Source organism: Vigna umbellata, chromosome 10 (genome assembly GCF_029865625.1).
Source record: "Vigna umbellata cultivar VRB3 chromosome 10, Vumbellata_1.0, whole genome shotgun sequence".
Classification (NCBI taxonomy): Eukaryota; Viridiplantae; Streptophyta; class Magnoliopsida; order Fabales; family Fabaceae; genus Vigna; species Vigna umbellata.
In genome coordinates this window covers 21160041-21232129 of record NC_142174.1, presented here as the reverse complement: position 1 = coordinate 21232129, position 72089 = coordinate 21160041, and the positions used below count along the sequence as shown (strand labels likewise).

Below are 72089 nucleotides of genomic sequence, written 5' to 3'. Positions count from 1 at the left end.
ATAAAAATAAAATCTAACCTAAAAGATAAAAATCAAATCTAAAAAGATAAAAAAAATAAAAACAGAAAAAATAAAAACAGAAATTCAAAATTAAAGTCAAAGATAATCAATAATCACACAAATTAACCAGTTAAACCACGAATCCCCGGCAACGGCGCCAAAAACTTGATGGACAAATTTGTAAGCACCAAAATATGATGTCACAAACTTGTTTCACAATCGGCAAGTATGACCGAATCGTTCAAGTAATAAAACTTGGTAAGACCAGGTATCGTTCTTCCCAAAGGACTCACGGCCTAGTTTAGTTATGTGGTTTCTTGATTAACTAAGACTTACAAACGAAATATTTGAGTTTAAAATGCAAGACAGAAAATAAACATGTATGCATGAATTTTGATCAATGGCAAAGACAAAAGATAAACACTTTCAATGGAATATATGAATGAATATGTTGTTGGGGGTCAATTTCATCTCATCCACTCTCATATATTTTAAGAATTCAACATTCAAATCATCATTGTTAATGCCACTCTCTAATGTACCATTCTAGATGGCTTCTCCCTAATCAAATAGTTCATACAATTCCTAGCATTCCTAATGATTAGTTCATGAGTGCAGGAGCTTAAAGGCAACCAATAGAATATTGTCAGTATAATATTGGGAGAAATTCCCCGGATCTAGACTTCCCCGTACGTGTCCGTATCGACAAAACCAATAATCATGCATTAGAATGAGTTAAACAATGCAAGCATTGAGCAAAGAGGAAAAACCCTAACTAATGATGAAAGAAAGCATATGTCTTAATTCAAAGATGTACTCAACAGATTCCATATATGAGAGCTTCAAGAGATTACATTGATTCCCCAACAAACATACAAGGTTTAGTTCACCATATTCATGGTGAACCTAGATGAATAACAATGAAAGTATGAAAGAATAAACCCAATAAAGTGGAAGAGGTAGCCTGAGCATCCAAGATCCTCCTTCAAAGGGGTGAAAGAGAGAGTGTTTGCCTCGTTTCTGCCAAAGATCTCTAACTAAAGGACGTGCAAGCCCTTATATACTAATCTAGAGTTACAAAAGATTACAAAAGCCCAAGCCCAAAAAGTGCCGCTCAGCGCCATTTACCGCTCAGCGGTGGTTACGCGTCTTCTTTCTTCCCCTCAGCGGCCATTTGCCCCTCAGCGGTTCCAACGCCACCTCTTGAGTGCCGCTCAGCGGTAGTTTGCCGCTGAGCGGTGCCTTCGACTTCTCTTTTTGCACTCTTTCTTGTCTTTTCTAATGTCCTCTCTCTCATTCTTCACTTCTTTCACCAAATTCACCTCAAAACCTGCACAAAAACACTCAAATCAAGCATAAACCTGTCCAGCTCTCTTATTTCTGAAAATATAAACAAAATGCATGATTTCAAGCTAGTTTCTAAGTCTAAAGGTTGCTTTTAGTATCACTTTTAAGCATGAAAATAACAGTTTTTCAACTGTTATCACCTATCTCGTGGTGCTCTAAAAAGCAATAAGGTATTGCCTTATCTAGTTGTGAAGCGAAATACATAGCTGGTTGCTATGTTGTATGCCAAGGAATTTGACTAAATGAAGTGCTGAAAGAATTGAGAATACATGAAGAGAGTTTTGTGGTGTTGAAGATGGATAACACATCTGCCATAAACTTGGCAAACAATCCGATGAGCCATGGAAGAAGCAAACACATAGAGATAAAATACTATTTTTTGAGAGACATGGTGAACAAGGGAAGAGTTGAAGTAGCTTACTGCAAAACTGACTTTCAATTGGTTGATATGTTCACTAAATCACACAAGTTTGACATATTTGAGTTTCTTAGAAAGGAGATTGGAGTAATACTTCTTGACAACTTGAATTAAGAAGGTGTATTAGATATATAATACAAAGCTGTCAAGTACTATTATTTCTGGTTAATTCTGTTGTAACACTTTTGTCTTTCCTTTTACTCTGTATATAAGCATTGCTTCTGATGCAAATAATAATACACAGTTTTTACTTTCTAAACTCTCTTAAATTTTCTGCACTCTTTTCTCTCAGTTTTCTTCTACTCCATATCATCTCTTACCTTTAATATAGGAAATAAGGATTAAAAACATAGATGAGTTTTAATACGATGACGCTATTTTTAGTATAGGAAATAAGGAAATAAGTATAAATAATATAACTTTAAATAAAATGATTTAAATTGTTACACTGTTATAAAACTTATTAAACCTAAATATTGAATGTTTATTTAGAATTTGATATATATATATATATATATATATATATATATATATATATATATATATATTATTATGCAATTGTTATACCCATAATATATTTAAAACAAGGAGACACTAGTAAAAAAAGGCGTTTTTAACTCGTAGATTATGTCTCGGTTTTTATTGAACCGAAGCATATCAAAACATGGTGGCAATCTCGTAATTTTAAAAATACTATATGCCTCGGTTGTTAAGCAACTAGTGTCTAAAGAAAATATTGACTCGGTTTCCAAGGTGAACCGAGGCATAAACCTCATGCAGCAAAGATATTGCCTCGGTTGGCAGAAGGACCCGAGGCATATTGGGCTTGGGCTGTGGGAACTTAAATCCAGATAAACCTAGCCTCTGGGTAGCGCCTCTCCTCTTCCAAAGCTTTTCCCCAAAAACCTAACACCTTTCCTCTTCTCCTGTGCGGCCTCTGGGTAGCGCCTCTCCTCTTCCAAAGCTTTTCCCCAAAAACCTAACACCTTTCCTCTTCTCCTGTGCGGCGAGAGAGAAATGATGGTGGACGCGGCGATGGCGAGGACGTGGTGGCAGCGAGAATTCCTAGATCTCCCTCACCATCTCCGTTTTCTCTCTTACCGTCCTCTCGAGTTGTGTCTCCAGCCCGCATCTAGCGTCCATATTAGGGTTCTTCAGAGGGGGGAAAGGGGAAAACCAGCCCGGGTCTTGCCAGGAAGGAAAGAACTCGTCCGCGTCAATGGAGGTAAGCACCATTAAAAGGATTTTTGAGTTTGGTTTCTGTGATTTGAGTTTGGTTTTTGCGATTTTTGAGTTTTTGGATTTTGTGTGCAGGTCGGGGTGGAGAAGATTGAATCATGGAGGCACGATTTGCTTTCTGGTTGCGTCAATTGAGGAGGACGAACTCGCGTAGAAATCAAATTGGGTTCTGGGTTGTTGTTTTGGGTTGCTGTTATGGTGGTTCTGGGTTTGTTCTGGGTTCTGGGTTGTTGTTCTGGGTTGCTGTTCTTGGTTCTGGGTTGTTGTTCTTGGTTCTGGGTTGCTGTTAAGGAGACTCTCATGCCAGAAATATTTGGTGAAGCAAAAGAAATGCCAAAACCACGTTTCTGTTGCTCTGATTTTGCTTCTTGCAGTTGCATTTTTGTCAATCTCGGTCATAGATCTTCCTCTCAGGTCCTCCTCTAATTGCTTGAACTTGAACTGTGTTACCTAAAATTAAAGAAAAAATAAAAAAAGAGTGTTACGGCCTCGGTTACCTAGCAACCTGTGTCATAATCTTACCACTTTTATCTCAGTTCATAACCGAGGCATAAAACCTACCTTTTTTACTTCGTCTGATTATGCCTCGGTTGCAAAACCGGTGCCTATAACCAATAATAACCGGTGCTATTTCCTCTTACTGTACTAGTTAGATAATATAAAAATGCGTTTGATCTAATATAATAGATTCATTTAATAAATTATTATAGAATATTTTAGTTTACTTATTTTTTTTATTTTTGTTATTGCATTATAACTACTATTGCAGTCAAGGAAAACGATGAACAATTATTTTCAGTTATAGACAACGGTTCCGCAACCAAGGTATATAAAGGTAAGGCAAAAAGGTGTAGGCTTTTTTCCTCAGTTGTGAATCGAGGCAAAAAGCGGTAGGCTTTTGCCTCGGTTCATAGGCAACAGAACCAGTAGATTTTTTCCTTTTTTTATTTTTTTCGAAAGACATTTTGCCTTGGTTCCTACTGAACCAAGGCTGTAAGTCGGACTCTACTGCCTCAGTCGGGACCCGAACCGAGGCAGTAAACTGTTTTTTTTTATTTTGGTTTAATACATCATTTGGTCCCTACTTTTAGGGGTTTGGTTCAAAGTGATCCTACGTTTTAAAAAAGTTCAATAAGACCCCATATTTCGTTAAAAAATGTTCAATCCAGTCCTTTTCGCTCATGTCGTTAAAAACATAATGGTGCAAATGACACCGTGGTCAAACCTGAGTGAGTTGTGGAGTTTAATGAATACGTGACTAAAATAATTAAATGAAGAGAGATAAACGTAAATGGCTGTTTGAAGAATTAAATGCCGAGAGAAAATACACCACTTTCACTCAATAACATTATACAACATCCATTCACACACAACCCAACCTATCCATATATATCAACATCAAACGAATATAATCCATAATAACCATCAACCATAAATATTAATACATTCATGACCTCTTGCAGATTATCCTACTAACCATACACCAAGCACATAACCCAATTTCCAAAACAACTATGTTTCCCTCCATGATCAAGTATTAAAGTCTCTCGGCTTCTCTAGACACTACCCAACAATGCACCAGTTTTATACACCCACCTCTAGATTCCACCCTATATCACCCTATATACTATTCCACTCAATAATAACTCAAAAATGATATAATTTTCGAAACCCATAAAGCTATATATTTTACTGTTAGGACGACATCAATATAACTAAAACAAAGAATCATTGCTTATTAACAACAAAAGTGTGACCATTAGGTAACCTCTGCACCTCTTTCATCAATCTTTATATCTTCAAAGAAAACTCCTTTAGCTTCCCTAGACCTATTTTATAGACCCAAAATTTAAAATCTGCACAACGAAAACCTTATCATGTAACCCTTCACCATTCTTATAATCCACCCATGCAACCCCAGAATATCATTTGCGTACTTTACCTATCAACAAGGGACGTAGCAGCACATGCACAAAAACAATTTCATGCACTTGGTATTAACCATATTATGATTTCCCTCCCAAGGTAGTAAAAATTGAAAGGATTAAAAAAAATATGTTGATTTCCAAAATCCTATTGGGAAGGTAGTCTTAGCAGATAATTAATTTACATTTTTTCCCTTCAATTTTTGTTTCTGTGTGCTTTCCCTTTGTTTGTTCCTTTTAGTAGAGAACAGATTTCTGATGTTAACATATTACAGGCTACAACCAATGTTGTTCCACAGCATTGACAACCCAATAATGGTCTTGTTATTGTTAGAATGTAAACAAAACAGAAAACAGATTATTGTTCAGGTTTATAAATACTGTAAACCATTTCAGTAGTGGTTAATGTGAAAAGTTTTGAAATTTAGTACCTTGTGACTATTTCTGTTTTTCTCTCTGTGTTGTGCTCCATTGCTCTGATATGTTGTGTGCTTCTCCGGCCAGTGTGGTGGTGTGAAACTCTAGCGTGAGGGTAGTTCTCCGAGGGTGACTCTCTTTGCCTTCTCTCTAACTCTCAGAAGGTTAAAGTGTGTTTCTCTCTCTTATCAAAGCGTAATATAACGTTTAAAACGTTATGTGGTTTACCATTTATGCCCCTCACTTAATATGGTATCAAGAGCATAGGTTCGTGTTGTTTTGTTCTTGGTGAGTGATATGGAATTGTGTGTATCCAGAGGAGAAGAAAGAAGGTTTCTTTGGGTGGTTGAAAATCAAAGAAACTACAAGAACTTAGCAAGAAAGGATGGCAGGATTTGGAGGAATACAGGGACCACTACCAGTGTTTGATGGGAAGCAGTTTGATGACTGGCGCATCAAAATGCAAGCCATTTTTGGTTTCCAAGATGTTTCAGAGGTTATAGAAGACGGTTTTCCTGAGTTGAGTGACAGGGCTACTGAAGAAGAGAAAAAGAATTACAAGTGGCAAGTGAAACTGGACAGCAAGGCAAGATTTTTGCTATACTAGTGTGTCAGCCCAAAGATCTTTAACAAGATCTCCAAGGCTGCTACTGCTAAGGAGGTATGGGACATCCTAGTGAAGACCTATGGTGATGAAGATAGAAACACAGGTGAAATTGCAGGCGCTGAGAAGACAATTTGAAATTTTAGTCATGGATGAGAGTGAAACCGTGGCTGAGTACTTTGATAAGGTACAAGAATTGGTGAATAAAATGAGGGTTTGTAAAGATGGGATATCTGACGAGTACATTGGTGACAAGATCCTGAGAACTTTATCATCCAGATTTGATAATGTTGTGGTTGCAATTGAGGAGACTCGAAGGAAGGAAACCATGGAGATTGAGGAACTGTTGAACTCATTAGAGGCTCATGAATTTCGCATCAATGAACGCAGACAGTGCCAAGAGCAGGCCCTGCAGGCCAGATCTTAGTGGAAAGGCAAGAAGGGGTTCAAGAAAGGAGGAAAAGGTGGCAAGAAGGGAAAAGATTCACAGGACCAGCAAGGAGAAGAGTCTAGTGAATCAGGCAAGGTGAAAAATCCGAAGAATGGTGAATGGAAGTTCGACAAAAAGAAGGTTAAGTGTTATAACTGTCAGAAACTTGGCCATTATGCCAAGGATTGCTGGAGTGGTGAAGGTGCTAAGAACAAACCAAAGAAGAGGGCTACTTTGGCCCAAGAGGAGCAATCTGATTCAGAACCAGTGATGTTGATGGCTAAAACTGAAGAAGATTCATCAGAAAATGATGTGTGGTACCTAGATTCTAGGTGCTCTACCCACATGACAGGGAGAAAAGACTGGTTTATGGGAATTCAAGGTGTTGCACAGGAAAAGATTCGGTTTGCTGATAATAGGAGTTTGGTTGCAGAAGGTACAGGCAGAGTTGTTCTAAGAGATGCAGGAGGAAAAGAATTAACAATTGAAGAGGTATTGTATGTACCAGGTTTGAAATCAAATCTGCTAAGCTTGGGGCAGCTATTGTAGAAGGGATATGTGATGAAAATGGAGAATAACAGCCTCAGTATTTTCGATCAACAGAAAAGAATGGTTGTGCAGGCTCACCTGTCACATAATCGAACTTTCAGAGTAGTGATGAGTGTAGTAAAACACCAGTGTTTCACTACATCAGAGATCAAGGAGGAATGGTTGTGGCACTTACGGTTTGGGCACTTAAACTTCAAAGATTTGTCTTTGTTAGGACAGGGAAAGATGGTGAATGGGTTGTCTAATGTTGAAATTCCAGACACAATTTGCAGGAAGTGTGTGCAATGCAAGCAAACAAGGGGCAGTTTTCAGAAAAACCTACCCCAAAGATCTGTAGAAAAACTAGGAGTTGTCTATTATGATGTTTGTGGGCCTATGTAGGTTGAGACACCGGGGGTAGCAGATATTTTCTGTTGTTTATTGATGATTACACCAGGAAATGTTGGGTGTACTTAATCAAAAGGAAATGAGAAGCTTTGCAGGTATTTCAGAAATTTAAAAGGCTGGTTGAGAAACAGTGTGGATAGAAAGTCAAGGTTTTGAGGACAAATGGAGGAGGAGAGTATACCTCCACTGAATTCAAAATCTTTTGTGAAAATGAGGGGATTGTGCATAAGGTTACCCCTCCATATACACCACAACATAATGGTGCAGCAGAGAGGAAGAATAGGACTCTACTGAAAATGGTGAGGTGTATGCTAAAGAGCAAGGAGTTGCCTAATTTTCTATGGGGAGAGGCTGTGGTGACAGCCACTTACATTCTGAATTTGTCTCCAACAAAGAGACTTGTTGCTTGACACCTAAAGAGGCATGGACGGGGGTGAAACCAGATGTCAAACATCTGAAGATTTTTGGATCCATATGCTACAAGCATATACCAGATCAACCGAGGAGGAAGTTGGATGACAAGGGTGTACCACTGATTCTTGTAGGCTATAATCCTACTGGAGGATACAAGCTGTATGACCCTGCATCAGGGACAACATGTATCAGCAAGGATGTAGTTGATGATGAGAGTGAGATTTGGCAGTGGAAAACAATTGAGCAGGAAACATCAACCATGTCTCTGGAGGATGCAACTACTGTAGTTGAAACAGAACAGAATAGGGTGAATGATAGAAAGAGGAGATCATCCAGAACCTCACAACTGCCAGCACATTTGAGGGACTATGAGTTGTCCTATGAAGCTACTCTAACAGCAGATGGTCAGTGTGTTCATTATGCTCTAATTGCAGAGGCTGAACCAGTTGAATTTGAAGAAGTTGTTAAAGATGAGAGATGGTATAAAGCCATGCAAGAGGAGATTGATTCCATAGAGAAGAATCAGACCTAGAGTGGTTGAATTACCTTCTGGAAAGAAACCCATAACATTAAAGTGGGTCTACAAGTCAAAAACAAACCCACAAGGTGTTGTTGTGAGGTACAAGGCACGACTGGTTGCTAAGGGATTCCTACAGAAGGCTGGAGTTTATTATGGAGAGGTATTTGCTCCTGTGGCAAGGGTTGAAACTATCAGATTAGTGGTGTCTCTGGCCACTAAATTTTGCTGGTCTTTATACCAGCTTGATGTGAAGTCAGCCTTCCTAAATGGAAGACTGGAGGAGGAGGTATATGTTGTGCAACCACAGGGTTTTGAAGTTAAAAGGCAGCTGGACAGGGTGTATACGCTGAGGAAAGCTCTTTATGGGCTTAAACAAGCTCCAAGGGTCTGGAACCAGAGGATTGATGGGTTCATGGGCAGTATTGGCTTGGAAAAATGTGTTTCAGAACACGGGGTATATGTACAGTGCTGCCAGCACAAAGGCAAAACAGAGAAGTTGATTGTGTATCTATATGTGGATGACTTGTTAGTCACTGGAAGTTGTGAAGAATTGATTTAAGTCTTCAAAGATGAAATGCAAAGGGAGTTTGAAATGAGTGACCTTGGAAGACTCAGTTATTTTCTTGGAATTGAGTTTACCAAGATTGAGAGTGGAATAGTAATGCATCAGTCCAGGTATGTCTTAAACCTACTAAAGAAGTATGAGATGGTTGATTGTAATGCAGCAAACACCCCCACAGAAGTAGGATTAAGGCTAGAGAAAGAGCCAAAAAAGGAAGTTGTTGATCCAACAGCTTATAGGAAAATGGTTGGAAGTCTTAGATATCTCTGTAACATCAGGCCTGATTTGAGCTATAGTGTTGGAATGATAAGTAGGTACATGGAGTGTCCTAGAGTATTACATTTGAATGCTGTCAAACGGATACTGAGGTACTTAAAGGGTACACACTCATATGGAATTCTACTAAGAAGAGGAGAGGCTAGAGAAGAAGTACAAATTACTTCTTACTCAGATGCAAATTGGTGTGGAGATAAGACAGACAGAAGGAGCATTGCAGGGTATATTTTCTTCATGGAAGGATCTCCTATTTCCTGGAGTTCTAGAAAGGAACAGTGGTTGCCTTGTCATCATGTGAGGCATAATACATAGCTGCCTTTGAAGCTACTTGTCAAGCAACTTGGCCGGGATTCTTGTTAGAAGGGTTGAAGGTTGAACTATCTAGGAGGGTGAGACTATTGGTTGACAACAAGTCAGCCATAGACCTTGCTAAGCATCCTACATTTCACGGTAGGAGCAAACATATCGAGACCAGATTTCACTATATCAGGGAACAGGTCAGCAGCGGGAGACTGGAGGTTGTACACTGCAGATCTGAAGATTAACTAGCAGATATACTCACCAAAGCCCTTAAAGGTGAACGCTTTCTGAAACTCAGAAAGCAGATTGGGATGGTGCGAGCTGAGATCGTCGAAGATCACAACAGGAAGGAGTTGAAAACTTAGGGTTTTCATCGGAGAGAGAAAGATCGATCTAGAAGGAGTTTTCTCCGATTTTAATCGGTGAAAAGTGTGTGTGTGCTCGAAAGGAGGTGTTTTTACCGATTTTAATCGGTGGAAATAGCTAAAAATCAAAAGAGATGGAGTTTTCGCCGATTCAATCGGTGGAAAAGAGGGTTTTTTCGTATATTCGAAGTTTCTTTCAGTGTTTTCTTTAGGAGGAGTGTTAGAATGTAAACAAAACAGAAAACAGATTATTCTTCAGGTTTATAAATACTGTAAAACATTTCAGTAGTGGCTAATGTGAAAAGTTTTGAAATTCAGTACCTTGTGAGTGTTTCTGTTTTTCTCTCTACACTGTGCTCCATTGCTTCGATCTGTTGTGTGCTTCTCCGGCCAGTGTGGTGGTGCGAAACCCTAGCGTGAGGGTGGTTCTCTGAGAGTGACTCTCTCTGCCTTCTCTCTATCTCTCAGAAGGTTAAAGTGTGTTTCTCTCTCTTATCAAAGCGTAATATAACATTTAAAACTTTACGTGGTTTACCTTTTATGCCTCTCACTTAATAGTTATGACCAATGATATATCGGGTGTGAACCTTGAAGAAGTAGTCCCTTGCATTGCACTCTCAAAAAATGACTCGTACGTTTTGTCTGCCTGTGGTGGGAAGGTTTCCCAATTTAACATGATGACATTCAAGGTGTGTGTACTCCGGATGTTCAACTGTGATATTCCATTAATTTGGTAAGTTTACTGATTACCTCACTTTTTTATAGGTAAGGACAACATTCATGCCACCACCTCCTGCTTCTACCTTCCTAGCTTTCCATCCCCAGGATAACAACATTATTGCGATTGGGATGGAGGATTTTGCTGGCTTGCTACACTTAATAACTTTCAATTTTTTTTTCTTTTGAGACCTATAGTTTAATTACCTGTGTTTTTGTTGTATTTTGGCACTTTTATATGATCACATCTTTTAGCTTTTGGGTTTTAAGAAGTTCAATTATTTTGTACAACTTTGTGTATGGAGCATTGATACATGGGAGAAAAGAAAATCAATTCCAATACAACTACCTGCAGGAAAGTCACCTGTTGGTGACACGCGTATAGTTTCATTCTGATCAACTTCGTTTGTTGGTAATTCATGAGACTCGGTTGGCAATATATGATACCTCTAAGATGGAACGCATTCGGCAGGTATGAAATTCCCTCCTATATCGGTCAAGCTGCCAGTTTCTAACAATTAAAAATTAGATGCTCATAAATTTCTTTGCTGCAGTGGGTTCCCCAAGATGTTCTGCAAATATTCAGTATGTAAGAGGATTTGAAGTTGTGGCTAATCATGTGGAAAACCAGTCGTTTCATGTGCAGACATATTGGCTATTGTCGCTCGTGATTCTGTTTTTGCGATGAGTAATTAATGGATTCATTATTACTAATTTTCACGCAAAATGCTGAATTACACTACAAAAAAGAAGGGCATTACCGAAGGCCAGAAGCCCTCGGAAACAGCCCAAAACCGTCGGTAAAAGGTGATTACCAAAGGCTTATCGACGGCCAAAGAGCCCTCGGTAAATCCCTTGTCGCTAACATTTACCGAGGGCTTTTGCCCTTCGGTAATTACCGAGGGCCAAAAGCCTTCAGTAATTACCGAAGGGCTAAAGCCTTCGGTAATTACCGAAGGGCAAAAGCCTTCGGTAATTTCCGAAGGGCTAAAGCATGCAAATTAACACAGGAGATAAGGTAGCTGCATTTGGTTTTGGATATCTCACTCATATCATTTCTCATCATTACGGCAAGAACAATGATTACTGCCAACACCTCCCAACACATTAAAATTACACAAACAAAACTATAAATTATGGAGACCATATGAAATAGAACAACCAAAGCATAAATAATCACCCTTTTCACACTGCTACTCCTTCCACAATCCAGACTCTGCTTCCTCCACCACCCAAACCACCCTCCTTCAACAACACTTTTAAACCATTCAATCAATATCAAACTTCATTTGTAATAAACACTTTTAAATGATTAAAAATAACATCAGCTTTGCAGCCATACAATTCAAATAATTAATAAGCATAGCAACAGTTTAAGCATTAACTAATACTATCCAAAAAGGAATAACAATAACCAACTAAAACATCACCAAACAAATTTATCATACTGCACCAGAATTCAACAAACCAATTTATTTGAATTTTGACAACTTTTGGCTAAAGAAAATAATCAAAAAGTAGCTTGAAAAAAAAATCTGCACTAGACAAAGTCCCTAGTTGTGTGGTTTGATACTAAAACACGTATGGAAGAGATTTAAACACACAACTGAATGTTCAAGCAACTTTGTTTGATGATTTTAATTGTGTTTAAACTCTAAAATGAGTTATAAACAGCCTTCAACTCAAAATCACTACTCCACTTCCATTTTAACTCAAAAACTGATGGTTTAGAAACAAAATCTTCATATAAATCAAAGTATGACCAAATGAACAGTAATATCAACTTTCTTACACCAATTTAAACTTGTTCAAGCTTTCCAATAGCACAGAAAAAGCATAAACCGAAAACCAACCCTTACTATTGCCAATTATGCAGTACAATTAACCATGTGTGTGTTTATGTATATAATTCAAAATTATTGTGTAGAGGTATTGGGTAGCAGTCAAAGAGTAGTAGTACCATTGAGTTAGAGAGAGACAAGAGTGAGGTTACAAGATGCAGAATTCAAATTACAAATTACATAGCAAGTTTGATATATGATTAAGAACTGATTTGATAAGATAACTCATGCAGATTTCAAATTACTCACAAAGGCAATGTTCCAAACCTAATTTTACTTCATATATTCAAATCAACCATCCAAATTTTGATTCAGAAATTGAAACAGGTTGCAAACCAGGTATTTGACTCAAACATACTACTCAAAAATTGCTCAAATAAGCAGAATGACAGTATAGATGGCTACCAATGGTCTAAATGCTACAGCCAGAATTTTAACACTTTAAAGATTGAGCAAATATAAAGCAGATCGCCCAACTGCTATACCAGCAATTTTGAGCTATTTCTCAAGGTGCAACCAAGCTCTTGCTTTAGGAAATCATAGCTTAAATGGTGTGCACTTAGTAATGGCTCAAATTAGAGTGAAGAAATCAGTTGTAATGTCACTAACTGGTTGAAATTATAACAGCTTATGGGATGAACCAGGAAGGTGATTTTGATGATGTGAATTAGGCACCCGAGCTCTGTATAAACATATCATTGCTCATTTTTGTGTGCTTACTATTGATCAATCAGTTAGATGAACCAAAACAAAATTTCACTCAGCAGAATACTTGGAATGAGAACAAAACAAGTAATATAACATGACTTTGGACAAAACTGGACAAATTTCAAAATAAAATGACTCAAATCAGAATGAACTGACTAAAAATAGGAAACCAAAGCAAATCAAGGTTGGCACACAAGAATAAACATAATCAAAACCTAAGAAATCAAAATTCCATGTTGTAATGATGAACAGAAGCAATGAAACATTGAACAAAAACAATGAAATCAAAACCTAAGAACTCAACTTTGGTGTTGTGGCATGTGTGGAGGGGATTTGTATAAGCTCTAGTTGAAAACACTGCAGATGGTCAGATTTTGTTTGAGGAAATTGACTGATTTTGAAGTGCTTTTTCAATATATGTTTAGTGCAATATTTAGTGCTTTTTCAATATATGTTTCCCTTTTATTGTTTTTCTTTCTAAAATTACCGACAGTGATCTACTTCCAAGCATTGTTAGTTGAACAATTTGATTGCTAAATCATTTATACTATTTCGTGATAGATGCAGTTCAGTGTTTAGAGAAACATGTTTATCGAACATTGTGTAAAGATGGTTGCCATTATGGTAGAATTTTGTCATGCATGTCTGATTATAGAATAAAAAAGAAAATTTAAGTAATCCATGGCTTGTATTTGTTAGCCAAAATCATTTTTATGCATGCTATATACTCATTGACTTGGTTCAAACTGAAAGTATGAATGTAATTGTGGCCTTTTACTGAAGCATTAAAGAGTGATTATTATAAGACTTGTATGTACTTTTATTATTATTATTATTATTACAAATTTGACAAGTCATCATAAGGTATATTTCTCTTGTTTTGAATATTTTACTCTAAAATGAAGACTTAAGGCCTTGTTTTATTTTTGGTAAGTAGTCACTTTGGTCTTTGAAAGTGGAATTCACTGTCACTTCAGTTTTGTCATTTTGGTATTTGAATTTATTCACTTACTAACTTAATGTCATCTTAGTTCATGAACATAATCATTTATTATCATTTTAGTATCTACTAAATCAGTTATTGTAATTTTAGCATGTCAATGTACCTTCAAGATATCAAACATGTTCTACCAAAATAGTAAAATGTGGTTACATTCACTAAGTATGGATTTACACAACACTGAACTCACATAATTAGATGGAAGTAAAAAAGAGAAGGATATAATTTTCAAACACCAGTAATCTCATAAACCAATAAAATTTTACTTCTAGATATCAATAAAACAAGATGCTATATCAACTACTTCCCTATGAGGACCAACCCACCAACCACAAGATTGATTTTTCTAATGCACTTGATCCAAAGAAGTGATGATAATAACATAGGAAGACTTGGAAAAGAACAGGAAATGTCTTCTGACCTCGAAATTTCTTGTACTACAACACCTAAGAAGCCTCAGTCTCTGGCCAAATACACATATATATACATGAAAAACAGATTGAAAGGAATAAAAAGCTAGTCGACGAAAATAGATGAGACCAGGATTTGTCATAGGTTTGGAGATCACAGAAAAAGCTTTTCTAATTACTTTCTTTTATTATTTCCATGATTATGAGAATACTAGCCATTTATGTTAATTTACAACACGATAAGTTGTTTTTCATTTGGTTATCCTATAACATCAGTGTAGACACACATAGTTTCTTATCAAACTACTATTATGTTGCAGTAGGTGAAGTCACCAACAATACCACAAATGCCAAGACAGAAAGAGCTAGTTTCTTCTTTACCTCTGATTTAACTCTTTCAAAAGGGTGATCGAGTTGTACACTCCACACACCACACACCACACAAACAAAGATAAATTTCATTACATCAACAGTTGTAACCACTATAACATAATGAGGCAAAAAACCACAACAATTTTTCCCACAAACCGACTACCTCAGAAACTCTAAGGTCATACATAAACAACACAATTTCTGCCACACATACAATGATAGAGACAAAACAAAATTAAAACGAAAAAAAAGAAAGGAAGAAGGCATCATTGAAGTACAACTTCTTCTCGAGAACCATTCAATTTTGAAAACAAAACTTACCTCGAAAGCAAAATGGTCGACGATGCCAGCCTTTACATACCACGACCCCTACGAACTTAACAAGTCCACTTCACCCTAACGTCGTCGTCAAGCCAACCCGATGACTCCCCACCACTACCGCAAACACCAACTACCACGACCCACCACCTTGCCGGAAACACCACGAACCCACCCACACAAACCCCAAAACACCAGCCACCAACGACCACAGCTCTGCGGGAGAACGCCTTAGGAGAACGCCTTAGGTTGACCAGAAATGGACCTCCACCTTCTTATGCTTGGCTCAGGGCAACCGCGAGACAAAATTTTGGTAATTTGGGGAGAGAGGGATTCCAAATTTGGGCAGAGGAGAGGAAGATTAGGTCTTGGGGTTTGGTGTTCTCGTTGGAGAGGAGAAGAAGATGACGTTTTGGAGGAGCAAAGAGGAAGGGTTTCTGAGGAAGGGTTTTGGACGACGAAACTTGGGCTATTGGAAAATGAATTGCACAGAGAGAATAGCTTGATTTTGACCAAAATACTTCGAAGACATTACCGAGGGCTCATAAGCCTTCGATATTTTATTTCACCACTGCATTACCGAGGGGTCATAGGGCCTCGGTAAAATGCCGGAAAAACCCACATTTCTTGTAGTGTTAAACATTAATTACTATATAATTATATAAAAATTAATAGATTTATAATAGATTATAGTTTATTATTGAATAACAGTATACAGAACTGGTGGATGCACTAATTCATGTTTACGTTGTTTGAAATATATATAAACTTTAGTTTTATATTTTTGAAAATATAGCAGTTTTTTTTTTCTTACTAATTTTTTTAAATTGATAAAATATTAAAAAAATGTTCTTAATTCTTACTATTACAATGAAATATTGAAATCTGGACATAAAACCGACTGCAATCTATTTTTTATTGTGCTTAAACCATTTTGAATTGAATTAGTCGACATAGAAATATTATATTTATATGATGAAATGTATTTCTTTTTCCTCTTGGGATAACTTACCAAAGTCAAAAGCCTAATATATGTACTACAGAAACGTCATAGAATAATTTTATCATTTTCTAGGGATATATACCAAGTCCAAATAAGCCATTGGGTGAATCTCAACCCACCTATAAAAATATTTTGAACAGGTATAAAAATAATAGGTTTGTTCTTTTTATGATTAACTTCTTATATATCATTTTCCTTACATTTTAAATAATTTTATATGTTAATGGTATTTTCATTTGACAACACATGAAGGTAGTAAAATTATTATTGGCGGATCAATTGCCTTCACAACTTATTACATTTCAACCATCATCGTAATAATTATTAAGTTTATCTATATACTTTTTTAAATGCTAAATTTATCTATATGATATATTTTTAAATGCTAAATTTATCTATATGATATTTTTTTAAATATATAACTGATTAATTACTATGTTATATTGTAGGTATCATATAAGAAAGTTTGTCAAACACGTATTAACTTTTAAAATGATGGTTCTACTTTTAGTATAGAAAATATAGGAAATAAGGATTAAAAATATTTTTTACTTTTAATATGATGATGCTGTTTTTAGTATAGGAAAGAACATGTTATTTCTTACCTTTTGGACATCTTAGTTTTAATACGACACGATAATGCTTTTCATATCTGAATTTCCTCATTTTCTTTCCGCATACATTATTTCACTATCTAATCTTTAATTTTTTTATTAAACATAAATAAAAGATTATTTCCGCATATATTATTTCACTATTTAATCTTTAATTTTTTTATAAATATAATAAAAGATTATTTCTTATGAATATGATATATGTATAGAATATGATACTTAATATCGATAAATAAGTTGTTATTATTATTATTATATGAATCCAAATTAAAATACTATATATATCAAAGTTATTAATATAAAAATTTATAAATTATTATTATTGTTAAAATAATATTATTTTATAAATTAGATATTTTATTAATAAATAATCAATAAAATATTTTAAAGGATTGGATCTAAGTGATGTATTCATATTATTCTTAAAGTTGAGTCTTGAAGTAATTGATAGGTTATAAAAATATTATTTTCAAAAACATAATAGATTACTTGGACGTAATATTTCTTAACGAATACACCCCTACCACAATAATAAGATGTATTTTTATAAAAGAAATTTGTCTCGTGGCACCGTTATAGCTTCACATCGTACGCTTACCATAACAGTTGAAATAGGCTTATAACTTAGAAAGCAATTTTTAACTTCCTAGTAGTTTGGTATAAATTTAATGATTATTATTTAACTTTAATTTTATATATATATATATATATATATATATATATATATATATATATATATATATATATATAAATTAATAATATATATAATTAATAATATAGAAAATATTTTTGTAACACCTTCATCATTCTTTCAACATTTGTTTTACCATTTATCTCCATTATTCGTTCAGCTTTGGTTTTATGCCCATCTTCATATATTTCCTTTCATTATTCATTAAAGATTTTACATGCATTTTGTATTTTCTACCGTATCTTTTCTATCTGGTAAAAATAATATAATATCGTCAAATTTCATCCCTATAATAAATATGTTTTTTTTTTTTATAATCGGATTACGTATTGAATGAGTCAAAATATTAATTTAATTAAAGACTTTTTATAGTTTAGCTATAATTAAATCGGATCAAAACGATATTAATAAAACAATTTAATAATCGAATAGTATTATAATACAGCTGTTTAAAAGTAATAAAATAAAGCATACCTTTATAAATTTTTAAAATTTAAAATTCTTATAAAATTTTGAATGAAGTATGTTTAAATTGAAATTTTAATAATATATCAATATTTCAGTAACTATAAATTTATATACAGAATAATAATAATAATAATATTTTTTATTGATTAAGAAAAAAAATAACGAATTACTAATATTTTTAATAACTCGGTTTCAATCGATTTTCCGAAATTCTTTCCCCCTGTAAGTTTTATAATTCTTTTTGAACCAGTTATGTAATTGGTTTTCAGTTCGATTTAATTTTTAAGATAGAGGTTTGTTAATAAATTGTTGTGGGAATTTCTTGTGTTTAATCATTCATATTGTGTTTGACTAATTCTAAACCTAACTTTTTGTTTTTTTTATTATAACTTTATTTTGTTTTTTCTTACAACTAGTGTCTAATTTAGTATGCATGAATGATTTAAATTTAAAAAGGTTGTCGAAAAAACCATATAAAGAGTTATATGAAGGAATGAGTTAAAACAAAAAGAACCACTCTTCTATTGTGAGAGGGTAAAGTATATCGATAAAGTATGTGTATGAGAGGGTAAAGTATCTATTCTACCTAAAAGAATAGATATAACTAGTAAAAAAATAGATAGGACTAGTATCTATTAGCTAGAAAGTACTATACCTTGTGATAGTAAATAATATAATAAGTTAAAAAAAATACATTACGATAAAATAGATTTTTGTTTAGAATTCTAATATCATGTTAATAATTGAATTTTAAATGTATTTCAACCTACAAAACCCACATATAAAAACTTATAAGGCAAGGTTTATATTCTTTAACTGGAACTTCCCAACATTATATATATATATATATATATATATATATATATATATATATATATATATATATATATATATATATATATATAAAAACTTATAAAGTGCCTAACACCACAACAACATACAATGTTTTCATAAGAATAAAGAAGTTCTAACTATAAAAGGAATTGAACCCAAAACAAACTAGGACTTTACAAGAAAAAGTAAGAATTAATAATGTTTATAAACCAACAAAAGAAGTTCTGGAGAAAGGGGGTAGTGAAATAGAAGGGCATAAAAACTTATACAGAAGAATGAAAACAAAAATGGTTTCAAAAAACAACCTAACAAATGATAATTGCATATGTATCAAGAGTTGTTAAGGTACGGTTTTGATAAGAAGGAGAGAAAAACATAAAGAGGTAAATTAAGTGAAGTTGAATGATGATAAGCATAAAAAGAAAGACAATAGAGGCTGACATAGAAACAAGAGTCAATTCCCGAACCACAGCACCCTTGGCCTCACTACAAAGCCTAAGGTACTATCTGGTGCGCTCTTGACTCCCTCAGTCCCTCTACCCTCACACACATTAATTCATGCCATTCCACATTGTTTCTCAATTCTTACACACATCCATTAATCACACACTTCCCTACCTAATAATCCCCACTCACATCCATTTTTATTTTATACCACTCTTACCCTCGTCTCTGCTTCCCCCGTAACCTCATTCTTCTTCTCTTAGTTGTTACTACAACCTCATAAATCCAAAAGGGTAAACAAAACTCGGGTAAAGGAACCATTTTTGTCACTTGTCATTTCACTGCTTTGGAGGTGCACTCACTGTGGCTTCAGTGCAAAGGAAATTGGTGCCATTCTCACTGCTACTAGAAAGAGCACCTTCGATTTGGTGCAAGGTGTTGCAGAGGTGGTTGTTGATGGCCGTTACACTTGAAAGGTTGAGCTTTGCAGAAGGGATTGTGCTGGCGAGAACTTGCAGCCCCATGGTTAGGAGGCAACCCGAGTTGAGAGATGGAGACTCTGAGGAGTTAGCATTGATGGGTGTGTCAACGTTGGGTGATGATAGCCTTGGCACTATCATGAAGCCTTGGGGGAGAAGGGCAATGCAAGAAGGGTCCTCGCCACTCATGGCTAGCTGGATGGAATCCACATCAATGGTGGTGTACACTACCAAGCTTCCAGACTGGTCGGTGCAACTCTCTTGCAGCATTAGCTCTACGTTCTGGGATGAGTTGCTCGCTACCTGCATGTGTGTAACAATAACCTAAGGTTTAGAATACAAAACCTTTAACTAGTATAATTATATAACTAGTTAAGTAATCACTTCTTAAAAGTGAAGTTTCATTTCAAGGGGATTCATACTATGGAAGTATAGTACAGGTTTTGAAAACAATATCTAAGGTTGTGGAACGGTGCATTTTAACTCTTTCCTTAGAGTGGCAACTTACAGAGACATATGATTTGATGCTTCACGTGTCTCCCTTTTTTCTCCTTGTATCTCTAAATAAAAGGTGACATGTGAAGTGAACAAAAAACTGTGCTTCCATGTATCTCTAAATAAAAGGTGACACGTGAAGGGAACAAAAAAACTGGAAAGAGAGTATTGCATTTTAAGTAAGGGTCAAAACCTAGTGATGGATCTAAATTACCACTTGTTTTTTCTAACGGGGAAGGACTAATAAGGGACAGTGAAAAGGTGATATGTATCCTTGAGCAATATTTTATTTGGTAAATTATCTTACATTTATGCGAAGAAGTGAAATGCAGTTTCCTGGATGTGAGCCATTTGCAATATGAGCCACCTCATTCAATGAATTCCCGTTAGAAAGAGCATCCATCTGCCAAGAAAAAAAGACTCGGGTGTTCATTACTTAACCGTTAAGAGTTGAAGTTGAATTGCAAGTGAGATAAGTAGAATATTGGGGGGTTTGCACTACCTGAGATCTGTGACGTTCGTCCCTGAGGAGATCAAAGACCTTGGTATGAGAATAGGGCAACCAAGTGGTTGAAACAGCACTTAGAATCACACCATTAGGTTGGCCAGGCTCCGTGACTTTCCTAGTTGTGATTCTAACCGTGTCTTCAGGGGAATCTGATATAGCTGTCCACGATTGACCACCGGAGGTACTCATGTTAAGGCCAAACGTTTTTATCATTCTTTGGGCTAGTTTCATCAAGTTCTTTCGCGCTTCTGGCGAAGGTATCACTGCAATTGTAGTACAACATATTGTTGATACCTTATTAATGGATACATATTGTAGTAATCTATACCAATAGATAGAAGAGACAAATATAGAAACTATAGGTGATAAGTTATAAAAAGAGAGAAGATATAAGATAAAGAGGATCAATTAGGTTATAAACTCAAGGAATGTTCATGAATCACTACTTATATTCGTTATGTGCTTTCCCTAGCCTAGTTTTTGGTGTTTCAAATCCAATAGATAGTTGAGTTAAAATAACATGTTGAAGTTAATGCAATTAAGATTAGAGAGATAAGATTTTGAGAACCTCCTAGATCTGATATGTTTCTGGCCATGAGGCTCGCCACCCTCTCGCATTGTCTCTGCAAAACTCCTAACCAACGCTGTGCTCCGAATGCCATTCCACTGTACACATAGTTGCTGAATATCTGATGGACAGGTTTCTCTTCTACTTTTGCATGCTCAACCCATGTTACCTACATAGATAAATACACACAATCGAAGCAGAATGATGAAATTAGACATGCATATACACCAGAAAATGCTGGGAATGAAATAATCAGAATGCACCAATGGGGATAGCACTTACCCTCGAATACCCATTTGGCATATCTTGAATCACGCAACCGGAGGATCTCCTGCAGTATTTTGGATAAGAAGGGTGAAAATTTTGGTGAAAGTTGTCAACAGGAAAATCAACAATGGCCCAGGTTCCCTCCTCAGCATTTTGTTGACAATAGCGAAGAAAATGAGTCTCGCGAGTGGACACCAAAGGAGAAAGAACTTGAAATTCTGCGTACATCTACAAAATACAACCAATATATCAGTAACCTAGCTAAATTATATACGACGCTACCAGTTCAATACTTACAAGAAACACACTTACCAGCTGAAGAGTCCCGCTTGCATGACCAGAAGCACCAGAAGATATGATTTGGACAGTTTTTGCTCGAGACACGATTGAAGGAAACAATTCCATCCATTTTTGCTAAAATGCCAAAGAACAGAAGCCATCAGAAAACAAATGCAAATAGAAGGGGGAAAGAAAAAGAAAGAACTTTCATTATAGTTCACAAAACTTAAATTTTAAACTTTGCAAAATGTTAGAGAAGTTACTTTGACTTTTGTTGTCACTAAAATTGTACAGTTGAAAGACATTAAGGTAAATGGTTTTTTCAAATGAAAAATTGTATTTGTATAAATATTCGTACAAGAAAGAAACAGGAACGGGAGCGATGGAGTGAAAACAATAAATGGAGCAAAAAGTTGTACAAATAAGTTCGTGAAATAAGATTCAAGTGAATGAAACTTCCAATTTTCAGAAGAAAGAAAAGGGTTTTCTCAGAATGAAAAAGGTGTTAACAATTCAGCAACCACTTACACCATCAAGGAATGCATCAACAAGAGTGACACTGTTCATTATAACCACAGAAGTGTCACGGCTAGCTTCAGTTCTCAGTTCACTTCGGTGCTTGAGATTCTGAGGGCAAGGAAATATCCTTGCGTGCTCTTCAAAATTCAACACTTCCCTTTCGCCATCACTGCTTCGGATCCAAAGTGGCTCGTTTGTCTGACACATCTTCACAAGTTCTGCCATGGAAGAAGCCGCGAGCTCTAAGGCCAGAGACTTTTCTTCTTCCATCAAGATTCCTCCACCCTCAGCAAATGGTGAAGCTTCGGGAGGCAACATCGGCACAGGAATCATTTCTGTGCAAGGAGCAACAGGATCCGAATAGTGCCTTGGATATATGTTCATATCCAAATCCAATGAAGGGGCCATGAGAGTTGGACCTGCTGCCATTGTTTGTAATGAACGCCCAGTGTACCTTGAAGTGAGGCAACACACGCGTTCTAACTGCAAAATCAACATTCACGTTAATTGTAAATTAAAGTTTAAGTTTGCATAACTTAATTTAAGAGTAACGTAAAACCTCTTTTAGAGTTTAATTTCTGTATGCATTACCAATTAATCAGAAGAGTGTAACTTATAACGTATATATTATAAAAGTTAAACGTTATTAGTTTGTTGTTTTGTTGACTATTTTTTCAACCTTTGTGTAACCATCCTTGCCAAAGTGAACTCAATCTCCAAAATTTTAAGACGGTTCATACATCAAAATGTAAATCTGAACAAATATTTGTTCAGTGTGATTATCAGAAATAATGGTAAATATACCTCTTCTCTCAACCGGGCATTTTCCATGCGAAGTTGGTGTTCATCCAAACCCAGATCAGCACCCATTATGCATTGGCCACCACAATTGGGACACATAACGTTACGCAATGCAGCTTGTAACCGATAGTTCTCACTCTTTAGAGTCTCATTCTCGGCTCTAAGTATGATATTATCTGCCCGATCTTGTTGTGCCTATTTCCCAGAATTTATAAAATCAAACATGAATTAATGGTTAATAAAGCAAAAACAACCAAAGACTCTTCCGTATGTTTCGTAGTCTTACAACACGTATAGTAATGAGGGTATAATCTTGATGTATATAATTCGCGAAATCCTTCAACATAAATGCTCTTAAAATTTATGAGGAGAAAGAGAAGAGCGAAGACCCTTCATCATCCATTCAAACCCTAAAACCGTAATGATAATAGCAATAAATATGAGTACCGTTTGAGACCACTTGGGACAGGTAGGGTTTAATGCGTACATTAATGGAATACAGACTGTATGATGGACTTACCAAGAACCACAAGTAAATGAGAGTCTCCCCTCTTCCTTTTTTTTTTCTTTCTTTTTTTTATTCGAATATATAAATTATATATATATACACATGATGGTTTTTTTAATCTATTTACCTGCAATGTATTTATCTCTCACTGTCTATGTAGCTGTTTATTAGGGCATAGGAAAGTTTTAATGCAAGGGAAGGAAACGCGGTTTCATTGGGAAACGTGCTAGCAGTATACGTTAGATTTAATGGATGGAATTAAGAGCAAGAATACAGTTTAGGGTTTGGTTTTATTATTATAAGGTAGTAAAAGTGGACGTTTTAATGGAGGCTGAGAAGAAGCATGGTAATTAAGTTTCAGCGTACCTTCATCTGGGTTCGACGGTTCTGGAACCAGAACTTGACCTGGCGCGGTTTCAGGCCCAATTCATGGCTCAGTTTCAGCCTCTGCTTATCATCTGGGTGAGGACATTCCTTGAACAAACTGCCAAAGTTACATTACACATGCAACAAGCAATGAACAACAAGTTAAAGCCTTCAATTTCCGTTTCATAGCAAGAAAACAAAAGAGAGAGAAGAATAAGGGAAAGAGAAAGAGAGATCTAGAATCATAGAACATATTCTTACGCTTCCATTTCTTGGATCTGGCGAGCAGTGTGCCTGTGATATCGTTTCTTCTTGGTGGGTTGTTCACTCTCTTGTTCATTCCCTGACTTATCTTCAACCTGTTCACTTCCCGAGCCACTCTCCATCTCTTCCTTCCCTCGCAGCAGCATATCTTCTTCCTTCTGCTTGAGAAACAAAAGTGGAAATCAAAGGCAAGGAAAGTGGAAAGAAGAAAAAGATTTAACAAAAGCATGCAAAAAGAAAAAAGGAAAAACGGTTGAATAGTTAATTACCATGGAAGGAAAAGGTTGAAAAGGCATGGTGGGGATGAAGTTGAAGTTAGAGTTCTGGATCGAGGAGGAGAAGAGAGTATCGGAGTTCACTACTACGTTCCCTCCCATACTTGACATAACTTGGCAATCCCCATACATTCTTCTTGCTTTCCAAAACCAACTTCACCTGTGTTCGTACTACTTGTAACGTGCTAAGAGAGAGATAAGCTAACCAAACCAAACCAAACTTTACTTCAGTTGAGCCAAACCTGTCCCTAACACCCCACAGCAAAACTTTCCCATATCAGAATCCAAACAATAAAAACCTTTAAACCATCAAAACATTCTCATTCAACCCCAAAACCACAACAGTGTAAAATATTCTCATACTACACAACCCACCAACCAAACCACCAGAATCTTAAAAAGATTTTTTAGCATGTCACACGATATATATAAAAAAAAAAAAGTAGAGACGTTTTTCTACAACATACCAGAAGGAGGAGTTTCGAGTGATCTTAGTTGAGTTGAGAGACGAGTTGTGTAACACACGCACACGAAGCACAGAAAACACAGAAAAGGGGACCCTCTCTTCTCTCTCGATCCCTCCTTATCCTAGTTTGTTTGTGTTGCTCTATCACATAATATAATGGTCACATTGATAGTACTGTGTTGTAATAAATCGGTTAATTGAATAATTTACTGTGAATGGTAAGTGCAGGTCCACAGAAACCGATCACTGCCACTTACTCCGTCGCCTGTTACATGCCACGTGCTGCTCTCTTAATGGCCATTCCAAACGTTTCCCACACCCTTCGCCAAAGTCAAACCTTTTTTCCTTTCAACTTCTCCCCACGCGCTTTTTCCTCCTCCAGGAGACTGCATCACACGCGCCCTGTTGTCTCCAAATAGGATATGCGAAGAAAAGAGTTGGGATTGGGAGAGATCTTCCTTGGATGGGATAAGAACAAAAGTTGAACCCGTCAGCGCATTTTCACACCCGTTTTTTATTTACAATAATTAATAATGATTATTCTTAAAAAAATGGTTATTATTAATTAGCAAAGCATCATTCTAAAAAATTGTTTTTTTTTTCCTTTGGTAAGAAAAATTTTAAAAAAATTGGTTGTTGAAAGAGAAAGATTGACGTTGGAGATTTGCATGGTGGAAAGGGTGAGTTATTTATTGAGGTTTGACACTGAAAGCAGTGAGATGGAAGGGTGTCCCTTTCAGGTGGGGACCAGAGCATGGATGGAAAGCCCCTATGGAATTAAATATCGGTGGAAGAACTAGACAGGGTTTTTAATTGCCTTGGAAATTTAATTATGATCATTCTGCAAGAGATTTAAATTTTGCATGATGAGGGGAGCCCAAGTTCTTGGGTTATGGTTGGGTCAAATATGTCAACTTATGTTGCTATCAAACCATTTCTTATTTTATCTTATGCGATTACTACTTCGTTAAGGTTTCATTTCTGCTCATCTTTCTTCATCTGGAATCATTCTCCCAACACCTTCCTCACCCTATGTGCATTACATTTTCCCAATTTCATTTCATTAAGGACAACACCACGCATTCCGTTGGTAGGTAAAAACATGCGACAAAAACTCTAACTTCTTTCTAAGTCAATCCGTAACTTCCACACTCTTAATTCAACCACAGTTACTAAATGGAGTAAACTTATTCTTAATTATCACATTAAAACATGCTATTCATCTCTAATATCTATCATGTTTTATGTTAATAGTATTCCTAGTCGACTACTACTTCTTTTTTCCATACTCAACTTTTATGTTTTATTTTGAAACCCTTCTCCATGCCAAAACTTATTTAAAATGTGATACGACAAATTCTCATCAAGGATAAGTTGTTTTTTCTTTAAAAAATAGTTAAAAAACAATTAAGTATTCAATACTAGTTTTTTAATCTAATAAATGTTTTTTTTTTAAAATGAAAGTTTCGTATCTTTTCATTCTTTATCGTGTACCTGAAAACACGTTATGAAAATTTCCGTGCTGGTTTTGAATAAAAAATCAATTCTTTCATTTAATCGTTAAAGTGTAATAGATGATTTCATTATTTATTTATTTGTAATGGTTCTAAACAGAAATTTGACTTAATATTATAAGAAAATAAACGTTGAAGATGAAAAATAACTCTTTTAAAGCTATTTGTAAAGTAATCTGTTCCCTCTTTCTCATTATATATAATGTCGATAAATTAATAAGCCAATAAATATTTAAACTATTAATTAAGAAATTAATAAATAAAAATATATTTTTTATTTGAAAACATATAGTGAAACTACATTGAAACAATACTTAAGTAGCACAATTTCTCATACTTTTTCTCTTATCTTTTGAGGGAAATTAACAACAGAAAATGGCCGTACGTTCATATTCATTTCCTTGTATGCCAAAAAGTTAAGGTTAAAATAACTTATGCACACTCAATTGTACGTGTTTTTAAAACAAAATCTCTAAAGAATTATTTTTTGGAATTTTTTTAGAAAAAGTAATAATCCGAGAAGTGAAATATATTGAAATTTAACTTCTAATTTCTAAAATTGAAAGTTACAAATATGTTTTTTAAAAAGGAAAAACGAAAGGCTCGAGAATAATGAGTTGGCACCAGAAATTAAGCTATAAGGCGCATTTTATTAAAGTCCTTTGGACTGAGAAAGAGGAATATTCACTAAGCCTCTCATTATCTTCATTCTAATTTGCTTTCTTATGGTTAATTTCTCTCTGGTTGTAATTAAATGTAACCATCAAACTTTTATGTATTAACTTTGATTATCGAAATTTATTTTATTATTTCATATCTTTGGTAGTTTGTATTCAATTCTATGGGTAACTTCTACTTTAAACCTTGAATGCGAGATTCACTCCTAAGTATTTTTATTTTTATTTTATTATAGATTAGAAGATGAATATTTACTGACAGAGTAACTCTTTATAGTTTATTGATATAGTTAATATCAATTCAATTCGTTAAATACTTCAGAAGTTAATATTTAAGTATACAATATTTTAAAAGTTAATTATGAAAACTAATAATTAATTAATTTATAACATAGACAAATAAAAATTAGCATACAAAGGTGATTAATTATAAAAAATATTGGATTTGCGATATTTAATTCAAACGCACTGATATTTAAGTTTTTTTTTTTTACTTGTTTTATAACGGACACCTCATGCTTTAATTCAAGTTGAAATTCAGTATATATATCATTGAATATTATTGAATTGTAACCATATAGCAAATAATAAAAAAAAATTCACCCGAAATAATATAAAATAATCAAATATTATAAAAAAATAAAATGTAATTATACAATAAAATACTTTTTAGTTTCAAAATATAAATTTCACTCAAAAATTCAAATTTTAGATATTAATTTTAAAAAATAACAATCATAATAATAACAAAATAAAGCTGATTTACTTAAATAGTGATACTTAATATACAAAATTTATACATTGGTAATTTATTACTGAATTATAGAAATTAATAATTACTTAAATATATTTAATAATTATTTCGATAGATTAAGAGTGTAATTTTAATTGTTAAAAATCCATACAATAATAATTATGATCAATAACCTTAGTATTAAAAAGCATCATAGTACGATCCTAAATTTGAAAGTAAAAATTTCAATCCCTACAAAAAATAAATAATATAATTTTCCAAAAAATATACTTTGAAAATAAAATTGAAATAGTAAAAACTTTAAGAATTGTTTTGCTTGTATCATTGAACTCAAAATTTTCAATGTGAACTCAAAATTTTAGTATTAAATTCCAAAATTTGAATTAATTTTTCATATTAGATAGCATATTGTAAACTATTTTAAAATCGCAGTATTAATTTTATTATTCGATTTATATCTAATGCATATTGAACGTCAAATTTTAAATCAAAATATTAAATTTAAAAATTCAATATTTATGGTGATTTTTTTCTATTCATGACAAACCGCTGTAATAAGCACACCTTACACAGATAGATCAAAATAATTATTTCGAATTCAAAATTATAAAAAATATCATTTTTTTTTTCAAATTGTAGCATCCTTATTTAATCAATTTTCACACAAAAAAATATTTATATTAAAAGAATAAGAAAAATGTAGAGTCTCATTATTTTTTAACAACCACATTATTACATGTTATTTAATAAATTTCAAATATTACTTGGCAATTTATTTCAAAAGGATGCTAAGTCAAAATATTTTATTTTATTTTATTTTATTTAAAAATATCAACTTCATAATTGTAAATATAAAAAAATATGCTTGAAGATATATATTATAAAAATTAATTTAAAAATTACGTACAATCGTGGTTTTAAAGTTTATTTTATAATGTAAAAGGCACGAAACAAAAAGAGAGTTAAATATCTTAAAGTGTCGTTAAATTATAGTATAGTAATTATTATATCTGGTTGGAGCGTTATCCTTTGAACGTGAGAATATATATCAAAGAAAGATAGAGCTCTAGAATTAAATAGTATCCTATGACTCCTCCGAGGAATGCCAAATTTAAATGAAGAATTTGGTCCCCCTATAATAATAAGTTGAATTGTGTCTTTATTTCTTTAAATTTCACCTTTATTATTTTTAATGGAGATAAGCTAGTGTTCAGAAAATTCTTCCAATAATGCATTCTTATACACCAACTTTATTGTTTGCATTCTATTCAGCAGAATTCTAATGTGCACTTTTTTTATGGTGTTATTTTAATAAACACTCTAGTACTTCTTTTTTAGTTATCTAAGTTATATATTAATGTTATATACAATTTAAATTTAAATAAATGAGGACATAACATGAAATAAGAATATTAGTAGTATTTAGCAGAAAAATATAGAGACACACCTTACGCCTAAATATTAGGGTTTCTGGAACATAGTAATATTTGTAATTTGATCTTTCAAAAAAAGGACTTATTTTCGTATTTAACTAGTTTAAATATATACTTACTTATGGATTGATGTCACTTTTAATGTTTATTACAAGAGAATTATAGATTTTAGGAAAAAATAATTATTATATTTAAGTTTACAATTAAATTTTGATTATAAGCAACTTTAAAAATAATTTATAGATTTAAAAATATATGTCTATAAAAATATAAATAGTAGATTTTGTAAAAATATAAATAATAAAAACATGTTCAAATATAGAGTAAATCTTCTAAAAGTATAAAAAATATCATAAATATGTAGAGTTGACTCGTTAAAAATATAAATTAATGTATGAATAGACTGATATGTAATGTGAATTGCTAGACTCGTACAATTAATTCATTGACAAACTCATTCAATATCTGTTGTTAGACTCGTCTAATCAATATATGCATACATTTATCAAATGTGTATTCTTAGATTCGTCTAATTAGTTTATGGTATATTTCAAAACTTGCCTAATCATAACATAGATAAAGTCGTCTAATGTGTATTAATAAATTAATCTAATATGTGTATAATTAGACTCTTCTAATGTATATTGTTAGACTGGTGTAATCAATCTATGGACAAACTCGTCTAATGTATGTTACATGACTCATATGATCAATGTATGAACATACTTGTCTAATGTGTATTCTTAGACCCATCTAATTTATAAACAAATTTTTAATCCCCAAAAACGGAGTCAAAAACTTGTTAAGACCTCAGCAAGTGTACCGAATCGTATCAAGTAATAATAAATGGTAAGACCAAGTATCGTTTCCCAAGAGACTCACGACACTAAACAATTATGTGATTACTCAACTAATTAAGACTCTAAAGAACAAATTTTGGGGTTTTTGGATGAAAATGCAATAAAATAAACATGAATGCAATTTGATCAATTGAGGCTAAACACAAGAATGAATGGATGAAGTTAATGATATTGTTGTTGGGTTTAGATTTCACCTAATTTACTCTCATGCATATATGAATTCATCTTCTTCATTAATGTTAATGTCACTTTCTAATTTACCTTAAACCTGATGTCTCGGTGAAGAAAGCCTACTCCTAATTACTAGTTCACAATGTCTTGTCTTCCTAACAATTAATCATGCATTACATTCGCATAGAAGCTTAAAGGCAACCGATCCTCCTATTCCTATGTATACTTCCGGGAGAATTTCTCCAGTTCTAGATTTCCCCGTATGTGTCCATATCGACAAAATCAATGATCATGCAATTGAATGAGTTAAACAAAGCATGCATAGAGTGTAGAGGAAAAACCCTAACAATTAATGAAGTAAAGCATATATAATCAAGAATCAATTCAATATATGAGAGTTTAAGACGTTACATCTTTCCCAACAACAAATAAGGTTTAGTTCTCTATCATCATGGAAGAACTAGATGAACAATGGAATGAAAGAATGGAAGAGATAGAAAAACCCTAGAAAGAGAAGAGGAGAGCCATCACCATCTCCAAATCTACCCCCAAAGGGTGAAAAGTATGTTTCTGTGCTCAAGCCATCAAAAGATCCAATCCCTAAGACGTGCAAGTCCTTAAATAGAACATAAAAATAATAGAAAAACAGGTCCAAGCCCATAAAAATAACATAAAACAGGTCCAAGCCCACTTAAATGGCGCTCAGCGGCAATTTTGGTGCTCAGCGGCAATTTTGGCAAGCGTGAGACAGCAAAAATGGGCGCCATCGCTGAGCTTCATTCTGAGTGTCGCACCTACCACTGAGCGCAATTGCCAGCGCTGAGCGTTGCCAACTTGGGCCTCGGCCAGTTTTTTGTTATTTTTATAAACTATATAAGGGTTTAGTCGACCTAGAGGGTCTATCTATAAAGAGAAAGAGGCGAAAATACACTCCTTTCACCCCTCGAAGGCGGATTTTGGATGCGGAAGCCCCGATCTTCAACTTTTAGAGTTCTATCTTTCATTTTTTTCATTATTTTCATCTAATTTCACCATGTCTATGATGAACTAAACCTCCATTGTTGTTGGGGAAACAATGTAATCCTTTGAAACTCTCATGTATTGAATTGGTTCTTAATTATATATGCTTTACTTCATTAATTGTTAGGGTTTTTCCTCTATACTCTATGCTTGCTTTGTTTAACTCATTCATAGCATGATAATTGATTTTATCGATATGGACACATACGAGGAAATCTAGAACTGGAGAAATTCTCCCCAAAGCAATATTACCTAGACATAGGGATATAAGGGTTGGTTGCCTTTAAGCTTATGTGCGAATGTAATGCATGATTAATTGTTAGGGAGACAAGACATTGTGAACTAGTAATTAGGATTAGACTTTCTTCACCGAGACATCGGGTTTAAGGTAAATTAGAAAGTGACATTAACATTAATGAAGAAGATGAATTCATAAATACATGAGAGTGGATAGGTTAAGTCGGAAACCCCAACAACATAATCATTCCATATTTTATATCAATCACATTTGCATCTTTCAATCCAATTGACCAACACTTGCATTCATGTTTATTTTCCGCAATATAAACACAATGATTTCGTTTTACAAGTCTTATTTAATCAAGAAATCACATAACTGTTTAGGTCGTTAGTCTCTTGGGAAACAATATTTGGTCTTATCATTTATTATTATTTGATACGATTCGATATACTTGCCGAAGTGTTAACAATATACAATTCCAACATCAAAGTTAACTAACATACATTCAATCTTTCATACTATTAACTACCAAAACATACTTTGCAACTGAAATTAATAGAAAACACTAGCTTATCTTACCTTACACCAAAGTTATTGAGCTCTAAAGACACCGACACCCTTGCTTCAGACTCAAGGAATCTGAGATATGCCTACAAACAGCAAAATTGAAAACAACGTGAGTTTTTAGGACCACTAAGCAACAAAGAATAAGAAAAGAGAGATGAACGACATATGCGTCACTCCTAAGCCAAAGATTTTAGAAACAAATAGCGAAAGAAAAAAGTAGTAGAAACATACTTGCTCTAAAGAAGAAATGGATCGGATAGAAATATAAACCTCGTGAATGTGGTCGTTTAAGCACCTCCTAATCGTCAAACATATAATAGAGGAGTTAGAAAAGGTAGAGAGAAGTGAGAGAGAACTAAGAGGAAAAGTTTTTAGAGAGATGATTTGTGTTTTAAGTAATGAGACGGGTTTAAAAAATTCTATTTATATTATCGATTTATTTTAAAATAAAATACCCAATCTCATTATTTGAAAAGATCTATATACCCTAATACTTTATTTTCTAGGTTTTTACAATTAACATCTATCTATAATTTCGTATTAAAATTGTATTTAATAGTTAATTTTAAAATTTTAAAATATACATATTTGTAATAAAAAATTACACTCCATAATACTATCAAGTTTGTTTTATATTTTTTTAATTTATTTCGGTAATGTCATTAAATATATTTTGCAATAATTTTAGTAATTTCTTTTAAGAAGTATAATATTAAGAAGTACTAATTTTTAGCACAATTGTAAACCAAATAAAACGAGTATTAAAGTAATTTTTTAGTACCTTCTTTTATTATATTATTATAGATAATAGATTATAATAAATTACTACATAGTTATAAATCATAAAATGATAAAACTAAAAATATAAGAAAAATAGTATAAAAATGCATACTTTAAATATAAGTTATTATTTAATACTTTATTAAATGATCAATTAATTAGAAGTTACAGAAAAATAAAATTAACAATTAAAAAAATTATAAACAAATTAGCTTAAAAATAAAATAAATGGATAAAAAAATAAAATACATTGTATGCACATGTGGTAAAAAATAAATAAAAAATAATATAGAAAAAATATTTTAAAAATAAAATAAATGGCTAAAAAGGTAAAATAAATTTTATGCATATGTGATAGCAAAATAAATATAAATAAATAAAATTAAAATAAAACAAATAGATAAAAGAGTCAAATAACTTTCATAAACATGTGATAATAAAATAAATTATAAATAAAAAAATAAAAATGTCAAATAACTAAAAAACTAAGTTCTTGTCAACAAACTAAAATGAATGATAAGATAAATTTGTGACCATATTTTTTTTTCTTATATTATAATAGATTGACACTCCTTTTATGTAAAACATGGAATCCCAAGCGTGCAAAACATTTTCCTTCTTCTAACCAAATCCTAATTTATGAATTACAAGACACATGGGAACATAGACACCAAAATAAGTGTATATTAAAATAGATAGGACACAATATTATTTATATAATTATAATATTTATATAATTATAAATAACTTAATTAATCAAAAGTGTAGATTAAAATAGAGAGGACACAATATTATTTATATAATTATAATATTTATATAATTATAAATAACTTAATTAGTAATTCAATTATTATATTTAAGTATTTTATTTGTTTTAGTTTTATGTTTATTTTTTATTGAATTGAGTTTCAATATTTATTAAATAAAGTTAATATGATTTTTTTAAAATTGGAAGACTCATGCTAATTAAAAGGTTAAATTAGTAATTTAGTTTTTATATTTTTTGTATTTGAATAAGTTCTTACAATTTTTTACATGAAGACAATGTGGTCTTAAATATATGATCTTAAATTTTAAGAAAATGATCTCGGTGAAATTGTGTTATAAAAAAAGTTGGAGATAAAGAAGACAATTTGAACTCATGTGCACACCTTCTCTATTTAAAAAATATAAAGACTTAAATAATTAAAAAAAATATTTCCAATTGTCTCAGTTGGATCCATATATTTATAAAATATCTTAATTGGGTTCAAATATTTGTAAAATTGAGTCAATTTTGCCCTGACCGTTAAATTGTCACAAACGGCGTTAAAATGTGTTGAGGTGGATATACGAACGTGGATATTTTATTAAAAAAAATATGCTGTCAGTGATGACATGGAATTTAATAAATTAAAAAAAATAAAAAAAATTATGCAATCAGAAAAAAAAGAGAGGAAAATGGCATGCACTCAGAAAAATTACAGAGACCCAATTTAGAAAATCCTTCGAATCCCAAATCGCCACTGCCTCATCTCTTTTGCAAAATCCTAACTTCGGAAAGTCGCCGCGAAGGCGCTACCATTGTCGCGCTGCAAAGCCGAATCGCCATGGTCAAGGTGGTATTAGCAAAAGAGTAAAGAGATGGTCAAAACCAGGACCGCCATGGTAGCTTGCAATTCCATTTTCATCATTCTCAAAGAGCTAAAAATGTAAATTAGCTTCTGCAATTAAAGCTGACCTTTTCTTATTCTGGTCTGTATGCACAATTTTTCTGATCTATATACAAAAAAAATCAAGTTGCTCAGAAAGTTTAAAGCAGTCTTTGAAATTCCTAATCATTTGAAAACCGAAACTTCACGCGTTGTAGAGCTTGGGTTATCTATCTCGTTTTGATTGAGGAATCAAAACCGAGATTAAAAAAAAAAATAATAAAGTACCCCTGATTCTCGGTTGTTTTTTCGGAACTATCCCTGTTTGTGTTCCGAACACAATTTTGGTTTTGCTCTTTGTCTTCTCTCTCATTCTGTTTGGGTCTTTGCCTTGTCTTTGTCTTTTGTTTTCCTGTTTGGCGTTCCGTCTGCCATGATTGGAGGCAAAGATCTTGTTCCTAATGGCGTGGACATCGAGGGAGAGAACTCAAGGAGCAAGGTGCAGTGCCCTCAGCATCGTGATTTTTCTTAGGGTAAGGAACGCCCACAAGAGAAAAAGCAAAAGGAAGGAGAAGAATCTTTGCGCAAGATAGAAGACCAAAACAAAGGAGAAGAAGAGAACGATTGCCATGCCATAATTTCTTAAATAAATAAAAATTCACGTAATAAAATATTTTGACATCAGCGTATTAATTATACAACACGTAAACATCAACTAACGCCGTCTGTGCCGTTTGTGACAATTTAACGGTCAAGGCAAAATTGACTCAATTTTACAAATATTTAGACCCAATTGAGATGTTTTGTAAATATATGAACCCAATTGAGATTGTTGGAAATAAGATGATCCACTTAAGATTCTCATTCAAATAAGTGGATCATCAGAAGATTTAAACTTAGAATTAAATATAAAAATCAAATTACTGATTAAACTTTTATTATATTGACACATGTTTAAAGAGAAATGTTTACATTAGTTTTATCTAACAAATATTATGACTAATTGATTAAGAATAAATATTAAGACTAAAATCAATCAGAAGTCTAAATAGTATACTATCAATTAAATAATTATAAATCTATCATAATATCCTAAAGTTATGTAATAATTATAAAATTCAATAATTTTATGTTTGTAACGTGAATGAAAAATAAATATAAAAATATGATTCAAATATATATATATATATATATATATATATATATATATATATATATAATACAACCCAATTGTGTAATCAGTCAAATTAAAATTCAAATTAAATTTAAAATTTCAATGAAAAAAACATTTACAAATGTGGAAGATCACTTTGTGAAGTAAAATTGATTCATGTTCAAAACTTTAATACATTCTTTATCCCAAAACTTAAAGAGTAAATAAATGAATATATTCTCTTAAATATGATTATACTATTTCTTTTTTTACTAAAATGATTATATTTATTTTAAAAATAAAAAATTATCAAAATTTTTGTCCAATTAACTTCACAAAGAAAGTACAAAATATTTAACTCATAAGTAATGTAAATAAAATTTCAAGATTGTTTACTAAATAATAATATTTTATTGTCAAATAAAATGCACAAATAAAAATGTAACTGGAAAACAATAAATAACTTATAAAGAAGACATTAATAATATAATATTATAAAACGTGATAGAATGAAATACTATTAATTCTATTTTAAAATTAAGTTCAACGTTAAGGTGCATTTACATTTTTTTTTTCATTCTTATTTAACACAAGTTATGTAATACATTATTTAACACAATATTATCTTTCTTTATAATGATCAATCTAACACTATTGGTGTTAGCATTAAAAGTATATAGGTCCATGTAAATTTACCTTTTAAATCCTGTATTATTGATCTCAACTAATAATTTAGGTAGAAAAAACTTGAAAGGTTTTTGAATTATTTTTATTTAAAATTTCTCTAACCTTATAATAATATGTCTAATACTCTTGGTGTTAGAATTAAAAATATATATGGTACAAGTAAATTTACCTTTAACTCCTGTATTATTTATCTGAACTAAGAATTTAGGTAGAAAAAGTTTGGGTTTTCAGTTATTTTTATTTAAAATTTCTCTTATCTTTTAAGTATTTTATTAGCATAAATCATCTAAAATTTTGTAATTTTGAAATCTCAGATAATTTGTTGTGTGGCAGACTGATAAGAATTTTCTTAATTTAAAACCTAAAATCAAATTCATCCAGAAACTCAGGATTAAAAACATAATTAAGAATATATAATTGTAGTTAATCTGAAAATTGGTGTGTGATCTTTTACCCCTTGAATTATTTGCGTCACTTGACGGAGGCCTAGGGTTTAAATCGAAGGGGTTTTAGGATTAGGAAAAAGAAAGGTGCTAGGTGGAGTTCTTTGTAATCGAAACAAAGTATGGGGAAGAAGGAAGGAGATCTATGGGACGATTCAGCTCTCATCGCTGCCTTCGACCACGCTATTTCCACCTACAAGGTTTTCTTTTCTCTTTCTCTCTCTCTAATTGCAAATAATTTGGTAACCATATTTTCACTCTTCTTTATTCTAATTATTTGTTTATCTCATAAAAATTTACGATTTGTATATTCAAGAAAATGCATATCAGCGGCAAGAACAAAGACGCCACTGCTCAAGAGGCGGAGACAGTGATCGGAGAAGGAGCCTCCTATGTTGACTTCGCAAGTTCCGACACTACAAGGTTCAATTCAACTAGCATTAGTGAGCGTATAATTGTTGAACCAAAACACTCTATTGGAATATGTTTCAATCTTCTTTGTGTTTATTAATTAATATATATTTATATTTTCTTTTTATCGAGCTATCGTGCATTGCGTGATATTTCTCAATCGTGTAACAAGTTGTATCTGCATATTATTAGTATGCCCTACACTGGACAATTTTAGTCTTTGTTTGACATTCCGCTTCTCATAATAGTGCATTAAAGAGAACGTAAACCGTCATAGGTTGATGTTGTCGTGCCACCAGGAAAAGAACGTCGCAAATGAATTTTTACTATTTGTGCTGTCAAAGAGAAATTAGGTCACGATATACGGTTATAGTACATGGCATTGGTTATCCTCAGTAATTTTTCTCAATTTATTTTGCTTTATTGAACTCAGGGATGCTGACACGAATGACCATATTCCAGCTACTGACGTGCGTGATTCAGGTGAGACTAGTAATGAGCCAAAACTGGAAGAGGATCATCACGTAGAGTCACTGGTGGAGCAACCTTGCCTAGATTCAACAAGTGGTCAAGGCATCCAGAGTGGGCAGAGTGGTTATGCATATGCGGAAGGTGTAGATGATTATAATCAGTTGGTTATGCAGTATTATGAACTTGAGGAGAAAAGGGCGAAGATTTTGGAGCAACTCAATCAATACGGCTATTGGAATTACCAAAATTTGGCTGTTGCTTCTAGTTCTGGTGTACCTTATTCTGATTCTCAAGAGTATTCAATGGCTGGGTACCAAGTTTCTGATCCAAATGCTGTCTGTACATGTTGCCCCTGTTATAGTCAATGTCTACGGGAACCACTCACATCAATTCCTGCTTGTTCTTTGGGTGAATTATCTGTTGGCAAGCCTTGTAACAATGCTTATGTGGAAATGGATCATAAAATGCCATTTCCTTATAAGGATGATGACATCCGCAAAATGGCAATGGGAGCTGCAGAGAAGGCATTGTCTACTATTAGAACAACCATATCTGGCGAATTTAATGCAAATGAAGGTAATCCCATTACTTAGAGTAAACAGGTGCATGAATATAGTTGTTAAATGAATTGAACTTTGTTAGTTATATTGAGATCAAGCGTTTTCGTTCATAAATGCATCTGTTCTGTCATTTTTGTGCATCTGTAGGAATGCTGGTTGATAACTTGTATACATATATTGTTATGTTTAAGCTGGCGCCATCTGAATTTTTTCTCTCTATGTTTGGCTAGTTTATTGTTTTCTGTTAACCATTTTAATTTGATTGGATGAATTAAGAATTGTTTAGATGGTGTTAACTGTTTTAATGTATGCTGGTTTTTAAACGATTCACATATTGTAGCATAATTATTTCCTCCTTCCTTCTAGGGTTGTGTTCAGTTTGTTGATGAAACTGTCACAGTTATCAAATGCTTAATGTCCTTCCACCATTTTATGTTTCTATGGCTTTACTTTGTTATCTAGATATGCATCTTTTTTCCATTACTATCTCATTTTTTTACTTTATTTGATAAGCAGCATATTTGTTTGTTACATGCAATTTCAGGAAAAGAGAGAAACAATTCTGAACATGAAGAAATTAGTGGTTTGGAAACGGATCTTGCTGCTGTTTTGAATGCCTGGTATTCTGCTGGCTTCTGTACTGGAAAGTAAGTGTTAACGCAAGTTTTATTTGTGATAAATGTTGGTTCGTTTGTCATTCAAGCATTTTTCTAACTTACTAAGATTTTTTATTATTTAAACAAAATATAGTTTTTTGGATTATCATTATTGAACTTTGGCTGGTCCAATCATTTAACTCTCACTTTACTCAATCAAATTTAATCTTTACTGAACCTGTTTTAGTTAGTGCAAAATTTTGCAAGATAAACCTCTTGATATTTTTCATCGTCAAATCGAATTTACTTGTGTACCTCTCTCTCCTTACAGTTGCGAATATTGCCGAATACTAAGCATAGTTACATATATATGGAGGCGTTAATAGACTTTAGTTTTTATTGTTCTTTCAATTGAAATACATGATTGGAGCAAATTATTTTTGACACTTAGAATAATAGCAGTTATTGTATAAAAAATCCTGGTCTCCATGATTAGTGAGCTGTTTGGGTTATCTCAAACAAACCTCTAGTTATGTGTTCTCCTTTCTTTTTGTGCAATGATTGGTGTTATGATGATAACAGGTATATTGTTGAACAATCCATTCAAAACAGAAGATAAATGTAAACTCCTGCATCTTCAAGTGGAGTAAAATGGGTTCTCATTCAACTGTGCAAGTCCTTGTGATTATTTCTCCACAGTTGGGTAATTGGTCTACATCTTAGCTTCTTTGGGAAATCAGAGCTGTGGTATTATGATGTGATTGGACAGGCTGGCTCATAAATTTTGAAGCCCCGGTGCTAGTTTTCCTTGCAATATTATATTGGACATATTGAGGAAATGTTTTACTCTCTGCTGCAGACATGTATTTCTTGGTTCATTAGGTTTGGATGCAGAACTTGAAAATGCATACATATTTTTTGTTTAATGTCTGAAATTTGGTAGTTGGGTATCAGCGAGAGAGGAGTGATCCCATCACTTGTTACTTTTTTTTCTTAACTTCACAAGGACAGTTGAAATGTTGATACATTTTGGTTATAGTTCTACAATTAAGAAATATTTTTAAATTGTTTTTTGCATATTATCCAAGAAAATTGGTTAAAATAAGCTTAAAACAACTTATAGACAAACCGTTGGTATTTTCATGAATACTCTGAAATACTTATTAGTTTTTATGTACAATGTAAATAACATGATATAATGATATAGACGCAAGTTGTTTCTTCGTTGATAATATTGACCATACATCACGTAGGGCCTAAAACTACGGTTACTAGAATGGCTAATGGTTGCTATGGACCAAATACCAGGGAAAATTCTGTTTACACTTCCTAATGAAATCCACTTTTCAACAAACCATATTGTTAACACCTATTATGACGGGTTTCAGAAGTGAGAAACTCATTATTTTAATTATATTTTTGCGCTCTTTCGTTTTCTACATCACTTTTTAGACCTGAACACTTAATATAGAAGTGAGAAACTCGTTTATTGCATTATATATGTTTTTAACACCACAATCCCCAAACTTTTCAAGATTTTTCTCCAAAAGCTACTGCTATTAACGAAATGAGGAAAATGGCCTCAATATAGTTACTCCCTGTACGTATTTTTGTAATTGCAGCTTTATATCGGTTGACTTGCCACATGTATGTGGATCATACCCGTACTTTATTGGCAGCTTCCTTAATCTGATCAATTGTAAAAACGCCAAAGAAGTCATCATCTGTGACACCATTGATAACTGCCAATGCAACGTCATCAACACTAACAGGTGGAGCCAAGAGTAGATCAGAAGCAGGAAGAGAGCTTAAAGGTTTGGTGAAGTTCTCTACTGCTCGAAGAATTTTTTCTGCTGGCTCCCCTACCAAATCCAAAGGAAGCTCAAAACCGTCCACTCTCCTTTTCCCATATATGAACCCAGGTCTTAAGACAATACCTGAAGATGTTAACATGCCAGTGAGATTCAAGAATGCAATCAACAAAAACAATAAGGCCTATCTATTAGCTTTATATCCTTCAAAAATATGATATTCATCTTCCAGAAAATCTATTGCAGGATCCTCAATGAGCTTTCACTATATTAGTTTTACAATACCTTTTTTAATACAACAGATTGAATCGCTTACATATCTGGTGATGCTATCAGCAAATAAGTAACCATTGGATCCTTGTCAACAAATCTGGAATACCAATTTAGTTTATGACAGACTAGAATAATTACCTGAATTAGGGTATTTCGAGAGCACCTCGGATTCTGCTTTCCTCTTTCCAGTGAAGTACCCGGAGGAAAGTAAAAATGACGGCAAGTTATAATCGTGAACTGAGATCAAGATGAATTTGGGAATTCCTGCAATGCAGAAGTGAGGTCAGAACAGAGTAGTACATTAATTTCTTATTCTATGGTCCAATTCATAACTTCAAAGCAGCTAAAGAAGAAATATCCCTAATAGAATTAACGTGAATGAATGACTACGGCTTACAAGAACTTCTCAGAAGAAACTTTTGTGCAAAAATGAAACTGCTGAAGAATTGGGAAAATGCCAATGGATTTTTTGACACAACTGGTAAGTCAGAGTTAGCTGCTTGATCAAATTTTCAGTCACAACCAAAAATAATGTAATTGTAGTTATACAAATAGTTGCATTGGTTAATTCAACTAATCCTTCACTAGATGCATAAATATTCTGAAAAAATAAATAAAACAGCAAATTACAGATAAAGAATAGCATCTCTTCGGAGCAAAGAACTCTAATCACATGGATTCATCTCCTACTAGCTAGGATATTTGTAAATAGTTGTGATCTTCTACATGGAATGATAGTATTAGACAATTTATTGCATTTGTTCAAATAAAGCTACCTACCTGTGGTAACGAATTAAAATGAAACTAACTCATAAAAATCAGAGAACATTGCTAGCAAAAGGTTACGTCTTGCATTATGGAGGGGAATGCATGGAATTTTATGTCTAAAATATAGTCTAACATGAATAATGAAGGCCAAACACAAGTGAATTAATGCTGAATGAGATGGTTCACCATATTCCTTTGCAGCATTCACAGCCGCAACATTAGCCTCGCCATTAATTCTTTTCATCTGTTCGTCACTACCAAACCCTCCAAGTGTTGAAACAACTGCAGTAGCTCCAACAAGTACTTCATCCCAGTTTACATAAAAAACATCTCCTGCACATCAGGCAATATACTGATCAGCCTCCGGAGGAAAGAAATGGATATCTCTTGAAAATTGCTTATATGCCACAACAAATTATATTTTGTATATATCATAATATACATTCATTGACATGGTTATTATGTTAAAATGATACCAAATACGCCTGAATAATTGATCAGAGGAAACAATAGAATCTTTTTATCCGATTATACTAGGTGTGTGTACCTTCAGACTAAAATGATATACACCAACAATTGCAAGGAACCAAGAAGAAGATAATATCAAAAGATTACATTGACATTATATTTTAACTGGTCAAATCACAGTGTATTAAAATCTGCGGAATTATTCAAAGCAAATCCCATTAATTTTGATTTATCATGAATTCGTAATACACTAATTTGACGTTATCAATGAAATGCTTAATTTCAACTTCCAAACCGTAAAGTTCTGTGCTAAGATTGTGCCATGATTTTGGGTACATCTGCATTTCTTTTAGCAAGTAAAGGATATAAACATACACACAATAAGAAAGGGAAGAGATAAATATGCAAAGTTGAGTAACACACACTATTGGATAGTTTAGCACATGACACGTGTTTCTTACGTGTCTTTCTTTATGTACCTCGTGTTTTGTTTTCTTTGCTTCTCTGTCTTCCTTTTTTACAAGGATAATAATACTTTGAGAACATTTTTTTGACATCATTTTAATATCATCTAATCATCTATGTGTCATTCTATAATTGGTCCAAGTTAGTGTTTATGATTATTATTATTGATTGTGGAGTAATTTTGGACCAATCACAGAATGACACGTAGATGATGTTAAAATGTTATAAAAAAAAATGTTGTCAAAGTATCATTATCCTTTTTATAAATACTCTTGACTGATACATTGTTAAGAAGGTATACCACTTACAATACAAACATATTGGTTAAAGATATGAAGTGAGTAAAGTGTATGCATCTTTATCAATCTTAATAATTGCCTGTTCTTCTCTACAATCCACATGGTGTTTACTCTCACCCTACCCTCTTTCTGTGAATGCTCAGATTCCCTTAATCAATATCAAGAAAACAATGATGTATCTGTTTATTATAGGTTAAGTTAACATGCCTGAAATCCAAGTAACCTGATCTACCCATGCATCGGCATAAGTGGGTCGCCCTGACCTGTAAAACAAAATATTTGTTAAATAACCAAAATCAAAATACAGAGAGGAAGAGACCGATAGACAGACAGGTGCAGGAAATTGGATGAACATTTTTCAAACCTGCTTAGGCTAATGACCTCTATGCCCCTAGATACTGCTGCCTTGCATATGGCAGAACCAACAAAGCCATTCCCTCCTAAGACTACAATCTACAAAGAGAGACATAAATTCAATAACTTTTAAGTAAAAATATCCAAAACTGCACAATTTATGTCTCAAACTATTAAAGAATAAGATATATACATACCCGTTCACTTTTAACATCAGCCACAACATCTATGGTGTTAGATTTAGAATCAGCATTGACACCTGCTTCTGCATAACTACAGCTAACTGCAAACCTGCAGAACAGTATACATAAACCATTAGACAACATTTAATACATATTTAAATCCTGTCATCATTCAACAGTCCGGACCCATTAAGCAAAAGGGAAGCCAAAATTAGTCAATATCTATCACCATTGTACCGTGTACCAAAAATCACCATACCATATTCCCATTAAACAAAGAGGAAGTCAAACTTGGTCAATATTAGTTACATAACTCCCTCCACAACCCAGTGTGCCACATATACTGAAATCCCCACACCATTCACAGCTTACTGAATTCACCGCGTACCACCGGGTTCTCCTAAAAGGAGGTCCCGTAACGATAATGAATAAGGTGACGAACTGTGCACCTGTGCCACGGTAACGGTCCATGACTATCACCAAATAGCTGCCAACTTGGATCAGTATATTGAAACAGAGACCATCTAAACTTTTGCAAGCAGTGTTTGTCACATGCAACAAAAAATTGAGAATCATATTGAAAAGGCATGTACACTGCAACACAAAATCACTACTTAAAACCTCTTAGGGAAGAATGAGGAAGGGAAGTATAATCCGTGACACAAAAAGTGCATTCCTTGATCAACCAATGTAAACCATTGAACCTTGTTAAATAAGTCAACAAACAACATGCTGAAACACCAACTTACGATTCTCCCTTGACTCCCAATGTAACCAAAAACGACTTCATTATTGTACCGTCCCAAACCAAATATCTAAAATCAGTAGATCAGGAACTAATCAAGTGATGACGAAAACCACCAGCTTAAATTCCGTCACTGAACAACCCTGAAAGTGTACTGAGAACCCATCCACTTCCACCCTAAAACTCAAATTGACGAGTGTAAAATGGAACCACCCATCACCGAACAAACAAAGAACCCAGTAAACTAATTTCGTGGACACATGTTCCAAAAACTTACAAATAGCAGAAAAAACAAGAATTTCAGCTTTATTTTAAAACAAAATCAAACCCATGAAAAAGAAAATGAAGGAGAAGAAACTGAGAAGTCGAGGGAGGGGATTGGAGTGCTGACCGGTGATTTTTGGAATGCAAGGTGGGTTGGGTTTGAAAAGAAGGTCTTGTGAGGCGGAAAGCACTGGGAATGGGACGAGCAGAAACGGCAGGGAGAATAGACAAAAACGACGCCATTCAGCTTAGGCACTTGTCGGAAGGGAAGAACTGAGATGGGAGAAGAACGACAAAATCAATATTTATAAGGGACATAAAATTTGTAAATTTGAAACCACTCAATTGGTAAGTGCCTCTTCTCTCTTCCCCGATCTTACGTTCAAAAGAATATTTATAAAAGTATTTAATGTGAAAAAATTAAATGTCCTATAAATACAGTAGATAAATTCTAAATTTAATTGGAGAAAATCGTCTCTTCCACTTTTCTAAGTTTTGTTCTCTTGCTAATTCAATTAATTTTATAGACACGAAAATTAAATAAATTTAAGTAAATTATAATTGTTCAATTATTATAGCGTCGTTATTTTAGTTTACCTTTTCACTATTTTTTATATAATTTTTAAAAATAATAAATAAGTTCAAATAAAGATTCGTCAGCTATTTTTTTGTGTTTTTTTTTTAAGTGGGTTAGGGCCTAAGCCCAAGAGACCTAAAAAATGGAAATTTTGGGAAGTGATTTGGCAGAGACGACTTGAGAGTAGCCTGCGTTGAATTTTGGAGTTTAGAGAAGAGAAGAGGGTTTCTGTTGTGCATTGCCAAATCGCGAAGATCTGAGAGAATGGCGAGGTCTAGCAGCAAGGATGCACAAGACCTTTTCCGCGCTCTTTGGTCTGCGTATGCTGCAACTCCTACGAATCTCAAGGTTCCTCTCTTTCCTTCTTCATTCATTCAATTAATCTCTACACTCTTTTTTCCCTTTTTTCCAACCCCAATTCTGCTCTTTCTTTCAGATCATTGACCTCTACGTCATGTTCGCTGTTTTCACCGCTCTCATCCAGGTACTTTCCACTACGTTCACTGCATTTGTCTTTTTATCCTTTTTATATTAACATTTGCTTATCCAGTTCCGCTCATTTGAATATCAAATTCAGCTCCAGATCAGTATGCTTTTTATTTGACTTGAAGGATTTGAGTTTTACGCTGTTATTGGCCATGCTACCTTGGTATTTGAAAATAAAATATATATTTGAATTCAAAAGATCTAGGCCTTGTTCGTTTACTGTTTTCTAAAATTTAGTTGTTCTTGATCACATTTGAAATGTTTGTTCCTTGATTACATTTCGGTTTTCTGGTTTATTTGAAATGTAATCAATGAACAAACATGTTCGCTGTTTTCACCTCTCATTCACTTGAACAAAGCACTGAAGACTTCAGAGGAAGAGAATGATAAAGCATCTCCCAGCTGTTTCTGTTTTTGTGGTTTTCAGAACACTTGTTTTGGGAGCAGCTTTTTAATTTAGATTTTGGAAGAGAAATTGGTCGTTGAGTAGTGTGGAAATCTTTAGGAAAACAGTTTTGAAAATAATAAGAATTGAAGAAATCAAACGTGCCTGGTCCGGGGAAGCAAATATTTTTGGGTTATTGATATGTGAGGTCGTTGGCGCTGTTTTTTTTATATTACTATATATATCTAGCCATTTCTGCTCCTGCTTGATGGCTGATTTCTCCTTTTCTTAATAATGAAACCTCAGGGAATGATGTTGGTATTTGATTAGCCACTGATCTGTATTTACTGGATATAGAAGCAGAATTTGTTAATGGAAGACTCATTCTTCTCTTAATAATCAAAGCTCAAGGATTGATGTTGCTATTCTATTAGCCTCTGATATCTGTTTACTGGAATAGAAGCAGAATTTGATTGCCTTGAATAAGGGTCTCTAATGTGCAATCACAAATCCCTCCTATTATGACCTTAGAGTGGAGGGTTGCAATAAGCTAGCTTGTGCCTTAGATGTTCTGGTGAAACTGCACACGGGTGTGGATCCAGGAAGTGCCTCCAGAACTTTGTAATCCTGTTTCTTTATTGGATGTTCTTGCTGCTTCTAGCTTTTACAAGAATAATGTAGCGATTAAATTAATCTTTTTGATGAGGGTTCAAGTTGTTTTGTGGGCTTATGTTAAGTTGCATGTGTCAAAAACCAAATTCTTACATTTTGTTTGTGAACAGGTAGTTTACATAGCTTTGGTGGGATCATTTCCTTTTAACTCCTTCCTATCAGGAGTGCTCTCTTGTGTTGGAACTGCTGTTCTTGCTGGTAAGTGTTCCAGGTCTAAATTTGTAGGGTAGCTTGTTATGAATATATGCACACACAAACACATTTTGGTACACTATGGGCCCTCTGAGTCTACTAAGATACATTTGCACATTATGGGACTTATATACCTGCTACAAACGTATGTATAAATCTTGTTGTCTTCTTTCTGATCATTGTCTTCCACCTTCATTGTGGACCAGTTTGTCTCAGGATCCAAGTGAATAAAGAGAATAAGGAATTCAAGGTAAGATTTCTTGTCTTGTCTATTTTTATCTTTCAATTGATATATTATAATTGAGAACCTTCAATTACCCTTGCAAGTTGCAACCCATAAGATTTTTTTGGTTTGGTTTCTTTTATTCATCATGTTATCTTTCAACAATCTGGTTAACTGATGTAGTTTTAAACTAGGACTCTACATCTTTAACACGGAAAATCAAAACAAGAATGAAATGAATTCATATTTGTGTGTTTATTTGTTCACTTAATATGTTCTTACATGTATTTGACGTTTCATCGTACTGCAGGATCTTGCACCTGAGCGAGCTTTTGCAGATTTTGTTCTCTGTAATTTGGTGCTTCATTTGGTGATCATGAACTTCCTTGGTTAATTTTGGTTCATATGGCTGTTGTTGGTTTTGATTGAACTCTTGGATAATAAAAAGTAATAGCAATATACCCAGACTTTTTGTAATAGTATTTATAGACAGTAACTTCCAACTAACTGCTTTAGGATTTTGTTGATTCCCCCATTCCGGGGTCTCTGTTTTAATTGTAGAGATCTTTTTCATATTTTGAAATTTAAGCTACTTTTGAATGGTGAGTTACAGAAGTTATTATTCTCATGGAAATCTAAATCTGAGTACTACCAAAAACACTGCCTGTCTTTCTCAATCACAATGAATCTATACATTTTTTGTGAGGGCAAATTTTCAGGCATGACGGGACACCAAGGAATACAGGATCTAAAGGGTGAGATGAGTGGGTAGATTAATTGATACATTGCAGCTGATGGCACGAGAAAGAGCAGACGAAAAACTGTGTTGTGTTATTACCCCATGGCATGATATACTGGTATGAATATGAAAACAATAAGTTGCATGTGCGACCATGAACCAGGATTTATGACACATTACTGAGCAATTCATCGGTTCTTCTGTCCTTCACCTAACCTCTTGTTTGCTCCCATGGTTTCTTTAATGTGTCAATTCCACCATTGGCTTCTTCGCCAACTTTATATTTCCCTATTGATTCTAGTTGATGAGATGTGGAGATCGCAAAAAATATTTTGTAGGTGTCAGTCTAGCCTGATCCTGGTATCATCAAGCTGTTGTCATCAATGAATTTTGTGAATTGTTTCATCTATACACAAAAGTTATTGATTTGTCAACTTCACGGGCGACAAGAAAGGCAAAGCAATCTTGAACAGGGTTAGCCAGCTCCACTTCAAATATAGTTTTGGCGTCTTCCTCCTTAAATAGACTACCATTTTTGGGACTGTTTGACATATAGTATAATAAGTCAAGCTTTCTCTAAACTGAATAAATTAGCTCTTGTTGAAACAAAATCGATAGCAGGGAAACTTTTGCCATGATACAAATCTCAAACCGAAAGAACTTGTAGTGAACTCCCATTGTAGTCTTAGTATCATTTATGCCTAAATTTATCATTAATATTTTCATTAGAAACCGAATTGGATTGTCTTTCAACAGTACATAAAAACTATATTTTCCTGTAAAATTTGGCTCTGATACGTGTCGACACCAAAGTGGCGGTGAAAAGGAAAACAATTTGCATAAGCATATTTAAAAGTGGACTATAACAATATTTAAAAGAAAAACAAATAAACACAAATATTGAAACAAATGAAGAAAATTAAAACGTAGAGAACTTAAGAGCTTTTCAAAGAACTGTAAGATTATACAAGGAGAATGATACAAAGGTTTACAAGTTTAGAGAAATAAAGGAAGAGTCCGTTTCAAATAAGTCTCCCAGGGGCAACACAGGTAATACCAATCGTGTAGGGGTTCAGGTAGCAAGTTGGCGGGTGCAGAAAGCAATATCCAGTAGGGAATGGATTTTGTGAGTCCAGCCCATCAGAACAACTCTTGGAATCATGCTTGTACCAATAATGCCTTGGATTTTGGTCTAATAGAATTTTATACCAAAAGTTCTGGTAATATAAAAATAATTATTGGAAGGAAGGTCAAAAGGTTGAGAAATTTTTTTTTCTCCAAAGTAAATCCGGTTCCATTCTTTAACAACATGTTTACATCCGACTAAATATAATAGGAGGAGACAGATTGGCGAGGGAAATCTTGTTCACTTTAACGAATTTACGTGTGAATGGAGTGCTAATTTGTGTGGTGTAATGAATTCACAGTCCGCACATAAGAGAATAGACGTGTAGATAAACACTGTCGCGTAAGAGTTTGTATGGTTTTATGAAATAATCATGCATCATTTATCATAACTTCAAAGAAGATCTTTGTTTTTGTTTTTAGTGCACGAGTCTACATGTCATTGAAAACAGCCATGATAAGTAAACAGCCATGATAAGTTGCGTGCCACTTAAGCCTAATAAAATTCCTGGCCAATTGTTAATATTTTTTTAATTTAATTTAAACATTTATTTTTAAATTAATATATTAAAGAATTTTTAATATCAATATTACAAATATTAACTTTTAATTTTAAAACTAATCATCAACATCTACTTTTAAATAATTTCAGTCCAAAAATTCTTTAATTTATATTAATTTTAATCACAAGGAAAAACATGTAATTTTTAATTTATTTATTATAGCTTTTATTTTATCTGTTTTATCTATTAAATTTTTCTCAAATTTCCTTTTTAAATTTATTCACTTTCATCTATTAATCCTTCAAAATAAATAATACAACAATCTCCTCTTTGTTCCCTTAAGTCATTTCATTTACTCTCTGAAATCTATTTACTAATGTGAACAAATAAAAGTCACAACCTTTAAAATCTTTAATTTGAAATAAGTGACAATAAAGAATTTCATTATGGTGTAATTTTGACGAATATATATATATATATATATATATATATATATATATATATATATATATATATATATATATATATATATATATATATAGTTTCAGATGTATGGAGTCAAATATTCACTTTAAGCAATCTCCATCCTTGTTGTGTTCTAGTCGATTGGGTGTAATTGGTAAAGATAATGTGATGCTTAAGTTAATTCATTATCTGAACGGTATAGTAATTAACATTGTAATAAATGCATCGCAAAAGTCTCACCAACCATATCTTTGACTTGTATTTTTAGGTTTTTCCACAGGTTTTTTATTAGGGTTTGCCTAATCATCACCTAATTCTATCAAAATTATTACTAACCTATTTAGTTTGTCTAGATGATTAGTTGATACTGATGGACATTGGTCGGTCTCATCCTAGTTTGGATGATCAGTTCACCGCATTCGGTTAGTATAAGTTTAGGTCATTACTTATACAGTACAAATAGCTCTAAGACTTAAGCTTGAACTTAAGTCAACAAGCAAAAAGGGTTTGTAGATACGGATGTTAGGGATGGAAGGTTGTATTGCTTCGCGAATTGTTTTGCTGCCTTATTAACCATTGTGTTTGGTCGGTTTGTCATAAAAATGTGATCTTCGGGTCAATGATTTGACATTGGCAATGAAGGGTTGTGCCACCTCGTTAAGCTAGTTACCAAGTTTGACGTAGCATGCGAAGCATTGCACTGCCCTTTGTTGTTGGATGATGTTGGATCTGATAATTGTGAGAGCACCATGTGTCGTAAAAAAAAAATCTATAAATAGGGGCCAAGTGGTCCCGTCTTTTTCACCATTTTTGCTTTGACGGTCATCTTTGCACCATTCGACGATATTTTTTTCCATTCAAGGTAATAAAATGTTTGTCATCGACATCTCTTCGAGAGGTTCATCTGGTCAGGATGATAGAGGGTACGTTGATGATGTATCAACATCTTTATCGTCACCAAGGTCGTTGTCAAGAAATTGGGGGGTCGTCCGAGAGAGATTGGACATTTGTAAATAGTGTTACGACACCAATTCAACTTGTTAATAAATGTTCAACCGAGGAAGAAAGACCATTCGGGGAACAAGATCCATAAGGGGAGGTTGTAGAAGAAGTGAATGCCAACACTATTGGAGTAATCAAAGTGGATGTTATTGTCGAGGGCAATGTAGAAAACCTGCCTGAAGTCTTTGTATGTCTAGACTACACATGAGATTCGTGAATATGCCACACATTTTAGATGAGGCAATAATCTAATAGAGCTTGCCAGTCAATCCAACATTTTAAAGGATAACATGGTGGACAACTCTCTGTGGCCTTGTGTCTGCTGAGGGAACGATCATGTATGCCATGACAAGGGTACTTTAGAGTTGTACTTCTTTGTCTACTCATGTTTCTTCCCTGATGATGTGATCATATTCCCCATCACCTAACTTGTTCGTGCACATATCCTTCAATGATTTTCAAGATGGAGTTTTACAGGAGTTGAACGTCGCTCCTATGCAGCTCCATCTGAACGCTTGGGCTAATATGTAGTCATTTGGTATTTAGTGTAAGTCATTGGGAATGAATCCAACCCCCGCTTTGTTCCTCCACCACTATTGCACACGTCCGAATGTTCGGAAAGGATGAGTGTCGTTAATAAGCGAAAACAACTAGAACCTATTCCAGCTTTTTGCAGCCTCCTACAAAAGGTTTCAAGGACAAGTTCTTTAAGGTTACTATCACAAATAAGGGTTACAAGCTATTTTTTGATGGGGATGATCAGTCAAAATTCTCCCTTTATTGGACACAAAACACTACGATGATGACCCCCGAGGAGTTCATCACCTTCGAGGTTTTGGAGTAATTAACCCATAAGGTCGCTCTCATCATATCGATCGAGACATTTATGATAACTTGTCTTTCTTTGTTTGGTCCTTTTCTGTCTTTAACTTGGTTAAGTTTTCTTTCTTGTTACAAATATCATGGCTCGCACCAACTCACACAATCTCAATTATCTCAAGAAGTTGATTGATAAACGTTCATTAAGACCAGAAGGTGTAAAGGCTGCCACCAACAAGGGCCTTTCGACTAAGGCGTAAGGAGAGAGGGCATCGGTCGACTCAACTGATGCCTCTGGAGTTTCTCTATCTCAATGTTACTCCCTTCATCATCCTTCAAGCCGATCAGGAGAAGGCAAGGAAAAGGAAAGGGAAGAGAAGACATGACAAGCGATCGACCTCCACCCCTTGCTCCTCTAAGCGCAATCGATAAGTTGGGGAGAATCCAATCCCTCTTGCTTAGGGAGTCTTTAGCATCGGCTTTAGGATGGGAGATAATCTCTCATTTCATTTCAGTATAAAAGATAATGATGTTTTTGGGTTGTTTGAGGCCGAGGCACTAGACGCGACAAACAAATTCACCCTCAAGGCGACTTTATTGGATCAATTGGTATCACTTGGTATCGACCAGTGAGAGGTAACGTGATTGGACAAGGAGCTAGCAAAGGCCTAAAAAGAATCGAGAAAGAGCCAAAAAAGTCTTGCATTGCCTTGTAAGCAAACGAGGCTTTGACGGCCAAGGTAGACGTATTGAAGGTTGCCCACGCTCCAAGCAGGCAAAAGATGGACGAGTATGCCGCCAAGATTGTTGTCTTAGTACAAAAAGAGAAAGGTTTGTCCGCCGAGGTGTAATGCCTCCTGCGTAAGAATGACGACTTCTGCCTTTCTCAATAAGTCGATCGCAAGTAGTTGTGGGACTTGGACAAAAGATGCAAGTCTTTGGCTGTTGACTTGGAGGAAGCCGAGGGACAAGTGATGATCTAATATGAGGTCGACTTCTAGTGGGCCTTGGATCAAGTGACCTTCCTTTATGGCATACCCATTCATGAGAGTTAGTTTGACATTCAAAAGGCCCTTTATAACGGTTAGGTCATGGACATTCAGGATATATTAGACGAGGAAACAATCGAAGATGTTGGTGAGGACATCATGAAGCCAAATTCCTTCTCAACCCCATCGACTGGACAAAGATTGTCGAAGACATCCCCGATCCTCTTGGGTGTTGAATTTAACTTGTATTTTTTGTAAATTTTTTGAGGAAAGATCCAATGCGATTGACAAAGATAAGTTTTTTTGTAAACTGATCGCTACCAGATCAACTTTGTTATATGTAGTTCTCCCTTTTTAACTAAAGCAATACAAAACCTTCTTTTCTACCATCATATTCTTGTATTTGTTGTCCTTTTGATTGATCTTTTTATATTGTGATTTAGCATTTTACCTTAACGCGTTTTGCCACTAAACATTTGGTAGGGGTTCTTTTTAAGCTCGTCCTTAACCAAGCACTTCACATTTATCATCTATTTGAAAATTTTGTAAGTGATTTTTAAGTTCCTTAAGAATGATCGTCTATGCGGGGGTTCACTTTGGTGAACTCGTCCCTGAGTGTTAGTGTGTGCTTTTGTATGTTGATTAGATGCACTTCAAGTAGTTTTACACTAAATGGTTAGGGGTATTTTTCAGAATTCTTCCTTATCTGATAGTTTGTGTCACTTGTATTTATAAGTTTTTTATAGACTTTTGATTAGAGTCGACTTAATCATTAAACTTTATTATTAACCTGTTTAACTTATTTGAAAGATTAGCTGTATTTGATGGACACCACTCAATTTCATTCTTGGACGATTGATTCCAATAATTTCGCTTATATATATATATATATATATATATATATATATATATATATATATATATATATATATATATATATATATAAATAAATAAGAGAGTGGCTAGGGTCACTGTTGTCACTTTGATAGATCCGTAACTGGTAGGTTGTGGCTGATTGCTGATTTGAGCTAATGCGTTTTTATCGTCATTCATATTCCTTTTAAAAGAATAACTAGTTTTGAACATAAAAGAATACTTACATCTTCTTCATGCTGTTTTTAAAGGTGTTTCCAAACTGTTATCATGGTGTAAAGTGACATTTTCTGACGTTTACGTTGCATATAACCCCTCGTTATTAAGTGCTAAAATATTCACTTCTTCAACCAAAACAAAATTTAACTACATACATCCTTTTTGCTGCATTTTATCGTTTTGTCCCTTTCTATCACAATATATAACATCTCTTCTCGCGTCATTGGGAATGAACTTGATGAATCTTGCATATGACGATGATATTTCTATTACTTAATGCATGAGTTTTTTTTCCTAAAGTGATGTACGAATAAAAAAGTTGAAAAAAAAATACTGCAGTCACTCCTTTTTTTTTTCCTTTTCCTTTTTCTGATATCGTTTTTGGTATCAAATATGACAAAACATAGCATAGAACAAATTAAGACAGGGAAAGCACCAACTTGCAGGAAAACCATTTTATATTAATTAACTTCCAAAAGAAATCTCTTTCCAAACATAAACTAACGGATAACAACTCATCTAAAAGAGTTAGCCATATATTATCACCATATGCATAAGGACATAATACTTATCGAAAGGATGTACTTAAAATTTATACAAAAAAAAAAAGACTTTTGTTATGATATAACTTCTCCTGTACGTATTTAATTTAGCTATAATTTAGACTCTCATATACAACTGTGGTTATAAATTGGTGTTAAGAGTCTCATCGCTTCATTTGCTTATGTTTGGATCAAGGAATCCATGGTAGAGAGATGTATGTGGAATGATGGAAGTTGTTTGGATTGTGTTTGTAGGAGAGAGCGTTGATGGAATTATTTTATATTGAACATGGTAATATTGAACATTCTATATATAATTATTTTATATTATGGGAATAGAAAGATTAATAATAACAACACTATATTTATTAAATAATCGTTTTTTAAAGTGATACGTTTTATAATTAATTTTAAGCAATAACCAGATAAAACATGTAAAGGAAGTGTGGTCAGCATTTATCAACGTAATGTAATAATAAATCTACACACATGTATGGTAATTACTTTAAAAATCTCACAGAAGTGATTTTTGATTATGTCAACGTACAAATTTGTCAAACTAAAAAACGGGGAGAAAAAACTAAGTTGGAATTCAATGGAAGAATGATATACTCAAGAAAGCGAAAGCGACATGTACGACGCACGGCTTAAAGCGTAGAGAAATATAAACCATACTAATCCAACGAAGAATATTCAACAAAAGCATGATAATATTTTACACAAGTCCTCCTGCATTTTTATCATAATTTCTAGAAGTAGAAAATTGTAATTATTAATAATTAAAAGACTTGGTAATTGGCTTTGAAGACAGAGTTCAGTTTTATCCGTTCAAGAATCGGCTCCGTTGGAAAAGGTCCACGTGTCACTGGTCGCAGAGTGGCGCGTGGGTCCCAGGGAGACGAAAAGCACGTGTGCCCGCCAATCCCACGCTCGCACTCACCACATACGAACGGATCCTATCTTTCTCTCTCTCACCCTCTCTTTCGGGTTTGATCTTTGAAGAATGAGCATGACCGGTTCTTCAGCTTACTGTGTGGCACACGCCTTCCCTCCCTTCTTCCGCCTCTCCAACAAAACTATGTTCCTTCTCTCCACGCCGCCAACCACATTCTTACCTACGCCTACAACTCCTAGGGTTCCGCTTCTCTCTTCAACCGCTTCCTCCTCCTCCACCTCCTCCTCTTCATCCTCCTCCATCTCTCTGCGATCTTCCACTGCGCCCTCGCCTTCCTGCTCCTCCGTCACTCCTCAAGACAACTCTCTCGTTTCCGCCAAACATTCTCACCCTAACATGTCCGCCTCCGTCTCTTCCCGGACCTTTCTCAACGCTCGGAGCGAACAAGGTTCACTTCACGTCTCCTCTTTCCTTTTATTTAGTTATTTATTTATTTTATTTCCTATCTTCGCACTTCGTTTCTTCTCTATATATCTATCTTTATAGCCAGCCTCTTCGATTTCTTTTGCGTTTCTTTATTTTCCTCGTGGAGGTTGCTCACTGCGGCTTCGCTCGATTTGTGTTTCTATTTGCTTATTGTTTAAATGTTGAGTTCAAAATTGAAATGGATCGAGAAAGCGCGGCTAGGAAGTTTGGAGGCTTACCTGAGGAGACAGTGATTGTGTGTGAGGTTTTTCTATTATTTTATTTTTATCCTTTTTATGATTTTAGGCGCTGATTGAGGTTTGTGTTTTGGTTGTTGGAAATAAATAGCGTTAAATTGGTGGCGTGAGTAATTTATTCTATCTGTTTTTTTCTTCTAATGGACTGTTCGGTTAGGTGATGAACATAAGAATATTTCCATTAATTTATTGTTTTTATTTTATTTTAGTTTTTAATGTGCGGATGATGTTTTGAGTCTTGTCCTATTTATTTGTTGTGGAGATTTGAGAAAGGAGATAATGAAAGTTATAGAGTTGAGCAATAGGGGACTGTAATGATCAGTCTGTGTTCAGTTGCAAGGGTGTTCACCTAACTATTTCTTTTCTAAATAGAAATGTATTCAGCCTCGAATGAGAAGTAGCAAATATTGTTTTTCGGATGTTTATCATATTTATTTCTTTTTTGTCTGAATTGGGTTGAGCTTCAACTTCTTGTTCGTAACAATCCATCTAGTTTGAACATGTGCATTATTTCATGAGGAAATTTTGGATTAAGAAGCTCTGGCAATCCCTGAATTAAATCATTTTAATTAATTTCTGTTGTTTTTTTTCTAATCCTAAAAATTGGTTTTCCTTTATCACATTCACTGATTATTTTGCAGACGTTTTTGCCGGAATCAAGAAAGAAGTAGAAGCTGGATCTCTGCCTGCCAATGTTGCTGCAGGAATGCAAGAAGTGTACAATAACTATAAAAATGCAGTAAGTTTATATTCACGTGCACCCTGTACTGTCATATGAACTTTTTCTAATATCTGTGGTGTGGGAACAGATATTAGTTCACTCATAATTCACAATGAAACTGAACTTCAAAAATCATGTCCTTCTAGCATATTATTGCCTATCGTCTCTGTCATCTATCGTTGTTTCTTTGGTTCGTGCATTGACACAGTTTATTATAATTTTGGTGTTTGGTACTCTTTTTGTTGCTGTATTAATGATGGTTTCATACGTTGTTGGTAAAATTTTTATTACTTGATTATCAATTCCAATAACAAATCATGGTTATTCCAAACGCAAGCAATCTAGTTATTTGAGATCTTGCACCCATGTTTGTGCTTCGACAAATAAAATCTGTCTTTTTCATATTTTAATTGGTACCTGTATCTTACTAGTCTTGGAGTGGGTATTGTTTAGAATATCGAAAATGGGTTGGTTAGCCTTAGTTTTATACTAATTCTCTTTTTATCATTTTTGCATTTGAAAGAGTCAAATAACATACACGCATTTCCTTTTGTGTTCTATGCATTTCAGGTTATCCAAAGTGGAGATCCCAAGGCAAATGAGATTGTACTGTCAAATATGATTGCTTTATTAGATCGAGTATTTTTGGATGTGACGGTAGGAATGACTTCCGGAAAATACCATGTTTATTGTTTCCACAATGGGAATATTTTATTTACGAATTTGTCATAGCTTTTTGACTAATGCTGCAGAGTTAGTTTCATATTGTTTCATGTTATTAGTTCTCATTCTCCGAACATCATTGATCTTTAACAGGATCCTTTTGTTTTTCAACCACACCACAAGGCAAAGAGAGAGCCTTTTGACTATTACGTGTTTGGGCAGAATTACATCCGTCCTTTAGTTGATTTCAAGTGAGTTTACTAGCAATAGTTTCTCTTTATACTGTTTAGTTGAAATCAAATTTGTTTATCCGTACATTTTATTCTTGATCATCTATGCACATGATTATGAAAATTTTAACGTGTAAGAAGAATGATCTCCTTGAATTGAGCATTTTGTATTTTTAGAAAGTTTATTGCTACAATATGGTAGGTTCTGAAGAATTTGTGAGAAATGTATTAGGAAATCTAAAAGGTGGTATATGCAGGGAGTGTCCATAACGAAGGGATTATATATATATATATATATATATATATATATATATATATTTTTTTTTTTTTTTTTTTTTTCTGAGGGGAGGGGAAGTTAACGTACAGTGTGTATGTACAGGCCCTATTGGAAATTTAAGTCTCAATGTGTTTACGCATGGTGTTGAAGCTAATGGTATCAAGAACAATAGCAATGCATTTATGATGATTTTTAGGTTTCTTCTAATGGTGTACAAACTACAAATACAATGTACACATGATTAAGGCATATCTTGTATGAATTCTGCTGTCTGCACCTTCCAATAGTCGACAGCCCTTTGATCTCTATGAATTTTTGCTTGGTGGTTAATGAAATCCCATAATACAGTGATTGTTATGCATATAAATAAATGTAAGTTAATAGTTTGATTGATAAAGCTTCCTGGAGAAGCTTGTAAGCAGAACACAACACAATGTGTGTCTAATCCTGTGTGGTTTGAGCTATCAAACTATAGTATATAGAGCAAGAAGGCTGAAGTTTTTAATCTCTCCCAATCTTTAAAAAATTCTGCTTCATTTTTTCAACTTTTGTGAGTGTATATTTTTTCTTTAGAAAAATCTGCATAGGCTGTTAATAGACAAACTAATTCATCTGTGTTGGGTCTTGATACAAACAAGTTTATGAAAAAGTGGAATGGGATGCCTACTACCGGTATGTAATTATGGTTGTGATTATTTTGGACGTTATGCGTGGTTGACCATAGAATAGAAATGATAAAATAAGATTGAAAAACCCTTTTCTTAATTGGAGCTGTGCCTTTGCAGCATTCTATGCATTGTTACTGGCCATCCTTCTCAGTTTTCTATGTGCCCTCAAAAGGAGGTTTACTATGAATTGGTGATGCATACAGAACAGGCAACATTACTGTTGTTCAGCGTGACTATCCTCATATGATTTTATTTCTCGTGTTATCTGGTAGTTAATTTGATTCTTCCTAGTTGTATCTAGAGAAGAGCTTTTGGTTTAAATGAATTAAATATTCCCTTTCCTGCAGATGTTAATTTAAAGGTTTGGAACCATGCCAATTACTTCAGAAATAGGCTTCTCTGTTGCATTTTCATAGAACTGTATACTACTAATAGCTATCTAAAACACTTCCCGATGTGTAATCCCTGGGTGTAGCAATCTGTATATCCCATTTATATTCATGGCACTTAAAGGCCCATATATAATAAGCTTGTATCAAGACAATGTCTATTCCATTTGCCTGCACCTCGTAGCTATTCTTAAAGGTGATATTTTTGTTGCAGAAATTCTTATGTCGGCAACATGCCCCTTTTCATTGAAATGGAAGAGAAACTTAAGCAGGTGCCAATTTTTAATATGCTTTCTTCATATTGAGGGATTATTTACTGTTAAGTATGGTAGAATTAGTAATAACCTTATATCACCAAGTAGGGTGAGGGTAGTGACCTAAAGTCCAGTATTTCTCCTTTATTACTTCTATCTTAACCCATATGTCGGTATCTATGCATGAAGCATGTAACCTATTAGGAGTTTATGTTTATTAGATATGTAAAAGTCTTAAGTTTAAATCTTAGGTCAAGATTGTGGGAATTGACCGTAATGTTTTTCGATTTCCCTTTGTTCTTTATGTTAGTTTCATTATTGTAGCATGAACTATTCTTAATTGTGAATCTGCATTACTATTATACCATAAATCGATAGCATCATCATAAGATTGTCCTACTATTCTAGTAGAAGTTAGATACTAAGTTGATGTTTGTAATGCTTCTGCTGTATCCTTATAATTTTTCTTGTAAGTACTGCTTATTACTTGTGTATCAGATATATACGGCCTAAAAGAATTGTCCTGTACTTTACATGAAATGCTAAACTTGATTCTGATTTGTGGGTCCTGTATTTTTGCCCTATGTTAACATTTTCATAGATGTGGGAGAAAATCTTGAAAGAATTAAAAAATTACTGCAGGGGCACAACATCATCTTGATGTCAAATCATCAAACTGAAGCTGATCCGGCCGTCATTGCATTGCTTCTTGAAGCACGACTCCCATATATAGCTGAAAACCTGGTACAGTTTGCATCATATTTATTGTCTGGTTATTTTGCGGGGCTGTACATATTTATAATCCTTGAAGTAATTGAATTATGTGATTTGTTCCGCAGACCTATGTTGCAGGAGATAGAGTTATAACTGATCCTCTGTCCAAACCATTCAGTATTGGCAGGTTTATTTTTGTTCTTCTGTTTATCGAATTAAAGATTTGTGATGTTATATTTCCTTCTATAAATGAAGTTGAATTCTGAAACATTTTACTTATACTTTCGTTTTAATAGGAATCTCATTTGTGTTTACTCTAAAAAGCACATGCTTGATGATCCAGCACTTGTAGAGATGAAAAGAACTGCAAACATACGAGCTCTGAAGGAAATGGCTATGCTTTTAAGGTATATCCCTTGGTTTATGGAGAAATGGATGCTTCTATTTAGGAAAAACTAACAATTGGCCTTAAGGTACTGATGAAAGGAAGAAAAATAGAAGACATTTATCATAGAAGTATTTAGTTTTTAAAATTTGAACCCAATTACCTTGTTATTTGTTTTCTTTATGAATAATTAGAGACATTAAATAGGGTTTCTTAATTATTATCCAATGCCCCAGTACACTTTATGCAGAGCATATCAATTATAGTGCATGCTTATTAGTCAATTCCCTTAGTACACTTTTTTCAGACCATAATGCATCAAATTGAGTCCCGTTTTCAGATCATAAAGGAAAGAGGAAGTAAAAGCAGTGGGCATGTTTACTTTAGATAGTATTTTTTGTATGTAATGGTTATTGATTGGTCAAATGTCCATCATCTTGGCCTTTTGGTACAGGAATGGTTCACAGATAGTCTGGATTGCCCCTAGTGGTGGTAGGGATCGCCCAGAAGCCCAAACCAGAGAATGGGTGCCGGTATGTTCACCCTCTTGTTAAAGTAAAATATAAAATGTGTGGCACAGTTTTATTTTAGTCAACCTTCATTTGCACAAATATAGCTTTTGACATTGACTAGTGGGACAGATTGGATAAACTTCATAACAAGCATTTAGAGGAAAAGAAAATAAAGTTGAAACAAATCAAATTCCTCTTACAGATGACAGTTGACTTATGTATGTCAACTTTAAAAGAAGCTAAGCGACAAACATCTAAAAAGATTGAAATGCACAATTTGATTTTAACTTGTATGATAAGTTTGAGTTTTTACTTTATTTCCTTCTCTTATATGTGGCTATTGAAAAGTTTGTATTGGCATTTAGTGCTCCAATCTTGTACACTTCCAGAAGGGTACTGCAACTCTTGTTCATTATGGTTATTCTGTTATATGCTATTAGAGTATATTCTTAGAAAAGGATTAATTGGTAGGCAGTTATCTTGTTTAGAAGAAGGCATATCTTGTTTGGAGGCAAGCAGGATGTGAGTCAGATATAGTGCTCTATTTAAGCACCATCAATTGTTTGCAAAGGTTGCTTTGTGAATTTTATTTTTTAAAATAATGAGATGTTATCTGATCCAGTGTTTGATTCTACAGTGAAAACTTATTCCACTTGTTGGGCAATAATTTTTTTATTTTTTTGGAGGGGTGGCTAGAAATGAAATCCTGATTTCCGGCTTGTTGAATATAGTGAAAAACTATATTTGAGATTAATCTCCCTTGTGTTAAATACACACATAGGGTTCTCTATTTATAATAGAAAAAATATGGACTAAGTCCAAAATACAAATAAGAAATAATAACAAACTAATTAAAAGATAAAAGATAAATATAAAATAAAGATAATATATCTAACACTCCCCCTCAAGCTGGTGCATACAAATCGTATGTACCAAGCTTGTTACAAATATCTGCTAATTGATCACTTGAATTGACGAATTCAGTCTTGATATCTCCAAATACAATCTTCTCTCGAATGAAATGACAATCAATTTCAATGTGTTTGGTCCTCTCATGAAAGACATGATTAGAACTAATATGAAGAGCAGCCTGATTGTCACATATAAGCGTCATTTGCGTGACATCTCCAAATTGTAACTCTCTAAGCAATTGCTTAAGCCAAACAAGTTCAGAAGTGGCTGAAGCCATAGCTCTATATTCTGCTTCTGCACTAGATCTTGCCACAACACTCTATTTCTGGCTTTTCCAAGAGATCAAGTTACCACCAATGGAGACAATATCCGGATGTATATCTTCTATCAGAAGGAGATCCTGCCTAATCAGCATCAAAATAACAAACCACTCTTGTATGGTTACTAGAACCATATAACAACCCTTTTCCAGGAGATCCTTTAATGTACTTTAATATACGAATAACTGCATTCCAATGATCTTTACATGGGGAATTAAGGAATTGGCTTACCACACTAACTACAAAGGAAATATCAGGACGAGTAATTGTAAGATAATTCAATTTTCCAACTAGTCTTCTATATTTCTTGGGATCTGACATAGGCTCCCCCTGTTTTGGTAGAAGTTTAGTATTAGGATCCATGGGTGTGTCCGCAGGTTTTGAATTCATCAACCCAGTTTCCTCCAAAATATCTAGTGCATATTTCCTTTGAGATATAACAATACCATCATTGGACTGTGCCACCTCAATACCCAAGAAATATCTAAGTTTGCCAAGATCTTTGGTCTGAAAATGGTTACAAAGACTATCACTGCTTGTAAGAACAATGTCATCAACATATACTACTAAGTAGACAGATCCAACACCTGAGTGACGGTAAAAGACTGAATGATCTGCCTCACACCGAGTCATACCAAATTGTTGAACAACATTACTAAATTTTCCAAACCAGGCCCTAGGAGATTGTTTTAGGCCATATAAGGATTTGCGAAGATGACATACCAACCCAGAAGACTCCCCCTGAGCAACAAATCCTGGAGGTTACAAAGACTATCACTGCTTGTAAGAACAATGTCATCAACATATACTACTAAGTAGACAGATCCAACACTTGAGTGACGGTAAAAAACTGAATGATCTGCCTCACACCGAGTCATACCAAATTGTTGAACAACATTACTAAATTTTCCAAACCAGGCCCTAGGAGATTGTTTTTGGCCATATAAGGATTTGCGAAGATGACATACCAACCCAGAAGATTCCCCCTGAGCAACAAATCCTGGAGGTTGCTCCATACAAATCTTTTCTTGCAAATCTCCGTTAAGGAATGCATTTTTGACATCCAATTGATAAAGAGGCCATTGTTGAAGAGCCTCCATGGCTATAAATAAACGAATAGATGCCATCCTTGCCACTGGAGAAAAAGTATCACCATAATCCAAACCAAAAATTTGAGTGTAACCTTTGGCAACAAGACGAGCTTTGAGATGATCAATATTTCCATCAGGACCAACTTTGATAGCAAAAACCCACCTACAACCAACAACAGATTTCCCAGACGGTAATGGGACAAGCTCCCAAGTTCCACTATGCTGAAGAGCACTTAGTTCATCTAGCATGGCCTGACGCCAACCAGGATGGGCTAAGGCATCAATAATAGATTTTGGAATTGTCACAGAAGAAATAGAAGAAAGGCAGGTATAAAAAGGTGAAGACAATCTATGATAACTTAAAGCAAGATAATGTGGAGAGGGATTACGGGTAGAACGTATACCTTTTCGAAGGGCAATTGGAAGGGTAGACTCAATTGTCGGAGTAAGAGGAGACAAGGTAGTTGGCACTTCAATTGAGTCACTTAGTGGTTGTTGAGAAACACCTGGTGAACTAGGCACAATTGGAGGATCACAAACAACCTATATTGATAGTATTAGAAGAAGACATATCAGAAGAAGAATGATCATTAAAATAAAAGGAAGACTCATTGAAGGTGACATCTGCAAATATAAAATAACGATCAAGAGAAGGAGAAAAATACTTGTATCCTTTCTTTGATTTAGTAAAGCCTAAAAAAACACATTTGTGTGATCGAGGAGCTAACTTATCAAGACCAGGACCAAAATTATGAACAAAACATGTAGACCCAAAAACTTTTAGAGGTAATGGGTGAAGAGGTTCTTGAGGAAATAAGATAGAATGAGGTATTTTATTTTCTAAAATAAGGGCATGCGATTAATGAGATAACATGCATTAAGAACAACATCACCCCAAAAATATTGAGGAATGTTACCATGAATTAAAAGAGTACGAGTTGTTTCAATAAAATGTCTATTTTTACGCTCAGCCACCCCATTTTGTTGAGGTGTATAAGCACATGAAGTTTGGTGGAGAATACCATGAGAAGCCATAAATTGTTGAAAAGAATGGGAAAGATATTCACGACCATTATCACTACGCAAAATTTGAATAGAAACACCAAACTGAGTTTTAATTTCATTATAAAAAGTTTGAAATGATACAATAACTCAGAACGATTTTTCATTAAAAACAACCAAGTACATCTAGAATAATCATCAATAAAGGTAATGAAATATTGAAAACCTAAATTAGACTTAACACGACTAGGTCCCCAAATGTCAGAATGAACTAAGGCAAAAGGAGACGAAGCACGTTGTGAGACACTATGAGGAAAGGAACTACAAATATGTTTTCCTAATTGACACGACTCACAGACCAAATTGGACAACTTGGATAAACTAGGAACAAGTTGTTGTAGTTTGGCAAGACTGGGATGACCGAACTGAGCATGAAGAAGAGATGGAGACTCCATAACTGCCCCAATATGTGTAGTGGGGCAAAGATGATAAAGACCATGAGACTCACATCCGGTGCCAATCACCTGTCTCGAACTCCAGACTCACATCCGGTGCCAATCACCTATCTTGAACTCCGGTCCTGTAAACAAACAGAATCTTTGTCAAAAGAAATATCACAATCAAGAGAACGAATTAGACGACTGATAGATAATAAGTTAAAAGGAGACCTAGGGACATAAAGAACATTATCAATGGATAAAAAAGGAAAAATGTTAACAGTCCCAACACCATGAGCTAAAACTCTAGATTCATCAGCCATTATAACAGAAAGTAAAGGATTTGAGAGGTCAAAGAGGAAAACAAAGATTTGTTACCAGTAATGTGATCTGTGGCTCCCGAGTCAAGAACCCAAGAGTCAAAAGAAGAAGATGGACTCAAACCAATAAAAGATGTACATGTGTGTGCTACAAATGCAGTGGAACTAGAAGGTTGTTGATCCTTATACCATTTGAGAAATTTATTGAAAATAACAGAGTCATCACTAATATCAGATGAAGGAGGATCCCCAGTAGGTGATTGTGACGAAGAAGTAGTCTGAACAATTGCAGCAGATCTAGGAGGGCGACCATGTAATGCATAACACCTGTCAATCGTGTGGCCTACCTTGCCACAATGGTTACACTTGAGACGTCCTTTTCCTGGTTTGTGAGAGTGATTGCGGTCATGACGTTGAGATGCCAACGTAGAGGAAACATATGTATCATTGATGGGTCTAGTAGGTACGCGCAAAAGAGTGGAACAAGTAGAAGTCAAAGTGGGAACAACAGGTGAACCCAAAATCTGATCACGAACATGAGAATACTCATCAGCAAGGCCGTGCAATGCTAGCAGCATGAAGAACTTTGACCGTTGCTCTATTTCTTTGGCAGGAGTAGAAGCAGGAGGCAATAATTCATTAAACTCATGAAAAAGAGCATGAATTTTACCCATATAATCAGTCATAAAGTCGTGACGCCGAGGAGCAAGAACATTGAGAAGATCATGACAAACACCATAAAGACGTTGAGTATCATTGGTGTATAATAATTTAGCGTGTTCCCAGATTTCAAAACATGTTTCGTAGGAACGAAAAATTTGTTTCAAAGAGGAATGAAGGGTACGCTTGAGAACAATGCATAACTGAGCATCAACTTTCAACCAATGGGTAACTGCAGCGGAATCAATAGTTGTCACATTTTGAGTAATATGATCAAGATACCCTTGACTCTTAAGCCAAAGTTTAACGTCTGATGCCCAAGTCGCATAATTAGTACCATCTAACTTATCAATAGATAAATGCACATTGACATAGTTAGCATATATGGACGGGTTAGAAGCCATGAACAAGCAAGAGAGTACAAAACCTAGAACTCAAAAGAGGCCCAATCAAGGTGGTCGGTGATGGAGACAACGACACTAATGTTGGTGACAACAACTCTAACAACGACAGCGGTTGTAGTGGGCAGGACCAACGAACAAAAAACCTTATGCTCTGATACCATGTCGAATATAGTAAAAAACTATATTTGGGATTAATCTCCCTTGTGTTAAATACACTCATAGGGTTCTTTATTTATAATAGAAGAAATATGGGCTAAGCCCAAAATACAAATAAAAAATAATAACAAACTAACTAAAAGATAAAAGATAAAGATAAAAGATAAATATAAAATAAAGATAATATATCTAACACGGCTTAATATTGAGTTTGCTCAAATATTGATTTTTTGGGCCATGGATTATTTCACTTGTGTTATATGTTATAACTGTACTTCCATTTGAAGTTGTTATAGCCTTGTGCTGGTCTGCATGTAATCTGTCCTTTATTCTATGTAAGAGAAATTGATTTAAACATAGGAAGGTAAGTTTGAAGGAGGCGGTATCCAATATCCAATACTTGGTTGGTGCTTGTGGGGTATTTATAGAAGGGGTCAGAAGTATAGGGTATCTATATATATCCAATATCCTATTTTGTGAATGCAGTCATGTAGAATGATGACCTTAAGATGTGTCAGTGTCATTCGTTCTAATTAAAAATATTGCACAATTTCCAGCTCCATAATATTTACATTACCATTTTGTTGATGTTTTGGCATATTAATATTCAGGCACCCTTTGATATTTCTTCGGTAGATAATATGCGAAGACTTGTTGAACATTCAGGTCCACCAGGTCATGTATATCCTTTGGCAATATTATGCCATGATATAATGCCACCTCCACTGAAGGTATGGTATTCCTGTCTTTGAGAGTCTATCCTAATGTTTTATCTTTTATTGCAACCATATAATTTTGCAGGTCGAGAAAGAAATTGGGGAGAAAAGAATTATATCCTTTCATGGGGCTGGCATATCAGTGGCTCCAGCGATAAGCTTTTCTCAAGCCACTGCTACTTGTGAAAATCCTGAAAAGGTGAGTTTGATGACTTGTACTGAACTAAATTTATTGTCATTTATTTTTGCAGTTTTCTTCGTAGAATTCACTTTTAATTTTTTTTAATTCAAACTGAGAAGATGTGACTGCTTAAGAATGGGATACAACATGAAATGATTTATAAAGTTGTATTTTTCTTTAAGAAATGCTTTTTTGTGTGACAAATTTTACAAAAAAGAAAGAGAATGGGATGTAATGGGTACTGTGATAGAGAGAGGTGTTAATGTGTAAGTTGTTATATGGCATTACAAAATAGTATAATGAGTCATGTGAACCTATAGGCTTCCTACCCTCCTGACTTGTGGAACTCTTGTGTGCCAATGTATTCTGGGGATGTACAAGACACCTACAATATTATCTGGTTGAGTGTAGTTTTTCGTAATACGATGAGCACTGAATGATTCTATCTGAAGCTAAAGGATATGTAAACAAAGTCAGTATTATGTATCCTTGGGTTCCCTGCTCGTGTTCACTTATTATTTTTTGTTGTAGTTATTTGAATTTGGTAGTGCTTTGATTCATGAAATTCAGTATCTGGAAGGTTCTTTTATTTTAACTTGGATGATACAGTGTGCGTTTTCTGCGTAGGCTAAGGACGTTTTCACAAAAGCCCTGTACGATTCTGTGACTGAGCAATATAATGTGCTGAAATCTGCTATACATGGAAAAAAAGGATTTGAAGCATCAACTCCTGTAGTTTCTTTGTCACAGCCATGGAAGTAGTTGAAATCTGCATCTTTTTCGTTACACTGATGCAGGTACAATTCCAACTACAGAAATTTGATATTTTGCTTGCTAGTGTTTTATTGTACAACTTGTAGGTTAGAATTAAAATCCTAGTTATTGTTGGGAGTTCAAATACTTCTGTACACGCTGGTATTTTGTTGATGTTTATTGCTTTTGCATGAAATGCATGATTTTCTTGAGGCTTGAGCTCAATTTATTATTGTTGGGAGTTCAAATACTTCTGTACACGCTGGTATTTTGTTGATGTTTATTACTTTTGCATGAACTGCATGATTTTCTTGAGGCTTGAGCTCAATTTATTATTGTTTTTGATATCATTCTTCATTCTCAATGATATATAGCTGATAGCTTGCAATTTTTAATATGGTGAAAACGATAATAAGCCTTTATTTTTGGCAAATATGTTTTGGAGTTCTCGTTGATAGTTACTTGAAGCATGAGAATTGTGTAAGATGTTCATAGCACTTGACTGATTTTTCTAACTTTTGGATATTAATATGGTTCGCTTACCCCTAAATTAAAGATTTTTTAATCGTAATGGTATCAAATATAAATTATTGCTTGAATATTTCTATCCCGAGATACTATCTAGTTAACTTGTTCACAACATGAGCTTATTCGGAATTAAGCTAAACATTAACGATAAGAAGCAGATGCAAGCTCCAAATAAAATGCTTGTCTTTTCTTGAAACTTAAATTGTACATTAATGTGCTCTACCCTACTGACTCTATTTTCTTGGATGGAGGCTCCAACTGCTTTGTTCCCTTTCAGAAGCAAGTTGCAAGACTTCAGGCAAACAAATTCGACTGATTCCTTTGTGAGGGACTGCCTAATCACTACACCGAATGATTTAGCTTGATTGAAGAGTGCAGTCAAATACATATTTTTTGTCATTTTCCCTTTGCTCTTGCCGTTGTCAGCGTTCAATTAATCTGGAATCTGTTTCAGAAGGTTCAAACTCAGCTGGTTACTGTACAGGTCTCTCTTAGTTCGGTGTTAGATCCGGTTCATTGGCTGATAAAATACTATATTTATCTGCAGTTTTGTGATCAGGTTAGTTAGCTGAATAGATAAAAATCTAATTACTACTATTTGTATTTTTAATGATGTGAACTTTTTCAATAATAGAGGAATAGATGTTAATATTACATGTTCAGAATAGAATTGTTCAGATGGAATCATTACATGTTCAGAATGGAATTGATCCAATGCTACTTCATGTTGGCGACATAAAAGTTCTACAGTTACCGTTATTTTCTCGTGTTTATCATTGTTTGCAATGATGATAGCTATACAAGTTATGTGGAAACTCTTGGTGTCTGCAACAATATCATGAAAACATGGTACATTTATATTGTTTCCTGGTTAAAATAATTAGCTAATAATCTCTTGACATATTTAATCTAAGTAATTGGTTCGATTAAGCCCATCACTATTGCCGTGAAGCCTGAACGGAATGTTATAGCTATTCGTTGTATCTGTTTGGTAGCAGGCAAGTAGGATAAGTAGAAACACAGTTATGATCATTTGGTTGAATGGAATAGTGGAAATGAGGTGGGATTTCACAGTATTGATTTCCTCAATTATAGCTATTCATTTTCCCTCAATCAAACATCTTTAATTTTTATTGTATTTTTTTTTCCACAAGCTCCGAATCACTTTGTTTCTATTTCATTCACAAAATATTCTTCTCTTTTGATAGCTGGCATTGTTGTTTGTCTCGGTTCACCTTTGATTCTTCTGTTTCATACAGTGTTCAACGAATATTTCAATAATTTCAAAATAGCTATAGTCCCCTTTTATCTGATTGCAGATATTTCAAAATCTGACTTACGAAGTAGTTAGTAAGAAGGCAGCTTCTTCCTACATCCCATCAATTTCCGATTTTACTTTCCAAAATTCATTAAATCAATTCCGGAAAACTTCTGCCTGGGGTGTCTATTAGGAAGTATTTTTTTTTAGTAATACACGATATTACTAATTTCGCCATGCTCTATATCCATGATAATGGGCCTCGTCTTTATTTTCCTATTCTATTGATTGGCTATTGAAAATGATTTAATATTTAAGTTCATGCTTACTTGAAAAATGAATATTTTGCATTACCTCTTTTTTGCCTGGTCTCACTTTATTCAACTCATTTCCCTGAATTTTGAAAAACACGCGAATAAATCTTTGAGGACATTGCAAAGTTACACATCAAAAGCTGTCTTTATGTATTTCGATCCTTCCTTGCTCGATAGATCCTCATTCTGACCTAATACAACGTCACAAGGATCTCCGTGTTTTAAGCTTCAACCATTAATTTTTTATTGGATTATTGTAATCGAGCAAGCTCAGAGGTTGTTGTGACCTGAATCTAGAGTAACACTTTGCTTCGTTACTGTTGTTATTGTTAGTTAGCTTTCTGCGAGGAAAAAAAAATATCGGTCTAAAATTAACCCTCCTTCAGTCTTTGCTTCAATGGTGAAGATCTCTGAAATTTTAAAGTTTGGGTATTGACTAATAATCTCCAGAGGATGGGCAATTAATAAAATGAGAGTAAGTTATTATGAAAACTTGTGACTAGACTTAAAATGAGATGGCCTTCTTTCCTTTTTAAACTTGTAACCAGATGTAGAGAGTCAGAGAATTGGTGATTCCCCTTTCTTCTTTACCTCGACCCTTTTATGCGCACCTTTCTCCAAATTCTTGCCCTCATTTTTCCTTCAGCTTTCCATTTCTGTTATCCCTTGTAAGTTTCTGTTTCTAAGTATGGACATGTTTGAATAACAGTGATTTGATTTTACTACGTGTAGATATGGCAATAATGTCAGTGCCCTCAGAGGTGCATGCAAGACCCAGCCCCTGCAGTGCAGGATTCCAAATCAGTTAATGTGACCAATGCCTTTCCACTTTCCTTCTGTTTGCTATACGAAATACGAGAACGGGTCGACAACCAAGGTCACCGCCCCATTGTTTATTGGTTCAGTGTTCCTTTTTTTTATTACCCTCCACAACAACATCACCCAAGTAACGACATATGTTAAAATTAACATGCTAAACTACCAAATTCTTCATGTCTATAAATTTCATACATATCAACTAGGATCCAATCTACCAAAACAAACATGTCTCTTATAACATAATAAAACTTTAACTTCAAGACAGCATAAAATACCTCGAATTGATTAAAGTAAAATTCTAAGACGAGGTAAAATAAAGTAGTGCGTGATTCATATTTCAAGTTCCATGTACATAACAACTATTACGATCCAGTTCATAAAAAAACATGATGGCAACGGTTGTCTGGTCCCAAAAACCTTAGGTAGTAACGTTACGACACTGCTCATGTGTAATGAAGCTTAGGGGAACGTGATTTGAATAACCCTAAAACGAGTTGTTTGAGGTTGCATGCACGAGGCTCTGGAATAATGTCACATTCTGATGCAGGCTAAAAATTACTACTTTATTACTTACGATGACCAACGAGCTTCACCAAATCTTTCCGAGGACTGTGCATGTTCCTTCCATCACCCTATTCACCTTCTAACACCAAACTTTTGCAATATTATCCATAAATAACTCACTCTACTCCTTCCTTCAATTGGGAAGACGTTCTTCCTTTAATCCTTAAAATAATAAGAAAAAGGTAAAATAAAATGGCAATCACATTAGTTTAAAATTATAGAAATTTATGACTTTATAATGATAATATTAACCTGTACTTCGAAACTAAAATAACTGTTTACTCTGTAGTTTAACGAGTTGTTAATTATGAGTTATTTTTAATTTACTCCTATCTTTTTTTAAGTATTTGGTGTATGAATATTTGGTGAATACGTTAGATGGGTTTATTAAAATCACAACTGTAATAAAATTAATAAAATTGATGAAACTGTGTAGTTTATCCAAAAGGTATAAACTAAAAAAATCAAATTAATTAGTTTATGTATAAGCTAACTTTCTCGTATTATTTTTTTGAACTACACATTTAGACTGATTTTAATTTATAAAAAATCAATTTTTTTATTTTTATATTTGTTAAATCCTTCTGAAGAAGCCCTTCCAATCAATACACAGTAATGCAAACTGGAAATATTACTTTATTAAGAATATCATACATATGCTATATAAATTAATAACCTTTTGGTTAACCTATAGTAGTTTTTAGAAAGTTGGAGCAGATTAGAAATAAAAGAGAAATAAGTGAGCAGCATATAAATTCTTTTTGAATGTTCTAACCTTGGTTTTTGGTGAACTAAAGAAGAGGTTGAGTTTGCTTTTAATGTGTGAATGAAAAAAAGGAGAAATTGT

General features: G+C 34.0%; 5 protein-coding genes across 9 annotated transcripts; 3 read left to right on the top strand and 2 right to left on the bottom strand.

The window, feature by feature from the left end:
• Window positions 1-19117: 19117 nt before the first annotated feature.
• On the bottom strand, window positions 19118-25108 carry LOC124846576 (homeobox-leucine zipper protein ROC3-like). Of its 3 annotated transcripts, none has more exons than XM_047323858.2 (12): window positions 24970-25108; window positions 24497-24750; window positions 24225-24388; window positions 23964-24081; window positions 23093-23284; window positions 22298-22771; window positions 21803-21904; window positions 21506-21718; window positions 21224-21392; window positions 20650-20918; window positions 20455-20550; window positions 19118-19955 (listed from the first exon to the last, which is right to left on the bottom strand). In XM_047323858.2, exons 2-12 carry the CDS (start codon window positions 24632-24634, stop codon window positions 19512-19514), a joined length of 2379 nt encoding a protein of 792 aa, XP_047179814.1. In that variant the 5' UTR covers window positions 24635-24750; window positions 24970-25108; the 3' UTR covers window positions 19118-19511. The 3 variants fall into 3 exon arrangements, with proteins under 3 accessions (XP_047179814.1, XP_047179816.1, XP_047179815.1); XM_047323860.2 differs by having other exon boundaries at window positions 24225-24385; XM_047323859.2 differs by having other exon boundaries at window positions 24497-24744; window positions 24970-25094.
• An 11814-nt stretch (window positions 25109-36922) lies between these two features.
• LOC124846579 (uncharacterized) lies at window positions 36923-40014 on the top strand. Its single transcript, XM_047323865.2, has 5 exons — window positions 36923-37099; window positions 37216-37322; window positions 37744-38357; window positions 38886-38988; window positions 39520-40014. The coding sequence occupies exons 1-5, from the start codon at window positions 37022-37024 to the stop codon at window positions 39554-39556; spliced, it is 939 nt and encodes a 312-aa protein (XP_047179821.1). The 5' UTR covers window positions 36923-37021; the 3' UTR covers window positions 39557-40014.
• Window positions 40015-40405: 391 nt separating this feature from the next.
• LOC124846580 (NAD(P)-binding Rossmann-fold superfamily protein) lies at window positions 40406-44926 on the bottom strand. The gene is made up of 7 exons (XM_047323866.2): window positions 44694-44926; window positions 43573-43666; window positions 43386-43474; window positions 43229-43284; window positions 41976-42122; window positions 41160-41285; window positions 40406-40874 (listed from the first exon to the last, which is right to left on the bottom strand). Exons 1-7 carry the CDS (start codon window positions 44807-44809, stop codon window positions 40594-40596), a joined length of 909 nt encoding a protein of 302 aa, XP_047179822.1. The 5' UTR covers window positions 44810-44926; the 3' UTR covers window positions 40406-40593.
• Window positions 44927-45283: 357 nt separating this feature from the next.
• Window positions 45284-47716, top strand: ATDAD1 (Defender against death (DAD family) protein). The gene is made up of 5 exons (XM_047323867.2): window positions 45284-45491; window positions 45580-45627; window positions 46797-46884; window positions 47085-47128; window positions 47412-47716. Exons 1-5 carry the CDS (start codon window positions 45408-45410, stop codon window positions 47493-47495), a joined length of 348 nt encoding a protein of 115 aa, XP_047179823.1. The 5' UTR covers window positions 45284-45407; the 3' UTR covers window positions 47496-47716.
• A 7609-nt stretch (window positions 47717-55325) lies between these two features.
• ATS1 (phospholipid/glycerol acyltransferase family protein) lies at window positions 55326-69046 on the top strand. 3 transcript variants are annotated; one of them, XM_047323854.2, is made up of 13 exons: window positions 55337-55720; window positions 56636-56733; window positions 57286-57372; window positions 57532-57629; window positions 59157-59214; window positions 59839-59940; window positions 60036-60097; window positions 60207-60317; window positions 60750-60828; window positions 66721-66840; window positions 66911-67024; window positions 67634-67803; window positions 68539-69046. In XM_047323854.2, the coding sequence occupies exons 1-12, from the start codon at window positions 55381-55383 to the stop codon at window positions 67766-67768; spliced, it is 1404 nt and encodes a 467-aa protein (XP_047179810.2). In that variant the 5' UTR covers window positions 55337-55380; the 3' UTR covers window positions 67769-67803; window positions 68539-69046. The 3 variants fall into 3 exon arrangements, with proteins under 3 accessions (XP_087956226.1, XP_047179810.2, XP_087956227.1); XM_088100101.1 differs by lacking the exon at window positions 55337-55720 and adding an exon at window positions 55842-55997; XM_088100100.1 differs by lacking the exon at window positions 68539-69046 and having other exon boundaries at window positions 55326-55720; window positions 67616-67755.
• The last annotated feature ends 3043 nt before the right edge of the window (window positions 69047-72089 follow it).

Bases quoted from the DNA above. Each gene is read 5' to 3' on its own strand.
- LOC124846580 (XM_047323866.2), bottom strand. From the start codon at position 44,809: ATGGCGTCGTTTTTGTCTATTCTCCCTGCCGTTTCTGCTCGTCCCATT. The intron at 43,475-43,572 runs GTATGTATATAT...CTCTCTTTGTAG, and splicing joins CTGATGTTAAAAGTGAACGG to ATTGTAGTCTTAGGAGGGAA. The intron at 42,123-43,228 runs GCATGTTAACTT...CCTGATGTGCAG, and splicing joins TCAGGTTACTTGGATTTCAG to GAGATGTTTTTTATGTAAAC.
- LOC124846576 (XM_047323858.2), bottom strand. From the start codon at position 24,634: ATGTATGGGGATTGCCAAGTTATGTCAAGTATGGGAGGGAACGTAGTA. The intron at 24,082-24,224 runs GTAAGAATATGT...TAACTTTGGCAG, and splicing joins CAGATCCAAGAAATGGAAGC to TTTGTTCAAGGAATGTCCTC. The intron at 23,285-23,963 runs GTACGCTGAAAC...TCTGGGAAATAG, and splicing joins ACCGTCGAACCCAGATGAAG to GCACAACAAGATCGGGCAGA.
- ATDAD1 (XM_047323867.2), top strand. From the start codon at position 45,408: ATGGCGAGGTCTAGCAGCAAGGATGCACAAGACCTTTTCCGCGCTCTT. The intron at 45,492-45,579 runs GTTCCTCTCTTT...TCTTTCTTTCAG, and splicing joins CAACTCCTACGAATCTCAAG to ATCATTGACCTCTACGTCAT. The intron at 46,885-47,084 runs GTAAGTGTTCCA...ATTGTGGACCAG, and splicing joins TGGAACTGCTGTTCTTGCTG to TTTGTCTCAGGATCCAAGTG.
- ATS1 (XM_047323854.2), top strand. From the start codon at position 55,381: ATGAGCATGACCGGTTCTTCAGCTTACTGTGTGGCACACGCCTTCCCT. The intron at 60,829-66,720 runs GTATGTTCACCC...ATTAATATTCAG, and splicing joins AAACCAGAGAATGGGTGCCG to GCACCCTTTGATATTTCTTC. The intron at 67,025-67,633 runs GTGAGTTTGATG...TTTTCTGCGTAG, and splicing joins CTTGTGAAAATCCTGAAAAG to GCTAAGGACGTTTTCACAAA.
- LOC124846579 (XM_047323865.2), top strand. From the start codon at position 37,022: ATGGGGAAGAAGGAAGGAGATCTATGGGACGATTCAGCTCTCATCGCT. The intron at 37,323-37,743 runs GTTCAATTCAAC...TATTGAACTCAG, and splicing joins GCAAGTTCCGACACTACAAG to GGATGCTGACACGAATGACC. The intron at 38,989-39,519 runs GTAAGTGTTAAC...TGATGATAACAG, and splicing joins GCTGGCTTCTGTACTGGAAA to GTATATTGTTGAACAATCCA.